Source organism: Artemia sp. Qi Xiang Cuo, chromosome 1 (assembly GCF_049724085.1).
Source record: "Artemia sp. Qi Xiang Cuo chromosome 1, ASM4972408v1, whole genome shotgun sequence".
NCBI classification, from domain to species: domain Eukaryota; kingdom Metazoa; phylum Arthropoda; class Branchiopoda; order Anostraca; family Artemiidae; genus Artemia; species Artemia sp. Qi Xiang Cuo.
The window spans coordinates 57,931,033-57,989,870 of record NC_142794.1 but is presented as its reverse complement, the minus strand read 5'-3'; the positions used below and the strand labels follow the sequence as shown (position 1 = coordinate 57,989,870).

The window sequence follows — 58,838 nt, the reverse complement described above, 5'->3', positions numbered from 1 at the left end:
GTTTTTAAAATCCCCCTTCCCCCAAATCTCAAAATTTTCCAAAATTCTACTTTAGGAGCTTTTTAAATATTTCTAAAGCACTAAGACATTGAGTGCTAAAAACATCAGAATCGACTTCAGAGGACACGTTATATCACGGGAAGAGGTTTTTAAAATCCCCCTTCCCCCCAAACACAAAATTTTACAAAATTTTACTTTAGAAGCTTTTTTAAATATTTCTAAAGCGCTAAGACATAGAGTGCTAAAAACATCAGAATCAACTTCAGAGGACACGTTATATCACGGGAAGAGGTTTTTGAAATCACCCGTCCCCCAAACTAAAATTTTTCAAAAATTCTACTTTAGAAGCATTTTAAATATTTCTGAAGTTCTAACACATACAGTTCTAAAAGCATCAGAATCGACTTCAGAGCACACATTCTCTCACGAGAAGAGGGCTTTGAACTCTCCCCTAACTCAAAATTTTTCAAAATTCTACTTTAGAAGCTTTTAAAATATTTTAAATATTTCTAAAGCGCTACGAAATAGAGCGCTACAGACATCAGAATCAACTTTAGAAGACAATTTATGTCATGGGAAGAGGTTTTTAAAATCTTCCTTCCCCCCAATCTCAAAATTTTCTAAAATTCTGCTTTAGGAGCTTTTTAAATATTTACAAAGCACTAATAGATAGAGCGCTACAAATATCGAAATCGACTTCAGAGGAAAAATTATTTTATGGGAAGATGTTTTTGAAACCCCCCTTCCCCCAAAATCAAAATTTTCCAAAATTCTACTTTCGAAGCTTTTTTAAATATTTCTAAAGCACTAAGACATAGAGCGCTAAAACATCAGAATCAACTTTAGAGGATAAATTATGTTATGGGAAGATGTTTTTGAAATCCCCCTTCCCCCAAAAACTCAAAAATTTCCAAAATTCTACTTTAGAAGCTTTTTTAAATATTTCTAAAGCGCTAATAGATACAGTGCTAAAAACATCAGAATTGACTTCAGAGGACATGCTATATCACGGGAAGAGGTTTTGAAAATCCCCCGTCCCCCCAAACTAAAATTTTTCTAAAATTCTACTTTAGAATTTTTTTTAAATATTTATAAAGCACTAAGAAATAGAGCGCTACAAACCTCAGAATCAACTCCAGAGGACAATTTATTTTATGGGAAGAATTTTTTTAAATCCCCTTCCCCCCAAACTCAAAATTTCTGCCAAAGTTAAATTTATGCAACCTGTGACTAAACAAGCGGAATTGTTGGGTCAACCATGTAGGCTCAACACTAGGATATTTGCATGAAGGGTAAATGGGTATTTGGTGGAATAAAGCGAGAAACTGGTAATTCATTCATGGTTTCTGTGCCGGATAGAAGTAGTGCCACGTTGTTGGGAATTATCCAAAACCGAATCCTGCCAGGGACAACAATTATCAGCAACTGTTGGAGGGCCTATGATTGCCTGGCTAGCCAGGGCTATCAGCATTTATGTGTAAACCACAGTATAAATTTTGTTCAGCCTACAACAGGTGCTCACACACAAAACATCAAAAGACGCTGGCGTGACCTTCGAGACACTATACCCAGATATGGCAGAAAAGAGGAACATATGGAAGGAAATCTGGCAGAGCACTATTTCAAAAAAAAATATTCAATCTCCTCGAGAATGCACCATTTCATGAAATATATATTGGAGCTTTATAACCCCAACTAATTTGTTTTTATGGGTATTATTTACTAATTAATGTTTAAAACGTTGTAACAGAAAATTTGGCAATTTACGGTATCTAACCCCATTTGTTCTTAAAGCAATTCAAATGTTTTTGTCCAAATAGTTTAGTGTAGCAACCTACATTCTTGAAGCTACGATACGTTATTAAAGTGTAAATAGGGCGGGCGAGAGAGGGCTCAGAATTGCATACTTGACTATGGATTAGCTGGTACTTGTTCATTATAAACAACAAACCAATATGCACGATATAATTTATTTTTTTTTACTTATAATGAAATAAAATAGTATTCAAATATGACATTTTATTAAAAAAGTTGGGCTATATATTTTACCCTTAGGGGGTGGGGGGTAAATCAAAGCATATATTAAATAAGTAACATAACCCAGGTACCTTTTTCCCTCCCTAAACCCAAAAAAACAACAGTTTAAATATTGTAAATGCAATAAGAAATCACGTCTGGTTTCCTTGTACAGTCTATAGCGGTGGGTCATTTATAATGCAAAAGTACCGAATAATCTATATTCGTTTTGATTATTTTTTTTGGAAACCCCTTAACATTTTGAGTTGGGTAACCACGCTACAAACATCAGAATCAACTTTAGAGGATAAATTATGTTATGGGAAGATATTTTTGAAATCCCCCGTCCCCCCAAACTCAAAATTTCTGCCGAAGTTAAATTTATGCAACCTGTGACTAAACAGGCGGAATCGTTGGATCAACCATGTAGGCTCAACACTAGGATATTTGCATCAAGGGTAAATGGGTATTTGGTGGAATAGAGCGAGGAACTGGTTATTCATTCATGGTTTCTGTGCCGGATAGAAGTAGTGCCACGTTGTTGGGAATTATCCAAAACCGAATCCTGCCAGGGACAACAATTATCAGCAACTGTTGGAGGGCCTACGATTGCCTGGCTAGCCAGGACTATCAGCATTTACGCGTCAACCACAGTATAAATTTTATTGAGCCTACAACAGGTGCTCACACACAAAACATCGAAAGACACTGGCGTGACGTTTGAGACAATATACCCAGATATGGCAGAAGAGAAAAACATATGGAACGATATCTGGCAAAGTACTATTTAAAAAAAAAAAATTCAATCTCCTTAAGAATGCACCATTTCATGAAACATATATTGGAGCTTTATAACCCCAGCTAATTTGTTTTTTATGTGTATAATTTACTAATTAATGTTTAAAACGTTGCAACAGAAAATTTGTCAATTTACGGTATCTAACCCCATTTGTTCTTAAAGCCTTAACATTTTGAGTTGGGTAACCACATAAAACATATTTAAATAGCTTAATTCTATAATGTTGAAAAATTTTGCTTTTCTTTTTTACATCCGCGATTTAAAATGTGTAAAAAATGTTGGAACTTATATAGAAATTTTCTTTTGAGGGAGCAAAGGTTAGCTGAAAGGAGATTTGATAGCGGGTGGTGGGGGCGGGGGGGGGCAGTGGTCAACAACCTGCTCACGGTGCCCCTGCTTCTACTAATCTAAACTGGCCATTTCGTTGCAACGGGGTGCACCAGAATAATACTCTTAAATCTGGTTGATAAATTGCCTGTCTAACAAATTTGTCTGAGTTTCGTAAAAGGGGGACGCAACCCCTAAAAGTAAAAGATTTTAATAAAACTCATACCATCAAATTTGTGGTACTTGGCGAATACCCGCCGGAAAATCCCCCTCGAAAAATACCTCCCCGCGGAAAATGCCCCCCACGGGAAATACCCTCACGGAAAATCCCCCCACCCCCCCAAAAAATACCCCCATGGAAAATAATGCTTTTCAAAATATAAACCAGATTTTAGAGTATGAAGGGGGAATGGGATGAATGGTAAGGGGGATTTCTAAAACTTTGAATAACCTTTAAAAATTTGTGAGTTATAGCAACGGGAAACAAATTTGGGCTATATATTTGCACATTCGGGGGTGGGGGGTAAATCATAGCATACATTAAATACGTAACCTAACTCAGACAAATTTGTTAGACAGTAAATTTATCAACCAAATTTAAAGTATTATTCTGGTGCAACACGTTGCAACAAAATGTTCAGCTTAGATTATTATACGCAACGGCACCGCCACCAGGTTGCTGACCCCCCCCCCCGCCCCTCTCCCTCCTCCCGCGATAAAAAAACTTTTCAGCGAACCATTTTATCCTTGCAAGAAATTTGTTATAATTTTTACTCTGAAGTTAATTCTACGTTTTGTATTATTCTATGTCTTAGTACTTTAGAAATATTTAAAAAAGCTTCTAAAGTAGAATTTTGGAAAATTTTGAGTTTGGGGCAAAGGAGGATTTAAAACACATCTTCCCATGACATAACTTGTCCTCTTAAGTCGATTCTGATATTTGTAGCGCTCTATCTATTAGTGCTTTAGAAACCTTTTAAAAGCTTCTAAAGTAGAATTTTGGAAAATTTTGAGTTTGGGGGGAAGGGGGATTTCAAAACCTCTTCCCGTGATATAACGTGTCCTCTGAAGTCGATTCTGATGTTTTAGCACTCTATATATTAGTGCTTTAGAAATGTTTTAAAAGCTTCTAAAGTAGAATTTTGGAAAATTTTGAGTTTGGGGGGACGGGGGATTTCAAAAATATCTTCCCATAACATAATTTATCCTCTAAAGTTGATTCTGATGTTTGTAGTGCTCTATGTTTTAGCGCTTTATAAATATTTAAAAAATTTTCTAATTTAGAATTTTGGAAAATTTTTGAGTTTGGGGGGAAGGGGGATTTTCAAAAATATCTTCCCATAGCATAATTTATCCTCTGAAGTTGATTCTGATGTTTGTAGCGCTCTATGTCTTAGCGCCTTATAAATATTTAAAAAAGATTCTAAAGTAAAATTTTGGAAAATTTTGAGTTAGGGGGGAAGGGGGATTTTAAAACCCTCTTCCCATGGTATAACGTGTCCTCTGAAGTAGATTCGGATGTTTTTAGCTCTCTATGTATTAGTACTTTATAAATATTTTAAAAGCTTCTAAAGTATAATTTTGGAAAATTTTGAGTTTGGGGGGAAGGGGGATTTAAAAATCATCTTCCCATAACATAATGTTTCCTCTGAATTCGATTTAGATATTTGTAGTGAACTATGTCTTAGCTCATTAGATATATTCAAAAAACCTTCTAAAGCAGAATTTTGAAAAATTTTTAGATTGGGATGAGGGGGGATTTTAAAAGCCTCTTCCCGTGATATAACTTGTCCTCCAAAGTTGATTCTGATGTTTTTAGCACTCTATGTCTTAGTGCTTTAGAAATATTTAAAAATCTCCTAAAGCAGAATTTGAGAAAAGGGGGATTTTAAAAACCTCTTCCCGTGATATAACGTGTCCTCTGAAGTCAATTCTGCTGTTTTTAGCACTCTATTTCTTAGCGCTTTAGAAATATTTAAAAAACCTTCTAAAGTAGAATTTTAGAAAATTTTGAGTTTGGGGAGAAGGGGAATTTTAAAAGCCTCTTCCCGTGATATAACGTGTCCTCTGAAGTCGATTCTGATGTTTTTAGCACTATATCTCTTAGTTCTTTAGAAATATTTAAAAAGCTACTAAAGGAGAACTTTTGAAAATTTTAAGTTTGGGGGGGAAGGGGGATTTAAAAAACCTCGTCCCATGATATAAAGTATCCTTTGTAGTCGATTCTGATATTTTTAGCACTCTATGTCTTAGCACTTTAGAAATATTTAAAAAAGCTTCTAAAGTAGAATTTTGGAAAATTTTGGGTTTGGGGGAAGGGAGATTTCAATAACATCTTCCCATGACATAAATTGTCCTCTAACGTTTATTCTGCTCTCGCGCGCGCTCAATGGCGTACTTCATTATACATAGAAAAAAAAAATAACCCGCTACTCCCCCACACTTGTCACCAAATTTGCCTTTTGGAGGCGCCGGGAGGTTACACAAATCGTCCCAGAAGATAACGTGTTATCTGACGACGATTCTGATGTTTTTAGCACTGTATGTTTTAGTACTTTAGAAATATTTTAAGAGCTTCTAAAGTAGAATTTTAGAAAATTTTGAGTCTGGGGGGAAGGGTGATTTCAAAAACCTCTTCCCGTGATATAACGTGTCCTCTGAAGTCGATTCTGATGTTTTTAGCACTCTATGTCTTAGTGGTTTAGAAATATTTAAAAAGCTTCTAAAGTAGAATTTTGGAAAATTTTGAATTTGGGGGGAAAGGGAGATTTCAAAAACATCTTCCCATGACATAAATTTCCTCTAAAGTTGATTCTGATGTCTGTAGCGCTCTTGGGTGATTTCAAAAACCTCTTCCCGTGGTATAAGGTGTCCTCTGAAGTCGATTCTGATGTTTTTAGTACTCTATCTTTTAGTACTTTAGAAATATTTTAAAAGCTTCTAAATTAGAATTTTTGAAAATTATAAGTTCGGGTGGAAGGGGAATTTAAAAAACATCTTCCTATGACATAATTTTTCATCTAAAAAGGATTAGGTTTTTTTTTATGATCTCTCTTGTGAAATACTTTCCCTGATTAATACGGTTTAAATGTTCTTATCAACAGAGTTGTTTGGCATGTGACTGCTACCCTTAAGGGTAAGGGTGTCTGATAAGGCAAGTGTGACATCACAACAAACCTGGTTTGATATACCATAAAGAAAGTCAGCATGGGTTGAAAATTAAATGGCTTAGGATTTAAATAGGATTTTGGAATATATTTTAATGAACAAGGTTAAAAGCAGAAGTTGTGTAAGGTAAGCAGTGATTTATATTTATGATAGTAATATGGGATGAAATATGAGTTAAAAACAACTAGTAATGTGCAGTAATTTGCCACTATATAGAGGGGGGATGAGTGGAGGTGGGTACTTCAAAGTACCGTCCCGGGACAAACCTTAGCATGTACATCCATCCCTGAAAGTTTCATTTTCCTAACCCAACTCCTTTCCAAGATAGCCAAAAGTAACTAAAGTAGAATTTTACCAAAAAATTGCCTAAAATCAAAATAGCCTACCACTTGATGCTTTTTTTTATTCCCTTTCCATATATAATTTTTTTTGGTGCAAATACAATTTTAAACTAACCTAAATTTACCCAAAATAGCCTACAACCTATTTTCATATAGGCCTATTTCTAATGTGTTAATTGATTCTCAAATTTGGCATTGTCAATTCAATTTTTGAGTAAACTGGTTTTAACAAGAGTCATGCTAACAGAGGTAGATATACTGTAGGCATGGGTACCCATAAGGGGGGTGGGTGGGTGCCAGCCCCCCCCTGGCTGAATGATAGTGTCATATATTTGTATTAATGCTAAAAAACTTTCTACAGAAAGTTTTCAAAGAAAAGTAAAGAGCTCTATTAAGCCAAAAATGGGCAGAAATAAAGTCAAATAATCTTCCAAGTATAAAACTACCACAGACCACTATCAATAATTAAATGAAACTCAAAACAAACTGAAATTGGTAAATTTTTTGTTATTCACATTATTGACTTACAAATAATGTAAGCATACCACTCAATGCCTTTTTTTATGCTCTTTCCAAATATAATAATCATTTTTGTCAGAAATGAAGTTTACCTCCACCCCTAGGCTTATTCAGGGTACATATTTGCACATTAAGGGGGGGGGGGTAAATTTTATTTCTGATATAAATGAGAGGTAAGTTTAAACTTTCCCCACCCCCTAATATTCAAATATATACCCTGAATTGGTATATTTAGGGATGGGGGGTAAACTTCATTTCTGACAAAAATGATTATTATATATGGAAAGAGCATAAAAAAAGCATCAAGTGGTAGGCTATGTTTACTTTATTCATAAGTCAATAATACAAATAATGAAAAATTTACCCAGAAATTATAATAAATAGCAAAGTCAAACTCAAAATGAGCAAAAAATAACATTACTAGGGCTGACAACCCCCATGCCTTCTCAAGACCAGAACATAACTTAGGCTTTACTGAAAAAAAAAAATTACTGTAGATTGCCAGTTTAATTTATGTTCAGTTCAGTTCAATATGGGTTTTAATTCAAAAAAATATATATAAAAATACACTTAACTTAGTTCCTTGTGCATTGATGCACGTTTGGGCCTGTAATAATTGCACACTCTAAATACAGCGTGGCCTCCTGTCCTCTTCAATTTTCAACCCGAACCGCCATCAAATAACGATAAATTTAATACAACTTCTCATCCGCTCACACCCCTTGAATTATCAAACTAAAATATGATAATTATTAATAATATTGAAAAATTCTAAACATAATAATAATAAAATAAATCTAGTAAATAAATATTTAATCTTTTAGATATTTTTTCACATTCTTTTTAAAGGAGCCGAGAGACCTATATGACCTCAGCTCTTGCGGAAGTGCATTACATTCTCTAACATACGCAATTCTAGGAGAAAATTCCGACCTAGCTGTCGGTGTCGGGGTATGTAAATGTCTGATGAAGATCATGTATTTAAACTATGGATTTGTGATGCTAGTTTGAATAAGCCTCTAAATGGTAATGGGAGTGTTCCTGAAAAATATTTAAAACAAAAAACGGTGCAAGATAGTCTGTAAAGTGATGCCATTGATAGTCTATTCGGTGCTGGGCCTAAAATTTGAAGTGCTTTATTGTGAACTGAGTTTAGTCTCTGTAAATGTGTTTTGAAATTGGATTGCCAAACCGTAGAACAATATTGAATGTGAGGCTTGATAACTGCATTGTAAATCAGGATCAGTATTTTTTTAGGGAAATGGTGACTGAGTTTTCTCAAGATTCCAAAGTTCCTTGAAAGCTTCATCTCGACACTTGCTATGTGGTGTCTGAACGAGAGGTTTTTGTTGATTAAAACCCCTAGGTAACGAACGTGTCCTTTTTCTGGTCTCTTGATAAGTCCACAAGAGGTTTCAATACCAATCACATCAGGAGCCAGCAAATCTATACGTGAAAAAAATAAAACACTCGATTTGTCAATGTTGATGACTAGATGATTTGCGTCCATCCAGAGGTACGTTTCTTCAAGAATGTCTTGTAGCTTCGTTTTGAGAGACTTGATGTTCCATTCTGAGCTTGCCATAAGTGAATCATCCGCTATTGCCGTTAGTTCGTCCTCGGCTTCTACTATAGACCCCGGCTTCGTTTGTGGGTGACATAGTTTGCAGCAATAAGGGCTACAACTTGCAGGAGCCAGTACTTGCTGAAGATCATTTACGTGAACAAGAAACAATACCGGTCCTAATTTAGAGCCCTGTGGCACCCCGCAATTAACTACGACATCATTTGTATGGTCATTTCCTGTGTAAATTCGACGATTTTCCAGGTAAGACTTAAACCAATCTAGGACTTGGCCACAGACTCCAATATGATCCAGCTTTCCTAGTAATATTTCGTGGTGCATGCTATCAAACGTTTTCTTAATATCTAGAAGCACTGCTGCAGGTAAAGCACCCGAATCTAGGATTCTGTTTACGAATAAACTTAGTGAAGTAAGGGCGTCTTCGGTTGAATGGCCAGCCCTAATGTATACTGATATTTATTCCTTAAAATAAAAAAATGGGTAAAAAAAGTTTTTTACTTATTTAACTAAAAAAAAGTGAAAACATTTAAACATATTTGGTTTTCAGTAAAGTGAAAATTATGTTCTGGTCTTGAGAAGCCATGGGGGTTATCAGCCCTACTAATGTTAATTTTGCTTGTTTCAAGTTTGGCTTGGCTATTTATTCTAATTTCTGTTCATTTTGAATTTCATTTATTTATTGATAGTGATTTGTAGTAGTTTTATGCTTGGATGATTACTTGACTTGATTTCTGTTCATTTTTGGCTTAATGGAGCTCTTTACTTTTCTTTGAAAAGCTTGTTTTGTGGAAAAAGTTTTTTTTAGATGAATTTCAATTCATTTTTTATTGACAAAGTAATTTTCATGGAAATTTTTTTTTTATTTCTTTTTTTTTTCTATAAGAATCCATAGTTTGGCATAGTTTTGGAGGTTTGACATGCCCAATCCATAAAGACATAGTTGCTGGACCATTCTACTATGCTGAACAAAATAGTTGTCTCTTAATTTTGACTACATATGTTTGGGAAATAAATTGGCTTGAGAGATGGGCTGCTTGCCCTCTAATCTCTTTTTAGTCTTAGAAAGGACCCTAAAACTTCTAATTTTGAATTGAATTAGCTGCTTTAAATGTTTTAATGATATTTCTAGCTATTATAGAGTGGTGCTGCCTACGATATTGCTTATATGCCATTTTGAAAACCTGCATGTATACAGTTTTTTTGTTTAATTGGAACACCTTAATACTCTAAGCATCATTAGTTACAGTAACTGTAGTTGTAGCACTAAAATTATACACATAGTGCCTTCTGGCTAGTTCAAAATCTCCCACAACTTACTCTTAAAGATCTACCTTAATAATATAAATTGTTCTTGAGATATTGCTTTGTCACCTTTTTGAAAGTTCACATACTTATAGTCTGTTTTGATTTAGTTTAATGTCTGCCTAAATATTTCTTAAATTTGATTACTGAAGACATTGTTATATTCTCTTTGGACTATTGGCTACAAAATGGCTGTCTCACAATTTTGATTGATTGTGCTTGGGGAAAAGAGGATATCAGGGAGGGGTGGGCTATTTTCTCTCCATCATGCTTGACTCTTAAAATGGAGCTAGAAGTATGCATTTCCAATCAAATGAGCCTCCTCTAAAGCTCACAAGACCACCTCTTCATAAAAACCTTACATCCTCCCAGGGCATAGCTTGAAACCCTTATCCCCATACTTTGGGGGGGTTGTATCAACTGCATTGGCCATGCTATGAGAGCTTTGGACTATTTTTGAACAAATGGCTATCTCAGAATTTCTATTGGCTGCATTGGGAGAAAATATGATGTGGGGGGGGGGGGTATAGTGGCCCCCCAATAAATTTGACTATTAAAAATGGCTCTTCAACTTCCAATTTCCAATCCATTGAGCCCCCTTCTAAGTTTATTTGACCACTGTTTCCATAAAAACCTTAAATGCCCTCAGGGCACACCTTACAACCCTTGCCCTGAGGACTGTGAGGGGGTTCTCATCCTCAAAGACATAATTTCTGGACTTTTAAACTACATCAAACAAAATAACTATCTCAAAATTTTGACTGGAAGTGTTTGGGGCAATGATGGGCATGGGGGGTAGTTGCCCTCCAATCACTTTTGACTAATAAAGAAGGCACTAGCCCTTTCAATTACCAACCAACTGAGCCCTTTTCAAAGTTTCTACGCCAACAAATGGCCATCTTAAAATTTCTATCAGATGTGTTTCTGGAAAATAAGACGTGTGTGTGCAGGGGCTGGGGGGGGGGCTATTTGCCTTCTGATCACCTGGAATCTTAAAAAGAGCACCATTACTTCTGATTACCACTCCAATGAGCCCTCTTTGAAGTTTATATGACCACCATTTCTATAAAAACCTTATATGCCCCCAGGATGTAACTTACAACCCTTGACCTGAGGGCTATGTGAGGGGGGAGTTATCCCCAAAGACATAATTTCTGAACCTTTCAAGTACACTGAACAAAATGGCTATCTCAAAAATTATGATTGAACGTGTTTGGGGAAATGATTGGTGTATGGGGGGATGACCCCCAATCACTTTAGACTGTTAAAAAGGGCAGTAGAACTTCTGTTTACCAATCAAATGAGCCCCCCTCTGAGGTTTATACAACCACTGTTTCTATAAAAAATCTTATATCCCCACAGGGCATAACTTACAACCCTTGCTCTGAGGGTTGGGGGGGGGGGTTGTCATTCACAAAATCATAATTTCTGGACCTTAAAACTACACTGAACAAAATGGGAATCTCAAAAATTTAATTAGATTTTTTTGGAGGAAGTAATTGACATGGGGAGAGGGAGCTGGTTGCCCTCTATGAGGTCTTTTGAAATTCCTATGACATTTCTTCCTGTAAGAAGTGCCCTGGTCAATAACAATATATTGTGCCCACATTGCTCTTTACTTAGGCAGCACTATTGAGCTGCCTATGATATTTTGTCTTGAGATTTCAATTATACAACACTGGAAGTGCTGATTCCAGTGTTGTATAATTGAAATCTCAAGACAAAATATCATAGGCAGCTCAATAGTGCTGCCTAAGTAAAGAGCAATGTGGGCACAATATATTGCTTTTGACCAGGGCACTTCTTACAGGAAGAAATGTCATAGGAATTTCAAAAGACCTCATAGAGGGCAACCAGCTCCCTCTCCCCCATGTCAATCACTTCCCCCCAAAAAATCCAATTAAATTTTTGAGATTCCCATTTTGTTCAGTGTAGTTTTAAGGTCCAGAAATTATGATTTTGAGAATGACAACCCCCCCCCCCCCAACCCTCAGAGCAAGGGTTGTAAGTTGTGCCCTGTGGGGATATAAGATTTTTTTATAGAAACAGTGGTTGTATAAACCTCAGAGGGGGGTTCTGTCTATGGGCACCTATGGCTGTAGGCTATCTAAAACAAGAAAAAAAAGCATCATCTTTGAGGCTCTGTGAAAGGTTTTAAATTGGATTTGTGAGAAAAATTATTATTACATACATAAAGAGCACAAAAGAAAGCATCAAGTGATATGTTCACTTTATTTGTAAAACACTTATGTGAATTATTCAATATTTACTGAAATTTAATGTTTTAGCTCAGGCTCAACAGCCAGGGTGCATTCTCAGTTGTGCTTACCATACCCCCCTAAAAAAAAAAAAATCAAACCTTTTAAAAATTTAACCATTATCATGTTTTGCTGAGTAAGACTAACTATTTCCAGCTAGGCCTATCACTGTATGCTAACTAAAGAATTACTGCCATGTTCAAAAACTAACTAGGTAAATTTTGAGCCTTTCTTATTATGTAGTCTATTAGAAAGAGAACATAGACTACTATTAGATAGGCCTACATCTTTTTACACTCTAAATATACTAATTGGTTCCTTTCAAGGGTCCCTACAAATTTTTTTTCCAGGGGGGCCAGACATCAGACTAGCAGTGGTTTGTAAAGGTCACTAGAATATATTTTAGGATAATTTCTCTTAGGAATAGGTTTATTTTAAAACCCATTTACAAAAAATTCGGGTACTGTTTTGTTAGTTGTAAACCATGCAATATATTGTATAGTGAAGATGCTAAACAAACTATTCAAATGGGTCCTTTCAATGGAGATTGCCTATGCTGAGGATTGTAAACAGTGATTTCTCACTGCATTTACAATATTTAAACTTCAGTTTTTTGGGGTTTAGGGGGGGGGGGAGGTACCTAGAGTAGCTGATGTTATGTATTTAATATATGCTATACTTTACCCCCACCCCCCTAATGTGCCAATATATAGCCAGAATTTGTTTCTAAACTATTATATTTTCATCCTATATTGTTTATTTCATTAGCACTAACCAAACTTCACTTCTTGCAGGGCTTACAGCTAATAGAACAGTACCAAAATTCTCAAGTAAAAAGAGTAACCAACTTTCCATGCAAAATGAAACAAAACTCAGCAAACTTTAGATGGCAAGTATTCCTGGCAAAGGGATCAATGTAATTAATCTATTGTATATTAATTATTGTGCATTTAGTCTTAATCCATTATTTCCAAAACCTTGCATCAAAGAAAATCAGACTCAAACTAAAATTGTGGAAAAATTTATGGGTTCCCATGTTTAAAACAGGCATAGACTTGTCTTTATGCAATTTCTTAAGCCTTAGAATAGGCTAAAGAAGAAGTAGAGATAGGAATTAAAAAACAGCTTTCAAGGCAATATCTTAGGCTCTGAGTTCATTCCTGGAAGCTTCATTTACCTGGCCTAGATCAACAAACTTCCGAGATCTCAAAAGCCCCTAAAAGGGGTTTTGCCAAGATCTTCACATTTCTAAGGACCCATACTCAAAACTCACACTACCTGTCTAGACACCATGTTTCAATTTTATAATGGCCATGTAAAATATACCTCTTTCATAACAGTACCATTTCCCCCCTCAAACTGAAATCCATTATATCTTAAGACATTACAAAACAATTACAAAATAGTGAAAGAAAAACTAAATTTAAACTTGTAATTGTTATGTTTTGGCTGTTACATATGACATTTGGCCTAGTCTTGTCATATGTTAAGTGTGTACCAACAGTTAGCCTAATAATATAGACTATGTTTACTTTAAGTGTGGGCTGTGGCTTTAAGGTTCCATTTGACAATTGGTAGAATAAAAAATGATCCCCCCAAAAATGAAAGGCTGAATTAATTCAATACTGAATGAATCCTGTAAGTATACAATACTGAATGAGAACGCAATTATATTTTTGTTCTACTGCAAAAACATCTGACAGCTGACATAGGTAAATTCTGTTCTACTTTCTTTGGTAGAAGCATTTCTAATTTTGACAGGAAGATGCTTATAAAGTTTCTTGAAGGAATGCTTACTTGTTTTCTGTTGAAATTTCCATGATTTTAGTATTGAATTTGAGCTTGGGTCCTAATGTGAATTTTTGACCTTTGGTTTCCTCTTTTTTTTCTTTAGAAATTTATCTAATGTTACAGCACCATTGTTTATCTCATTACATATCTCCTTTTCCAAAGAACCATGATGTCTTCATCCGGTTAAAAGGATGCTATCTCAAAATTCAAGGGACAGAAATATCCTTTATCATGCCTTTCAAAATATTTGTTATAGCCCCAACACATATTTTGGTTCTATCTTCACACAATTCTATTGACTCTCACTATCTACACCCTTAATATTCTACATGTTTAATAAATGTTAACCCTATGGATACATACTACATATACCAAGTATCAATTGCTTTCACCCTTGTTTCTGTTTATTATTTGATAAGGGAGCTTGGTAGGTTTTGATTAGGTAGGATATTAATATTTAAAAAGATTGGTGAGCAATTGATTTAAGGTATAACTTGAATAGTGAAAAATGTCAAACAAATGGCGCAATAAGTATGACATTTGAAATATTTAGATCAACTAGCACACTTGAGTCATATTTTTAGCATGATTTACTTCTGTCCTCAGCTTGTTCAGTATTTCAAAACTTTCCTCACCAATGACTGTTACATGTCCTTGTATACTCACTGAAAATTCACTTAACTATAGACAAATGATTATTTGTTGGCTGCTTCTATTCTGCTCTGCTTATCATGACATTGTTTTCTTTAGTTTTTAGCTCTGCCATTTCCAGTTTGATTGGACCAAATTTTATTCAACTCACAAACTTAGATTAAAAGTTTATCATAGTTCTTAACTTACTCTTCTCACTAATCCATTCTCTTAACCTTATTTTTTTAAGTTAGTTATCCCCAATTTGATTGTATTGAAGTTTATGTACTTTACAAACTGTCATTACAGTTCTTAACTTCCTCTTTTTGCTAATTTCCATTAATGTTTGTCTTGGTCATCCCCAGTTTGAGTTGATCAAAGTTTATGCACTTACAAACTTAAATTGGTTTGTTGATAAAAGTTAGTACCATTCTTAACCTCCTTTGTTCACTTTATTTCCTTTATTGCCCATCTTACTCTTCCCAGTTTGATTGAGTTAAAATTATTTACATCATCAATTCAGACTAGTTCGTGATTGTGCTGCTTAGTCACTGCTAGTAATTAATTTAAAAAAAAAAGCTTTTTGCCTAGGAAATGCATGATATTTTCAGCTAGAGCCAGTTTGTCCATGTTATTTTTAATTATTACCATTTCTCACTAAGGCTGAGTTTGCTATTCACTAAGGCTGAGTTGAGATTCAACTCACAAACTTAGATTAAAAGTTTATCATAGTTCTTAACTTACTCTTCTCACTAATCCATTCTAATCATTCACTAAAATTTGCCTAGAAAATGCATAGTATTTTCAGCTATAGCCAGTTTGTCCTGTTATTTTTAATTATTACCATCATAGGCAGCGCCATAGCGCTGCCTAAGTAAAGAACAATGTTGGCACAATGTATTACATATTTTTTTTTTCTTGGTCTTAGACCAGGGCACTTTGTATCAAAGGAGTTGTTGTAGAAACTTCGAAAAAGGCTCATTCAATTGGAAATTGGAGTGGCTAGTGCCCTTTTTAATAGTCATAAGTGATTGGAGGGCAACTAGCCCCCCCCCCACGCCCATCATTCCCCCAAAAAATCCAATCAAAATTTTGAGATAGCCATTTTGTTCAGTGTAGTTAATTTCCAGATAGAAAATATGTTTTTGAGGAGGTTATTCCCCCACAACCCTCAGGGCAAGGGTTTTAAGATATGCCCTGGGGCATATAAGAACAATGTTGGCACAATGCATTATTTATTTTTTTTTTTCCTTTAGACCAGGGCACTTTGTATTGAAGACATTGTTGTAGAAACTTCAAAAAGGGCTCATTCAATTGGAAATTGGAGTGGCTTGTGCCCTTTTTAATAGTCGAAAGTGATTGGAAAGCAACTAAAACCCCTTCCACGCCCACCATTTCCAGAAACACATCCAACCAAAATTTTGAGATATCCATTTTGTTCAGCATAGTTGATTTCCAGAGAGAAAATATGTTTTTGAGGAGGTCACTCCCCCACAACCCTCAGGGCAAGGGTTTTAAGTTATGCCCTGGGGGTATATAAGAACAATGTTGGCACAATGTATTATTTATTATTTTTTTCCTTTAGACCAGGGCACTTTGTATCAAAGAAGTTGTCATAGAAACTTCGAAAAGGGCTCATGCAATTGGAAATTGGAGTGGCTTGTGCCCCTTTTAATAGTCAAAAGTGAATGGAATGCAACTAAGACCCGTTCCACGCCCACCATTTCCCGAAACACATCCAATCAAAATTTTGAGATAGCCATTTTGTTCAGCATAGTTTATTTCCAGATAGAAATTATGTTTTTGAGTAGGGCACTCCCCCACAGCCCTCAGGGCAATGGTTGTAAGTTATGCCCTGGGGGCATATAAGGTTCTTATAGAAGGCGTTGTCATAGAAACTTCAAAAAAGTCTCATTTGATTAGAAATTCAAAGGGCTAGTGCCCTTTTTAATAGTCGAAAGTGATAGGAGGGCAAATAACCCCCCTCTCACGCCCAACTTTTCCCCAATTTCACCCAATCAAAATTTTGAGATAGTCTTTTTGTTCCACGCAGTTTAAAGTTCAGGAAATTATACCTTTGAGCAGGACACTCCCCCCACAGTCTTCAGGGCAAGAGTTATAAGTTATACCCCGGGGGCATATAATTTTGTATTGAAATCTTTGTCCTAGAGACTTGAAAAAGGGCTCATTCAATTAGAAATTCAAAGGTCTAGTGCCCTTTTTAATAGTCGAAAGTGATTTGAGGGTAACTAACCCCCTCTCACGCCCACCTTTCCCCAAACACATTCAATCAAAACTTTTAGATAGCTATTTTGTTCAGCATAGTTGATTTCCAGATAGAAATTATGTTTTTGAGGAGGACACTCCCCCACAGTCCCCTGGGCAAGGGTTGTAAGTTATGCCCTGGAGGCATATAAGGTTTTAATAGAAAGTATTGTCTTTTGTTGCATAAAGACAGAGAACAGAACAATTAGCTACTTCAAAATTATGTCAGGAGTGCGACAGGGATGCGTTTTATCACCCTTTTTATTTGTAATTTTAATGGATTATGTTTTGAGAGAAGCGGCTGGCTTTGGAATACCAGTCGGAAATAAAATCCTCTAATCCTCTCAGACCTTGACTTTGCAGATGATGTGGCACTTCTGGAAATGACAAAGCAGTGACTCCAGAAGCTCCTTAATAAAGTGAGTGTTAAAGCAGAGAAAGTTGGCCTAAACATCAACATAGAAAAGACTAAATCAATGGCAATATCAGGCTCGCCAGTCAAGCTCCTGCACAAAAATCGTTGAGTCGAACCTATCCATGAATTCAAGTATCTTGGAAGCTGGGTCGATTATGCAGGAAAAGTGCAAAATGAAGTCAAGAGACTGGCATTGGCATGGCGAACGCTGCTTTCAACAAACTTAAGCCAGTATGGAAATCAAAGAAGTACTTGCTTGCACTAAAGCTACGACTTCTTAAAAGCAACGTTTTGTCCGTGCTATTGTATGCCAGTGAGTGCTGGAAACTAGATGTTGGGACAGAGAAAAGACTCACAGCTTTTGAAAATATGTGCTTGAGACGCGTGCTGAATATTGGTTGGCGTCAAAGAGTCAGCAACATTGAGGTCTGCAGAAGAACTGGCCAGCCGCTTATTATTGCAGTGATTAAGAAGAAGAGATGGAGCTATCTTGGCCACGTCCTTTGGATGGAGGACTCAAGAATCCTGAAGCAGGTTCAACAATGGCAGCCGCGTTGGCGTCGACAGAGGGGAAGACCGAGAAACACGCTCAGACGCACGTATGATCGTGATCTATGCAGTGCTCACACATCACTACAACCCCAGTGGGAGGATGTACTTGCCACAGTGCCAATACGTGACGTTTGCCGAGGCTTCGTCGATGCCCTATGCGCCTCAGATGGCTCAGAAGGACCTAAGTGACTAAGTAAGTGTCGTAGAAACTTCAAAAAAAGCTCTTTTGATTTGAAATTTAAAGGTCTAGAGTCCTTTTAATTGTCATAAATGATTTGACAATAGTTAGTACTCTTTTCACGCCCACCTTTACCATAAACACATACAATCGATATTTATAGATAGGCATTTCGTTAAACGGTGTTAAAAGTCCTGGATATTAGGTCTTTGAGGATGGCAACCCCCCACAGCCCTCAAAGCAAGGGTTTTCAGTTTTGCCCTTGGGGCATATAAGGTTTCTATAGAACGTGTTGTCGTAGAAACTAAAAAAAGGCTCATTCGATTGGTAATTGAAATGGCTAGTGCCCTTTTTAACTGTCTAAAGTGATTGGAAGGCAACTAACACCCCTTCCACGCCCACCATTTCCCCAAAAACATCCAATCAAAATTTTAAATAGCCATTTTTTTCCATGCAGTTTAAAGTTCAGGAAATTACACCTTTGATGAGAACACTCCCCCCACAGTCTTCAGGGCAAGGGTTATAATTTCTTATTGAAATCTTTGTTGTAGAAACTTGAAGAAGCGCTCATTTGATTGGAAATTCAAAGAGCTAGTGCCTTTCTTAATAGTCTCGAAAGTGATTTGAGGGCAACTAACCCCCCTCTCTTGCCCACCTTTTCCCCAAATACATCCAATCAAAATTTTTTGATAGCCATTTTATTCAACATAGTTGAAAGTTCCGGGAATTAGGTGTTTAAGGATGACAACGTCTCCACCTCCACAGCCCTCAAGGCAAGGGTTGTAAGTTATGCCCTGGGGGCATATAAGGCTCTTATAGAAAGCAACGTTGTAGAAACTTCAAAAAGGGCTCATTGAGCTGGAAGTTGAAAGGGCTAGTGCCCTTTTAATAGTCGAAAAATGTTGGAGGGCAACTACACCCCCTTTCGCGCCCACTATTTCCCCAGACACATCCACTCAAAATTTGTAGATATCCATTTTGTTCAACGTAGTCGAAAGTTCTGGAAACTAGGTCTTAGGATGATAACCCCATCAGAGCCCTCAGTCTGAGGGTTGTTAGTTATGCTCTGGGGGCATATAAGGTTTATATAGAAGGTTGTTGTAGAAAGTTCAAAAAGGGATCATTTGATTGGAAATTGAAATTGCCCTTTTTAATAGTTGAAAGTGAGTTTCAACTCACTTTCAATTAACCGCGCTCTCACACCCACCATTTCCCCAAACACATCCAATCAAAGTTTAGAGATAGCCATTTTGTTCAACGTAGTTGAAAGCTCTGGAAATTATGTATTTAAGCATGACAAACCCCCCAGAGCCCCCAGGGCAAAGGTTGTAAGTTATGCCCTGGGGGTATATAAGGCTGTTATAGATAGAGTTGTCTCGGAAACTGCCAAAAAGGCTCATTCAATTTGAAATTGAGAGGGCTAGTGCCCTTTTTAATAGTTGAAATTGATTGAAGGGTAACTAACCCCCCTCTCACGCCCAACTCCCCCAAACACATCCAATCAAAATTTTCAGATAGCCATTTTGTTCAACGTGGCAGAAATTTCTGGAAATTAGGTCTTTGAGGATGACACCCCCCCAGCCTTTAGGGCAAGAGTTGTAAGTTATGCCCTGGAGGCATATAAGGTTTTTATTGAAAGCGTTGCCCTAGAAACTTCAAAAGGGCTCATTTGATGGAAATTGAAAGGGATAGTGCCTTTTTTAATGGTTGAAAGTGACTGGAGAGCAACACATCCAATCAAAATTTTGAGATAGCCATTTTGTTTAACGTAGTTGAAAGTTCTGGAAGTTAGGTCTTAAAGGATGACAACCACCCTCACAACCCTTAAGGTAAGGGTTGTAATTTATGCCCTGGGGGCATATAAGGTCTTTATAGAAAGCGTTGTTGTAGAAACTCAGAAAGGGCTCATTCGATTGAAAATCGAGAGGTCTTGTGCCCTTTTTAATAGTCAACATCTACTAATAGGCTCGATATTTTTCTACCAAAGATCGATATAGTCGTAATGTATTATTTTGTTGTTGTTGTTTAGACCAGGGCACTTTGTATCGAAGGAGTTGTCGTAGGAACTTCGAAAAGGGCTCATTCGATTGAAATTAAAAAGGGCTGATGCCCTTTATAATAGTCAAAAGTGATTGGAGGGAAAATAATCCCCCTCCCACGCCTACCCTCCCATTTGCCTTTATGTTTAAAAACTAAATGTTGCCTTAAGATTAAATCAAAATGCACTGTGTTAATGCTACTTCCCAATAAAGCATCTCAGAAGTATCCCAAGAACGACTGAGGGTATTATGTTCAAACTTTCGGGGCTACTTCTGCTCTTAAAATTTAACCAAATCAAAATAGAGTAAGTGTATCCAAACTATCGAAGAAAATAAACAGATTTTTTTGTGAATGGTATCAAGTTTTCCATTTCAGATCAGCTAGAGGAGGTATAAAACTAAATTAAAGACTGCTATTTGTATCAAGATCTTTAAAAGGGTGTATGTTGTTAAAAATTGCTGAAAATTTTTTTCCAGCATACAAATAGCAGGCCAAACTATAAATTCTTGAAAAAACGAAAAGATTTAAATTATTATTTTCTTTTTCCCTGAAAAGTCTATGTCAATCAGAAATGTCGAACAGAAATTAATTAAAATAACTTTTTCACGAAATAAGTTTTTCAAAGAAAAGTAAAGGACTCCATTAAACAAAAAATGAGTAAAAATAAAATAAAATAGTCTACCAAGCATGAAACTACCACAAATCAGCATCGATAAATAAATGAAACCCAAAACGAACAGAAATTACAGTAAATAACAGAGTCAAACTCAAAATGAGTAGAAATTAACATAAGTTGGGCTCAAAACCCTTATGCCTTCTTAAGGCCAGAACATAATTTGCACTTTACTGAAAAAAAATACAAATGAATGTGCATTGTCAGTTTAATATACATATACTGATATTTAGTAATCAAAATGCTAATATTATTTGATTTATTAAAGTTATAAAAGTAAAAATATTTATATTGTTTTTCAAAACAGACACTCAAGTGTCTGTTTGGATATTGTGCAGTAAATTCTAAAAGGTTAGATTCTTGTTTTTTTTTCTTTTTTTTCTTTTTTGTTTAGCACTGAGGACGACTTGGCGGAGGTCCTTGTCGAAATATTTGCTTGTTTTTCGCTTTCATATTTTACCACTGGCTGACAAAATCCTCGTTTCTCATCCTTTTTTGGTTTTATTTTTCATTTATTATTTTCTTTCCTCTCTTAGCTTCATATGTCATGTTTCTTGTTTTTATATATTTAAACAAATTAGTGTTGTAAGTTTATTAAAGGGATATATAAATGAGGGTTTTATTCTGTTTATCTGTTGATAATTGTCACTTGATTAGTAACTTGCCAAAGTTACCGGTAATTTCTTTGGCAAGTGTAAGCTTCAAAGTTTACTGGCAGTTTGTGTAATCTCGTCATATAGTTTCTTTCAGTAGAATGTTGGATCAAGGAAAAGAAAATATTCGTTATATATCTTTTGCTAGTGAAGAGTGTCCCTTTGTTTATCTGTTGTCTTATTCTGTGTATAATTTCAGGTCCAGGTCACCCTATGAAGCCCCACAGACTATCAGTGACACAAAGTCTAGTCTTAAATTATGGACTTTACAAGAAAATGCAAGTCTATAGGCCATACAAAGCATCTGCCCATGATATGTGTCGATTTCATTCTGATGACTATATTGAATTTCTTCAACGAGTTTCACCTCAAAATATTCAAACATTCACAAAGTGTCTTAGTCAGTTTAATGTTGGGGATGATTGGTAATTTCATTCTTTTTTCTAATTACTATCAAAATAACCTTAGTATATGCTATCATGCCTCCAAAAAGGAAGAGAAAGGGGCTCCCTAATCATACTTGCCCAAAGGATCCTGTTCTAGTAAGAACAGAAAATCATAACATAAAATTACAATCTGTGCATCCCCCCACCCCATGGAAAAACCCTCTGATCCCTTTTTCCTTTGAGCTGGACCCTGACATACCTGTACCTGCTAATAGGATTAGTAAAATTACAGCTTGTTTTAAGTATTTACTGCATTGTTGTTTACCCTGCTATTGAATTTTGTGTGAGGAAAAAAGGTTTCAAGAAAAGTCACTGAATATGCTAGTTGATTTAACAAAATTGATAAGTTATCCCATCTTTCTTTCTGTCTTTTTTATTAAAAAAGGTTCCAGAGGAAGGAGGAGGGTTTTTGGGTGACTTGTGAGGAAAGTTCCCTTATTCCTTTCCTCTGTGCTGATTTAATTCTATCCCTTTTAAAAGGTAAAGAATATAAATAGTAATTAAAAATTTTAAATATTATTATGTTTGTATTTTCATTACATATAAAAACTGGAACAAGAGCTTTCTTCCTGGGATTGAAGTTCTATTGATGAAAGACAATAAAATGACAATTTTGTGCAAACTTTCTTTTTATAGATGTTTGCTATACTCAGCAAGGAGTTCAGCTAGGGGATGTTTTTAGGAATACTTTGTGTGGCCCAGTGTACATCTTCAGAAATTCAAATGGTTATGCCTAGCTGTTGTAAAGCTATTGACTCAACAATGAAAATAAAATATGTTTTGTCCGAAAACCTTTTCGTAATAGGTAGCAATGACCAGTAGTCAGTCAGCTACTGAAAGACACTTTGTCCAGGCTTGCTTCATCAGCTAGCCTTTCCTAAACTTATTGTCTTTGTCCATGTCTGTTGGTACTTTTGTACTGGTTCATAGTTTATAGTCATGACTCAGTACAAAGCCATATGAAACACCTGAGAAAAATCAGTTTCTTTGCCGCATGGATTGTTTGAACCCCCTGTAACCCTTGCTCTTTGTCATACCTTGTCACTTAGAGAAAGAACGCTTTTTTAATCTAACCATGATGTTCATAAATTTCACTAAAGAAAAAACAAGTACTTCTTTGTGGCTGAGCCATAGAAACTTACTGAGTGTGCTCCCTGGGCAAATGAGACCTAATAAAGCATTTTCTTTTGCGAAAATAAAAAAAATGGATAAATTCTGTTTACCCCCTTTGATCTAAGGCTTATCTTAGCTGTGTGACTTGGCCCAAGCAGTATCTTGACTTGAAGGCAATAGGTCTATGAAAGAATAGTTTGACTTGTTATGGCATGTTCCCTGGACAGCAGGGATTGTAATCTATTGAATACCAATTCATTTTAAATATTAAACGAATTTTAATATACATGGGGAACCAGAGTCAGTCGGTTCATTGCCCTTCCAGCATCCCGAACCTGACCAACTTTAATTGGAAAAATTGGTATATATCACCTTTCTTAAAGATTATTAAAAAAAAAAAATACTTTCTGAAATGAAGTTTTTCAAAGAAAACTAAAGTTCCTCAAGTGTTCTTTCGTTGCTGCATGTTAGGGTCTTATTAGAAGTATTATGTTTTCTGCTTTCCTTGTTATTAGAATATACTTCTTTTTGAAGGGTTCCCATTAAGTATTCTGAATATTCATTGCTAGATTTTTTCAAGCTTCAAGTTGTTTCAGATTTCTTTATTAACCAGGTAGATCTTCTGGACCTTGAATTGAAATTGGTGTACTATGAGCTCTACAAGCTCAAAAGGGTAGCCTCATTTGATCATATATTAGCTTTTTCATTTGTGTCTATTTCTCAATGACTCGTAACCATTACATTCCTTCTTTTTTTCTTGACACCCTTCTAAATCCTCAGAAATAGCTGGTTTATGAGTATTTACTTTTGTTGGAACGATTGCCGACCTACAATCAATAAGAACTACCGCTTTACTGTTTTGTGGACATTTCCTTTTGATTAGGTATAATGCTTTTTCTTTCTGTATCATAGATAGACACTCCTTCTTCATGCCTTCCTGTAATCATCATGCCTGTTTTCTTTGATAGTACTTACTCTCTTAATTTGGATTCGCCTGTAAATTGTTGTTGGAAAGATTTAATATTTTCACTTAAATTGTTCAATAAGCAGTACCTTTAACCTGTGTTGGGTCTTTTCTTTTTACAGACGGGGTAGGTTTCCATGTTAATAGCAATGTCTTTTAGCAATGGTATTCCGGCTTCCATCCTTAAATCTGGTATTAGTGGCGCTTTTATTCTGCCTGTAATTATTATTAAGGCTCGGTTTTATAGTTTCTCTATCAGATAGTAATTGTTTTCCTAGATCTCTGCCATCAATGGAGCCGCATATTTGCCACACTTCAAACTGGAAGATCATTCCAGTTTGAAGTGCAACGTCGAATGAAGCTGTTCTTCAAATGCTCTGTTCCCGGCTCGTCAGCCTTAAAATAATTGGACCGAGTTGTGTGCCTTCGTGTCTGTCTTTTTGGTTGGACAATTGGGGGCAAAGTACGCGAAAGCCCTAGAGAAAGAGGTGAATTTCTGTACTTGTAAAAAACAGCCATCAATGCTACATCAAACTTCTCACTTACAGATTTGAGAGTCATGGGGAACGACTGGACCGACTCTGTTAGTCCTATTTTAGATCCTTTTGAGTGGTGCCAACAACGTTATTTGAGCACCAGGAAATAGCGGGCCTCCATACTTAGCAATGGGTCTGATGTAAGACTTGTAAAGTGGGATGATCAAGCTGAGTGGTGGAATGTTCCTGGAGCGATGGGTCATTCTCAGCTTTCTTGTACAGAAGGCTCTCATCTGATTGAAATGGCTCTCGCCAGAGACTAAGCTCATCAACTCCTATCATAGCTTCGTTAATGAAGATGAAGTTGGGGTGGATGCGTGGCATTTTTGATCGGGAGATTATCAGCTCTTTTGTTTTCGATGCATTGAAACTGGCCATCCAGGCATCAGACCACTTTTCAATTTCCAAAAGATCTTTCTGTAGGGACAGGGAGGCTTAGATTGGGTCTTCAGGTTTTAGGATGACTATATATGTGGTGGTGACATCGATAACATGACTATTATTTCATTTTCCAATTTTGCTACTGCATCAATTATGCTGCGTTTTCCTCAAAAACCAACCCTTAGTCTGCTAAGGATTTTAACTATTTTTGTTCAATCCTGTGTCTGATTAAATTCACCAAAATTTTATAAAAAGCACTGGTTAAAACGATTGACCAGTAGTTGTCGGGGATTAGTGAGTTTTTAACTTGTTTTGATGCGGGAATGATTTCATCCGAATGTTTCATATATTTCTTTTATTCTGTGTGAGTTTTGAGCATACTGCGTGAACCATATATGGCTTAGTATATGGGACAAACTAATAATTTTTTTTCTAAAGTACGCTAATAAAAAGTTACAGGCTTGGCGATTTACAAGAACGTTTGACGTATCTAAAACCGCTAAAAAGATGGAATTTTACTGGCACTTGTATCCATACAATTTTTTATTGAGAGGAGTTCCTGTTCCCCTCAGATGCATGCTGTTGAAAAGTACTTGCACATTGATTATAAGTAAGTGTTAAAGTACGGTACTTATAAAATAATACTGTTTTTAATATGTGACGGGTATAGTATCAGTGTAAACCGTGTCCAGTTTTGGAATTTACAACGTTTTGGTGCCCCAGCAAAGTCTAATTAAATTTATCCTGCTAAATATACTAACTGGATTCTAAGTTGTGCGTTTGCCAAGATATTCAATAGCCTTCTTACTGAAGTTTCTTTGAAAGTTATGTAATTTTGTCTCATAGCACTAGTGCTAAATTCATTTGCTTATATTTCAGTTCATTACCTTCTTTTTTTACGGGAGAGTTTTTCATGTTTCTTTCATTGCAGATTGGTCAAGTTTTAAGTTTAATTATAAAGTAATCTTTCACAGTTGTAACCAAAAATAGGTCTGTGTCTTCAAAACTGCCTGTTTCTGTTCTTCATTTAATTTAAGGATTCGACTTTGCATTCTCAGAAATCTTTCTTCACTGACTGAGAATAAATTTTGATGAGTAGTCTAATTACAAAATAGACAATTTATCATTAATTTGTTTTTTAATGTATTTTCTAGTCCGGTTTTCGATGGACTTTTCGATTTTTGCTCAATGTACACAGGAGCCAGTCTAGAAGGAGCAATTAAATTGAATCATAATGCATGTGATATTGCCATTAACTGGTCTGGTGGTTTACATCATGCCAAAAAATTTGAGGCTTCTGGATTCTGTTATGTCAACGATATTGTAATCGCTATTCTAGAACTTTTGAAGTAAGTCAAATCTTTAGCCATGTATTAAATTGAGAAAGTTCAGTATAATGAGCAATAATTGTATATTTGTAAATTTTTCTCGAACATGGTTCCATATTTCTTTTGGAAAATTGATGTCCTCAGATTTTCTGTCATGAAAAAATGATCTAGATAGGTCATGAGTGTGGGAAAATTCGTTAAGAGCCTTAAATTTAGGGTAGAAATTTACGTGGGGGATGTCATATTTATGAGCACATTTCATGAGCATAAATACGTCATTTTTGCCTCAGGAGTAGTTATATCGTATTGAGTGTCTATGACACACGCAAATTACACAAGAAACATAGCTAAGTATAAAATACCAAGTGTAATAAGTCTACTTGCAAAAGGCGTTTTTAGAAATTTCTTAATACTTAGAGGACAAAAACATAAATTAACAATTGCTTAAAATTAACAAACCAGACCATCAAATGAGATAAGATCAAGAGGACGACCTGAGAAATGTAAATTAAGAATGGCTGAAAAAGAACAACCTAGACCGTCAAATAAAACAAAGCCAATCCAAGCAGCTAAGACAAAGGGCATTGAAAAAATATTTGAAGTAATGATAAACAAAATTGAAGAACAAAGAAATATGTGGTTAAAAGATAAACAGCAGCGAAAATTACAACGAGTCAAAAACTAAAGTGAAGAACTAAGAAACGTGCGGTTACAAGATATGTGACAACAAGGATAAAAACTAATCAAAAATGAAATTAAAGAACAAAGAAGGCGTTTTGAGCAGTTTCATATTACCTAGAGGACAGAAACGGATATTAACAACTGCACAAAATGAACCAACAGGATCATCAAATTAGACTAGACGACCACCTGAGAAATGTAAATTCAATTATGAAAATTAAAAACCTAGACCATCAAATGTGACAAGACTAATCCTAGCAACTAAGGCAAAGGACACTGAAAAGATCAAAATTACTGTCTGTTTTTTTTAAACACAGACAAAGAACAGAATAGTGTTTTTATTCCCATTCACTGCCCATATCAAGGCACTTGCTGAATCTTGACACTCTTGCCGAGTCAACCTAAGCCACCCACCCATAAAATAGGTAGTAATGATAAATGTAGTAATGTAATGTAAAAAGTAATGACAAATGAAAATGAAGAACAAGAAAATATGGAGTTAGAATACTTGTGAAAACAGCAATTACAACGAGTCAAAACTATTATTGCAAATAGTGATAATATTGCTATTGTTACAAACGAGTCAATGAGTCAATTACAAAGAACAAAGCAATATGTAGTTAGAAAATATGCGACAGCTAGGAAAAAGAAAAATGCAGCTAGAAGATAAGCAGCAGCGAGAATTAGGACAGTGAGAATCAGAACGTGTAAAAATGGAAGTGAAGTACAAAGAATTTTGCGGTATGCAGACAAGCAAGTGCGAGAATTAGAATTAAAAATGAAAGTCAAGTAAGAAGAAATATTACATTAGAAGAACAACGCCATCGCAATCTTTGACTCCAACAAATTGTGGTAAAACACCCTATACGAACCCATAAAGATGCAGTAAACTATGCAGTTGTTAATTAAAAGTCATTGGGACCCTTCAGGGTTGTATGTATTCACCTTGGAGTCCTCCATTTTCCCAACGAACAAGTAACTAACAAAGATGATTCATTTGCTTTAGCTTCATTCAACAAAAAACATAAGCGATTATCGAACCATCAATAGTCGTAATGTTTTCAGTATCAAAGTAGCAAAGTTGGAAAATTTATTGCAAAATTAATTTAGTGGCACATCCATCACAAACTCCTAAAGGTTATTTTGAACCACCTTTATATAGCCAAATGTACTTTTTAAACCCGATAAAGCGGTTGAAGAACGCCTTGCACATCCTTTAAATAATGGGATCTCTCATAACCTAAGGGACCTCTTGTAAGAAATATTGCGAGAAACGAACAACTGTACCAAAGGTTGCATGAAAATGCGGGAACTGCGGAATGATGTAAATCAATCTGCTGACTCACTGGGAAAACAGCCTTGGTTAGAAGACAATGAGAATCAATATACATTTTTAGGTGTGATGCACTATGGATCTGAGGTTTGGGGGTATGCGGAGGGAGATAGGCTAGAAACAGTGCAATTAGCATATTATAAAAGGTGGATAGGGATAAGTAAGCATACAAAGTTTAGTAGTTAGAGGTGATTTAGGTTTGTTTTCTTTAAGATGTCGTAGGTTAATTAACATGGTTAGGCTTTGGGAAAACTTTTAGTGATGCCTAGGGTGTGGATGATGAAGGCGGCTTATTTAGAAATATTGAAGGGCAGCTCAGGTAGGGGGTGGCCGTACCAAATTAGGAGTTTATTAGATCAGTGTGGACTGAGCCATATGTGGGTAGGGCCCGAGGATATGGGGGACCAGGTAAGTAGATTGGTTGAAAGGATTTTACAGGACCAAGAAATACAGGCATGGCAGGCCCAGCATTTGCTTTCGAATTCACTGGGTCTTTATTGTCGGTAGAAGGAGATTTGTGGTGAAGTTTTATTTTTTTAAGGTGAGTTTGAATAAAAATGAAATAAAGTTATTAATTGAAATGAGGGCTGACAGTTTGCCACTGGACCAAAGAAGAAAGTTTATCGGAAGGGAAAGGTCAAAGGCTGGTTCTTATTTTTGTCCTATGTGTGGAGGTTTGAATGAAAGTGTATATCACTTGATGTGTGAACGCGAGGAGCTCAGTTATTGGAGACTTGAAGTGTTTGGTAGGGGGGGGGGGGTTAGGATTTTGAGTGTTTGGTGAGAGTGTGTGCGGAAGTGTTTTATGGGTATCAAAAGCTTGGCACGATTCCTTCGTCTCGCGATGAATCATAGAAGTAGATTTCTGTAGGAATATATTAGGATTTGTGCAATGTCTATGTAATTGTTCATTCTTTGTATTTTTTGCCATGGCCTATGGGTTTTTATCGCAAATAAATTCTATTTTATTTATAAGCCTGCCATGTAGCCGTGCCGGGGTTCGGCGGCAAAGCCGCTGGGATCTCGGTATTCTATATATTATATGCATATATAAGTTATGATCCTTCGTCCACAAGTCCTTGTACTTACAGAATCAGCTTTTCGCAATGCTGCGACTTTCAAAATAGTTCCCTTCTGTATTCTTGCCCTTCCTAATACGTAGCTGCCATTGCTGGTAACATTTGTGGAGCTGAGTTTTTGGAAATCTTCCTAACTATCGCAGTACTTATTTTCTTTATCAGAAATTTTATTAGGAACTACAGAAACTGATAGAGGCTTATGAGCCGATACTTTGTCTTGATACACCAACCTTCCCACATTTCACAACCATGTTTTTTTCTGTCTAATTTTTTCCTGAAGTTTGTTCAGTGCCTCAATATAGCACTTTTGATTAACAGCTTGGCTGTTGGGAATTTAGTCAGTCACTAGGTTAAAATAATATCAACGAAGACAATTAGTATTCACTTAAAAATTAACTTTGACAAGTGTTCGATTCTTGATCTTGGGGATCCTGGAGAATTTTTATTGAAGCTTTCTAATTTCATTTTCTGATTAAGCAAACAAAAGAGGAATAGTTAGGTAGCCTACCGTAAGCACTGTTGTACTCATAGGGTGACGAATTAGCAAATGAGATGTTTGTCTTGAATCTTGTGCTGAAGTTTATTTTGAAAGGAGGAAAAATGGGATCTGCAAAAGTTTTTATTACCCATATTACTAAAAGGTGGAAGAAATTGTCGAGGCTTAAAAAGAGCTTTGGGCTCTCGTAACGTCAATGCAACCGACTCATCGACAGTTACAACATCCAATATATTGCGCTTATATTTGATTTTTGAGATGAGAAAAAGGTGACAGCCTCAATGTACCACATTTAAACCTGATCAAGTGTTTGTGGTACTGAAGGAGACTACCGTAAGACCTACAGCTCTCGATACCTATGATAGTGCCTAAAAAGCCAACCTATGCTGTCGTTGTTAAAAGTTTTCAGGTTGCCTTATGTAACGTGATGGCCGAAATAAATTTTTTTGGTGTTTTTGTATTATCAAACAGAAGGAGAAAGCCCTTTGCTGTTATTGGTCTGCTTGTTCGCGCTGAACTTACCCCAAAACCAATCTTGTCATCTGATTCAATTTTGTCAGCTCAGTTGTCGGATGTCGCTGTTATTTCTACATACATGCCAATCTATTACTCTGACTTAAAACTCAGGATGAAGTTTTAGAATAACATGCAGTTACCTTGCAAATGCTGCTGCTGAAGCGCAGAGATTTGACCTTAGAGTCATCATTGTAGGAGATATGAAATGTTAGTATTTATAGTATCATGACAAAGAACCTTCATGGTTCTTGTATTCAGCTTAATGTCACGTATAACATGGCATGTCATTTAAATATACACATAGGTTTACATCCAACTTTGACTTTTTCCCTTATACGAAGTCGATTACAAACTACGATAAGCTTTACGGGGATAAAGTGAAAGAAATCCGATTGTACACGAAACGCAGATTTACTTAATCATTTGCTCAGCACTGTGCTCGTTTTGTAATCTACCCCTCCTTAGCTCGGAAATTTTTCCGAAAATGACAAGATTAAGGACCCTCCACGCGTAAGTTCTTCAGAGGAAAAGTGGATCGACTACTTCACTTCAGAGTTCAGCGTGCTCATTCGTCTGCTGGATCAGATGTTTGAAACCTAACTAAAAAAAGTGCTTTCTGAGACTGCCAAGTGTCTAGGTTTTGTAGTGTCTGTCTCCAGTGTCTGTGATTCCATTAACAAAGTTAAAAAGAAGTGCTCCTAGGGAGATGGTATAATTAGTATAAATACTAGTTTACATTTAGTGAATGGCAGTCTAATCCTGTTTGAGCAACTGGTATGAAAGCTTTCAGCGTTGGTATCACAATTCCAGTTACAAAAAGTGGCTAAAGTTCATCCCCTTGTAGTTCGCAAGAACCGATTGCTGTTGTACTTGTTATATGTAAAATTTTAGGAATTTAGTTGTTGAATGGGCAATTCGAGTGTGTTTATATCCAGTAATCAGAAAGGGTTAAAAAAGGGCGAAAGCAGATGCTATGTGCATAATCTCATTTCTAACATCCTCATGGAGTGCGATCGAACCAGGTAATTTTTGAAGTAGCGAGTTTGCATATATGTTGGGCGTTTGATGCTGGTCTTTATAGCCAGTTTTTATATAATAGCGGTCTTGATAAGTTGGCAGTCCTTACTTTTCATAGCTTGTAATGAAAACTTCAAAATTAAGATGCAGATGACTGCATATAGGGGGGGGGTGAGACATTGTCCTCTACCATTATCTCAGTCTTGAAAGGGATCTGCCCAAGAGCCATTTATTCACCGCCTTTTTGCAATAACAGTGTAGTTGAAGCTGAGTTCGTCCTTCTATATCTTTTTTTTATGTTTGTCTAACTTTGTCAGTGCTCATAAATGGTAAAGGCAAAAGGTAAAGGATACGACACTAGGCCCGTAAGGTCCAAACTGGCGGTGCTGATCTCCGTTTTAGGGCTCTTCAGCCAGGAAGTGCAATGGGGGATTGGGGGCGATGTATTCATAGAAGTCATCTATATTCAGTCAACCAGACGAGGCCTTGATTTAACATGGGAAGTTTGAAGCCATGTAGTCAACATTAGTTTAGAAAATATACCTCAATGATTTCCATCAAAATCTAAAAGTATATTTTCCTTACGATTATATTTGTTTCCAACTATCATGTCAGGATTCTTAATAGGAGTATTCAAGCGTAATAGGGTATTTATTCTGATAAGTAAGAAATATCTTGAATCAATATCTTAAAATTGTCATTGCCATCATATTGAAAAATAATCAAGAAATAAAGAAGAGAGAGAGAGAGAGAGAGAGAGAGAGAGAGAGAGAGAGAGAGAGAGAGAGAGAGAGAGAGAGAGAGAGAGAGAGAAGAAAAATGTAGCAATAAAGGGAACATGCTAACCAGAAAAATGGGAAGTTAGAAAAAGACGAAAAAAGCTGTATTTTATTTGCAATTTTGATTTAGAGGTATCTCAAATTATAAGGTGTCTAAACAATGTGTTTTTGTGTCTGTTTGAATATATTTCTCTTATTCTAGATTTCATCCGAGAGTTTTGTATATTGATATTGACATACACCATGGAGATGGTGTCCAAGAAGCCTTTTATCTAACTGACAGGGTGATGACTGTCTCTTTTCATAAATACGGGAATTATTTTTTTCCTGGAACAGGTATTGTAGTATTTCAAAATTATTTTTGTACAAAAAATATGTATATAAAAGCCACAGTTTTAACAGATATTGCTCCCATTTAATGCCAATTTATGTAAATCACGTACATAAATCTTAGTTTATTAGCTGCAATTGTAATTTGAGAAAAAAAATTCGAAAGTGGTTCAAATCTTCGTTTGTGCACTTGTCTGTGCTGGGGGGGGGGGGGCTAACTTGTGTCTAAAATCGCACGAAAATCAGGTGAAATCCGTAAAAAATGTGGTTAAAAATAATAATATAATGCATTCTCTTGTAGGTTATTTGAGTGAACTCCTTCAGAATTTTCTTGAGAAAAAAAAAATCCAAGAAGTAGCGTGTAATGTTTTATAAAATTGGCCTAAAAGTAAATGAAATCAGAAAACGTAATGGTTTACGTTGATTAGTCAACGTATCAAACCAAATTCCAAAAGCAAGGACAATCGAATGTAATACGCTCTGGCTCTTTCTAATGATCATGAATTTAAGCAGCCTGTGTCGATTAGGGATTTTATGATGTGTTTCCTCTTTTTCTCCAACTTTCACTTCATTGTCTAACTCTGGGACTGCTTATATAAAATGAAGTTCATCCAGGACTCGCTTGATATTGTACGTAGGCTGAAAAAAAAAATTTTGTCCCCAGAATGTTAAGGATTTTAACCCAAGAAATATTAAGGGCTGGGTTTGGAATCTGTATGAAAAGTCCCTATTGTGCTTAGGTGGGCGATTTGGTAGGGTTATATTTCAGGGGGAGGGGGGAATAGTTGAATTCCACGGGAAATGTGATACAGTTATAGCTCAAATCTTGTGAGTCAGGGGAAGCGGGAGGGAGGCTGAAGATTGTTTTTATTTTGACCACAAGATAGATCCCGAAGGCACTTTGGAGAAATTCCACTTTAAGTCGGCTGAAAACCATTTTAATAAGCCTGTTGATTGCAAATGAGTAAATAGTCAATTTTCTAAGACAGTTACAAAAAGTAGCATTTTGTATCATGAACTACGATATGAAATCTAAATAAAAGGAAAACAAAATTTTTGACTCAATAGTCTTAAGCCCAAGCATCTTCAAATAATTGATGGCAATGTGGCTATAAAAACTTTCCCAAATCCGTGGCTAAATAAGAAATATTAACTAATTGAAAACTCTGAAATACTAATGAAATGAGATGCGACGGGAAGTTTCTACTTTGTTCTAAGAATAAGAAAAATAAAAATTAGTTCACTTTGTTCTAAGAATATTAAATAATAAAAATTGTTTGTTGTATTATTTTATGACGCAAAATAGATTTTACCAATGAATATTAATGATCATCGAGACTTCAATTTATCCTATTTACTTCCTTATATTTTCCTATCCCCTCTAATTGAATCTTGAAACTAAATTCACTGCAAATAAGAAAACAATTGTTGAAAAAAGTCTATGGTGTGTATTGTGAAAAAGATACTCTGAAACAGCAATTAGGAAATTCATGACTCCATCACGATTTCATCTTTTTTGAGCGGCTGTACAACCCTTATAATGTTTTCTCTTGGGGGGGGGGGGCTTTGGCCTCCTGATACCCTGGAATTAGCAGTTTTCTGAATATACAATAATATATAATCAAGAGCTGAGAAGATAACATCTATTATATATTAATATACATTCTCTTTGACTAAGATATATAGGTTTTAGTTTTTCCCTCTCACTCAGTGAAAACTATTTTGTAATAGCGTTTCTCATGAATTTGAGTGATTTAATGACCAAATTAAAACGTGTCTTCAACCAAATTTCCGAAGTCGATTCTCATTTTGAAATATTTAGACATAAAATTGTCTTGGATATGGTATTTCCTAATGTGCATACTAGCCCTACTCTTGGACTGGAATATACAAATCTTCCGCCCTAGAGTACCTAAAGCGAGAGGGCGTATTACATGTTCTCTCTATCATACAAAAAAAACTTTTGTAGTAGCACAAAACTCCCAGAGGGCAACGTAGAAGCGCAATGTTGTATCAGGGCTTTCTTATTTTTACCTTGGTGCTCGCCAGAGGTGCCAACTAAAAACAAATTTTGTTTGTTTTTGGTGCCAAAACAAAATTGGTACCAAATTTTGAAAAATGCTTTTGCTTTGGTATTTTTGTTAATATAAAAAAACCAAAAGGATGCCCCATAAAAGTTTTTTTTTGTATCTTCATGGAATTTTTTTGTTCCCCCCCCCCTGCTCTCCTCCTGCATTTTCGTGAACCCTTTGAAGGCTCACTATTATAAAGGAGGGTATAAACGGTTATAAGTGTTTTAGGGGAAAACTATTAAGTTCAAAGACTTAGAATAGACAAAGGTGCAAAATAAAAGTATGTAACTGAACAATATGCCTTTATTTTGTATAGAGTAAATTCAACCTTGTGTGAAGTAGCAAGAGGTGCTGATACATTATTGGTCGTCCTAGTAGCGGTTACTGGCCTCTCCTCATTGCTGTAATGTAAATATACCCTTTTGTTTTGAACAGGAGGATTTATTGCTTGAACTGGGAATAAAAGTGATGTTAAATTTTAAGGTGACATGTATGAAATTGGATCAGATAGTGGTCGCTATTATTCGGTGAATATTCCACTACGAGAAGGAATTGATGATACAAATTATTTGCTTGTGTTCAAACCTGTGATACAATATGTGATGGATTACTACAGGCCCACAGCCATTGTTCTCCAGTGTGGTGCTGATTCACTTGGAAATGATCGACTCGGCTGTTTTAATTTGACAACACGTGGCCACGGGTATGATTTTTGTTCTATGACTTGCATTCATGATTCTGTACAACTACGTCGTGTTAAACACAATTGAACTAAATTAATTCGAATATAGATTTTAGTTTGAAAATTGGAGCAGGAAGAAAGAGCTATTTCTTCGATTTGAGCTTTCATTAAAAGCTCAAGTTCATTAGGATATATTCATTATTGAAATAATCCACCAAATTTACGCTTAATAACTTTAATTAAAGCGTCTATAAATGGAAAAAAAAAATGTTATCACTTACGAAAGTTTACCAAACAGTGAAGAAAAGATTATTGGACTTCACAATTGTCATTAGGTCTGATACTAGGTGATTAAGCTATTGCTCAAGCTTTGAGTTTAGAATTTCATAATATCTTTGCTCAGTACTTTTTCTTCTTTTTTTTCATAATATTAAAGGCTAATGTCAATATTAGTAAATTAATTGAAACTGGTTTACACGGAATTTGGCGTTAAGTTCATGAATTAGTCTTTATTACGAAAAAAACATCATAGTCACGATCAAGGCCAAATTCAATGGCATTGTTTTTACAGATGAGGAAATAATACTAGAAGGAATAAATTATGAAATAAAACTGCAATTTACTCAATTTGAACAGTTTATACGAAATTGCGATAAAAAAAAAGTTCATAGTCACGACCTTAGAAAATAGCCGAATTAGACGTGAAAACTCATTATTTGAATTGAAAATAGTATTCTGAAACCGATTTGGCTATTCAATAAATATTTGACCGACAAAGACTACATTGAAGCTGTCTTAGGCCAACCCAGCTGTGCCTACTCCTCCAACCCAGTCATTACTTGATCCAGCAATTCCTACTCATTAAATTTTTTAATTGCGATACGACAGGGAATGCTCGCGTTTGGTTTGATCACAATTTGTCTTGAAAGGCTATTTCTGTGGATTTTCTTTTCCACTCACCGTCTAATGTTGAGTTTGGAGTCCCACAAGTTTGAGTTCTAGGTTCAGTTCTGTTCTTAATTTATGTTAACGATCTTTTTTACGGTTAGGAACAAAACGAACAGTTTGGTGTCGTCATGCCACCGAATTTTTCCATACCCACATATATAGACCTCCATCAACTGTTGGCGACACTCGGCTTGCCTTTGCTGACGAGAGTAAACTGGGCACTGCTTTCAGAACTGAGATTGAGATCCGTTTCAAATAGAATTTTCTGTCTGAGAGAGTAAATCTGTGGTTCGCAATCAAGCGCAGTACCTGGTCCTAAATCTTGCTATGTCAAGCTTCCTCATTTTCTCGCTAATTTCTCAGTCTTGCCCCAAACGAAAATTCAGCTTTCAATGGGTTCTCTCAGTAGACCCAGTGATCGTTATATTTAGTCCCTATGTATTCTTTTTGGTGAGAATTTCTCCTTCTGGTATCATATTACTCAAATTAAAACGAAGATATCGAGAAATGTCAGAACTCTTATAAAACTCAAACACATTTATCTTGGCTCGATTCTAAAAACTTCGTTTCATTGTTTAATTCAGTCTTATGACCCTACTATATGGTAAACAATTTTTTCTTCGCTTCTGGTACCTCTCTCTAAGGTATCGTAAAAGAATCGTAAAAACATTTTTGATATTTGGATAATTTCTATCTTTATTTTTTTCAAAATCTTGCCTTCGTTTATTCATTTTTAGTGCCCTCGTTTGGTTGATGTTTCTGGACCAAGTCGAAATTGTGTGTTGTACTGTTTATTGCGCAAGGCACTTTACTATGGCTTGGTTGTTGGCGGGTAGTCAGCGGTGTTCCTGAAATGGGTGGGAGGATGTCGTAAGGAAAGATTTAAGAGAAATGGGAACTTCCAGGGAAGGTGTAAAGAGGGTGGCTTTGAATAGATTGCAATGGAGCAGGAGTGTGCGTAGCTGTGTCGGCCTCAGGCGGCTTGGTGCTGCAGTGAGTTGTTAGTAGTAGTAGTCGGTGATGAGCGGCTGATTGTCATTTTCCTTTTTAGTGTGTGTTTGTGTTTTTTGTTTGTTGATTTTATGTTTGTTTGCGTTTTCTTTCTTTTTCATTTTCCTCTCCCTGTTACTCCTTTCTCCCTATTTGTTCTTTCTTGCTGCATTCTTGACCATTGAACCTTGCAGGGGGCATATGATGTCGAATTTGCTGTAAATGTTTACAATTATTGTTGACTCTGTATTCAATTCAAACTTTTTATTTCCTCCGAATACGAAGAGTAAAAAAAAAATAAATAAAAATAATAACCGCTAATCAACAGGCCATAAAATTATTTTAAACTATATAACAACAAATACGCAAGGCCTTTAATCAAAATTACCACACAAATTAACACTTCATTCAATAGATAATAAATTAACACTTCACAAATTAACACTTCATTCGAAAATTAAATAAAATAAAATAAATTAAGCTTCGTGCGCAGCTCTATATAAATTATGAGAAAAAACATTTAATTTGGATAAAAAATTCTTTTGCTTTTTCTCCAAAACATCAACAGGGTTTTTTATTTTATATGCATTCATTAATAAGTATTTGATTCAGATTTAGAAAAGCGGCAAAGGAGCTTAGCAAAATTAAAAAATGTGGTTTTTACATGCGCAATATTACTAATTCTAAAAAACGGGAGAAGCGATGAAAAAACTAAAATGTGAGGCAAAGCGACTGTATTATATACCTGAGCCAGGGATTTCCGAGAAAGAAGATCGCGAAGACAAATTACTGCCCCGAAACTAGACGCTATTCTACTTTTGACTGCTTTAGAAATAGAAGCACGGCATAGAGCTAAAGTTGGTCCATAAGGCACACCAAGATATAAAAAAGATTCCAAAGGTTTTAAAATACTATCATAAATACGGACAGAAATTTCTTAATTAACGAGATTATTAGTCTTAGGACCAAGAATTAAAAACTGACACTTTTCACGGCGAAAACGAAGTCCATGCTCACTAAAAACCTTTGCTAAAAAATCTACATTTTGTTGAAGTGACTGAAGCGATCGACTCAAAAGGAGTAAATCATCTGCGTAAGCAATCCACGACAGACCTAACCTTTACCATAAATAAAAGTCAACTGAATTTGATCAAATAGCCCCGAAACAGTAATATTGAAAATCAAAGGAGAAATAATGCTTCCTTGTCTCAGCCCCCTACATAACTTAACATTATAATCACTAAACTGATTCTTCCACTTAATACGAATATGAGAGGAGCCATACCACTTTTTTAAAACCAAAACTACTGGTAGTGAGACATTATTCTTCAGAAGCGCAGTCATAGCCCAAGAATGGATAATTGAATCATACGCCGCCGCAAAATCTAACGCAAGTGTATAAACTCTATCCCATTGCTTACAAAACGATATTATTCTTGAAAGGAGGGTATGAGCAACATCCATGTTTAGATCCTTACGGAACCCAATTTGATTCAGGCCTTGGTTACAAGACTCCAAATACTTTAATAAAACTAACTCAAAACTTTGCTAATCTGGCACGAGACAGCAATCGGCCTGTAATCAGAACATCGATTCGTATTCCCTCCTTTTTTTGAAAGGGGTGAAGTGGTAGCACGAGAACAGCTAGTTGAACGAACTCCAGAAGAAAGAATAGTAGTAAAAAGAGTAGCGAGGAGAAGGATTGCTTTGGGGGATGCACATTTTATATGGTTTGAATGTATACCATCATGATCAAAAGAATGCTTACTTTTTAGAGCTTTAATTGCTACCGTTACATCTTCAACAGAAACAGATATTTTACTATTTGGGCGGGGCTTTGAAATTTCTTCCGATAATAAAGAGTCAAGCCGTGATTCAACTGCCGCATCACCGGATGAAAAAACTTGAATATAATGAGTTATCCAATCATCTAGTTTCAGAGAACTATTAAAATCTGGTGAATAATTATTATTACGACGTCTAGAATTAAACAAACTCCAAAGCTCATTCTTATCACTAGTAATCCTTGAACCAATTTCATCTTTTATAATTTCATTATGCAACTCACCCCGAAAAACGCGTTTAGTTAATTTCCTACCATCATAAAATGGTCCAGATCGCGGTTTCCCCGCGCAATTCCAAAGGTAACAAGCTTGAGATGCATTCTTTTGGCTTTGCTTTAAAATCGGGTTAAGGTTCCAACCTAAAACACGAGATCCACGACGGAAAGAATCAGTCCTAAATTTTTTATTAGCCCCGACTTTTAAATTATGAACAATTTCAAGGTAAAATAGATCAGTATCAATTTGATCAACATCCTTAGAATAATTTACAATTATTTTAGCTAAAAGTGCATCTGATTCTTCATGATATTTGCACTTTCCGATCCCAGATCATTTTATTTACAATTTGACTAGAACGATGGATAATTTTAAAAGATGAAATTTGAATATTTAAATGAAAAGAAAGGTAAAAATGGTCACTAATAGGCATATCCAACCCAACATGAACAGGCTGTGGTAAAAACGCTGCATTTGAAACCAGCACATGGTCTAGATTAGAGCAACAACCAGAATTATGGACATACGTAAAATCCGCATCTTTTGAAACTATAGTAAAAACCGAAAACAAAGATAAAAGAGCGGAGGAGTGGACCCCCGCAAATAAGCCACTGGAAATCTGATGGAACTTTCGCCACAAATCGAGATAAGTCTAAACATGCAAAATTGAAATCAAAATCCGAATCAATAGTATTATAATTTGTTGGTAAATAGCCCGAAAAAACAATAATCCCGGGGATTCGAAGAGCAAAAAAATAATGATTAACGGCAAACACTGAAACTGTAATATTCTCTCGAACAAAGATGCACACGCCTCCTGATGGGCGCCCACCTGTAGGTGTAGCTGGATATATAAAACACTTAAACTGCTGCGACAAGCTCGAAAGAAGACTAGTAGAGTGGTCCAGAAGATGATGTGATGCTCTTGCAGACACAAAATATCGAGATCGCGCAGCATAGACTGCAATACATGTTGTTTATCACCAAAACCATTCACATTCAGAGATATAATCTTTGTACTAATAATTTTTTATTCTTTGAAACTTTTTCGATTTACTGTTTGCTGCGAAAGCTAAATCCAGTATGCTCATGAGATCCACAATGGAAGCAACAAGGTTCATTCTGGCAAGGGTTGTTCCTAGAATGAGAGTGTCCACTACCAAGGCACTTGAGACAACGTTCCACGCTAGAGCAGCCTGACGATATATGCTGTAGCGACCCGCATTTGTAGCACATTCGCGGTAAAAACTTATAATCAGTAAGCCGGAAATGTTCGTAGCCAATGTGAATCCCATGACGCAAATAATGAGACTTGGCCGTCACCGAACGGAAGTATACACGATATGATTTCGAAACACCGATGCGCTGTATCTCTTCGATACCTTGGTTAGAAGCACACACACTCGCTGGATCTATCGGAAAGTCCACTCGTGATAATATACTGACAATTCTCGATTTACGAAGCTCAGTTTTACCGACCTTTTAATTCACACAGTCTTTCAAGTTTTCGGTGTTTTGTCTTTTCGTATGAATGACCCATTTCTGTTGCTGGAATCCTGATTCCTTAGAAAGTGAAATCCGCACTATACCATCAGCTCCATCCAACGATTTCAGAAAAGCTTCACGCTTTAAGGGATCATCACAATCTTGTGGTGGTGAATCTACTACAAGACCCACTGCTCCTGACTCGTTATTCAGTTGTGGCCAGGATTTATCATTGAGTTTTTCTTTATTTATACAGCTCAGAACCTCGCTCTATACTCCGTCACAACACTCTTTCACCAAAGCAGGAGTCTCTGCTACCTTACTTGTGACGTAATCAAGTTTATCAATTATGCTAAAAAGATGCCGGTCCCAGGTTTGAATGGCACGGCTAAAGTGAGCATTTTGATCCGTATCTATCGCAGGTATCCCATCACTTGCAGTCATAACGAATTTCAGATTTGGCAAGCGAGGGGTTACATCCTCAGAAATAAGGATGTCTAAAATATCCTGTGACAGGCTTTGCTTAGCAGAGGGGCCGCGACGTGCAAGGAGTTTATGCGTGGGGTTCACTAGAGATGTTAGGAGGCTTCTAGCTTGATCAAGATGATCATTAGAATAGAAGTTTGTACACGAAGATATACAGGAGGCGGACGAAATTCCTGACTGTAGACAATGCTGGAAAAAACTTAAAACTGGTGAACAAACAACAGTCTCTGAAGGAGGCGGGATCTGCGGGGAAGTAGGTTTATCAGTAAATTTCTCGCAGCAGTCAGAGCACTGATATATTATAATACTGTCTTTCTCAATACTCTGAAGAATTTCACAGCGGTTATGACAGAGGCGACCACAACCCCCAGCAGATGTGTTGGAAATAACTGTTCCTCTGGTTGCGAGGCTGAGGCTCTCTTTGCAAACCTTGCACCCTGTCTTGTACAACTTTTCAGAAGTCACGGCAGCCATTTATCAATTAATAATAATAACATATAAATATTAACTTGGTACTATGCGCTAAGGAAATGCAAGGGGGCTACCCCAAGCCACTACCCCACCTTCGCTTGAGTAAAATTATTACCAGATAAAATCTCTGTTTACGGAAGGTGTTCTCCTTGGTGATCTTATATCCAAAAATAACAGTTCATAAACGCTCACAATCTATCACCGCGGATGGCACCAAAATTCATTTCATTTCACATAGCATCCTCCTTCACGCAATTTAATTTACTGTAATTTATTTCAAACTTAATTATTATTCTGATTCTGAATGTATACGATTCATTAAGCTTAGTGTTAACAATAATAGGCTACGAGCCTGAGAAAATTTTCCGGATTTTAAGTGACCAAAAAGATTAAAGGGCAACTAGCCCCCCTCTCATGCCTCCATTTCCCCCAAAATCATCCAATCAAAATTTTGAGTTAGCCATTTTGTTTAGTGTAGATGAAAAGTCCCAAAAAGATGCCTTTGGAGATAACATGACCCCCCTCGCTCCTCGGGGATAGGCCTTTAAATTATAAAATTAAAGTTTCCATGGGGGTAATTTTCCGCTTGAAGGGAAATTTTTGGGGTGAACTTTCCAGGGGAAATTTTACACTGGGGGTTTGACAGAATTCCTATACGAACTTATTTTTATTGGTCTTGCCTTCTCTTTGCCTACTGAATTTTGCACGTGGAGATGTTTCAGGGGAGTGATACGGGGAGATTTTCAGCGTTTTTGGATTTTCTGAAAATAATCCCCTTAAAAAATCCCCTTAAAATCCCCTTAAAATCTAAGAATCTTAATGAAAATCAAACCATCATATTCAACGTATCAGAGAATCCTACTGTAGAGCTTTCAAGCTCCTATCTGCAAAAATGTGGAATTTTCTATTTTTTGCCAGAAGAAGATAACGGATGCATGTTAATTTGTTTTTTTTTCAGGGTTTTTTGTATGGTACCAATGGTCCTAAAATTTCAGTGTAGGGGTCATTTGAACGTAAATTAAAAGTTCTAGTGCCGTTTTTAAGTGACCAAAAAGATTAAAGGGCAACTAGCCCCCCTCTCATGCCTCCATTTCCCCCAAAATCATCCAATCAAAATTTTGAGTTAGCCATTTTGTTTAGTGTAGATGAAAAGTCCCAAAAAGATGCCTTTGGAGATAACATGACCCCCCTCGCTCCTCGGGGATAGGCCTTTAAATTATAAAATTAAAGTTTCCATGGGGGTAATTTTCCGCTTGAAGGGAAATTTTTGGGGTGAACTTTCCAGGAAATTTTACACTGGGGGTATTTGACAGAATTCCTAGACGAACTTATTTTTATTGGTCTTGCCTTCTCTTTGCCTACTGAATTTTGCACGTGGAGATGTTTCAGGGGAGTGATACGGGGAGATTTTCAGCGTTTTTGGATTTTCTGAAAATAATTTCCTCGGAAGGGGTATTTCCGGGGTGATCGAAAAAACGATTAGAACTGAAAGTTTTTTTTTAAATGAAAGTATGCTAAGGAGAATTTTTTCAGGCTGAATCTTCTGCAAGAAATTTTACGGAGGGGGTGGATTTTCAATGAGAATGGAAGTGTCTGGAAGGATTTTAGGGGGTGGGGGTGTATTTTATGTGGGAAGAACTTTCCATGGAGGAGTTTCCTGTGAGAGGAGGGAGTTTTTCATGGAAAGAGAGGCAGATTTACCGGCATTATTTGAAAAACGAACCTATAATTGGAATGGGAAGCTTTTTAAAAAGTGCCAAAGCTAATAATCTATAGATAAATCTATCGATAGATTTAATTTGTTTAGATTCTGCTTATGTGGTACACTTGCGTCATTCTCTTTAACTTTAATCTTTTTTCTTAATTATCAGTGCTTTTCCTTTTGAACCTTATGAGGGCTAAGATATAATAACAAGTTCATAGTCCACCTATTACGTATTTCGTTGGATTTGAAGCACAGTTGTGTAGAAGGTTTACATTGGGATAAAAAACATTGCGATAAGAGGATTTTTCTGATTGATTAATTTTTATTATGATAAATTATGACAAATTAAGTGGAATATTAAGTAATCAATAGGTGAACTTTGAAACCTGTCATTTTTAAAATGCTAGAAATTGGTCGATTGCCCGATTAGTTAAATTTACTTATAATTTCAGGCTTTTCGGAGTTTTTGGGAAAATTCGTCGATGTGTTCTAAGTTGTCTTAAACTAACATCTGACATCTATTCTTAAACCATAAATTTGTTTGAGGTTTCAGAAACAAACGTGTACTTCCAAACATTTTGAAAGTTTTGAAATACTTTCTTTTTGAGTCCTAATGCAAAACAAGTAGGAAAGATTATATATGTATATATATATATATATATATATATATATATATATATATATATATATATATATATATATATATATATATATATATATATGTATATATATATATATATATATATATATATATATATATATATATATATATATATATATATATATATATATATATATATATATATATATATATATATATATATATATATATATATATATATATATATATATATATATATATATATATATATATATATATATATATATATATATATATATATATATATATATATATATATATATATATATATATATATATATATATATATATATATATATATATATATATATATATATATGTGTGTGTGTGTGTGTGTGTGTGTGTGTGTGTGTGTGTGTATATATATTGGGCTGTTCTCTCGGTCCTATCGTGTTTGATAATTCAAGTGGTTGCAAAGAAGCATTATTTGTAATAATTGCAAATTTTCGGTTTTGGGGCCTTCCTACTGACATTGTACAACTGGCTGTGTTCACTGGTTGCGTTCCACGTAGTGAGTTGATTTTAGCTAACGAAACAACGAAATAATTAAAAAGTTTTTAGGTATTTTTCATGTTTGAATTAAAACATTAAAACTATTGCTCGGGCATCATAAATGTTTTTGCAGTTTACATAATAACTTTAGCGGTTCTGAACTGAACTTGAAATTTTTCAACTTTTTTTTCATGCCTTAAAAAGACATTGTGTATGCGTATATGTCCAAGTTTTAACAACGATTTCTAATAAATTTCAAACTTTTGGGTTTCTTTTTTGAGCTTTGTGAATTGTTGGAATCCCTTTTCAACATATATTCAAATATTTTTGCAATTACCATTTTTTTGCTTTTTTAAGCAATTTTGCTTTTGCTTTTTTGCTTTTTTAAGCAATTTAATGTAAACTTTTCCATGCATGAAAATTTTAAATTTTTCCACATAAGTGTGACAATTGTGATAAGAACATTGTGATAACAATACAAAAATTTTATCTAACAAAAAAAAACAAACTAATTTTAAAAATTTGAGGTATTTTTCATGTTTGGATTAAAACATTAAAACTGTTGCTCAGGCACCATAAATATTGTTTGCTGTTTACATAATAACTTTAGCGATTCTGAACTGAACTTAAAAAAATTTTCAACTTTTTTTCATGTCTTAAAAGACATTATTGAATAAAGTCCTATTTCTTACAACGATTTCTACTAAGCTTCAAACTTTTGGTTTTCGCTTTTACGGTTTTTGAATTGCTGTAATCCCTTGTCAAAGTATATAAAAGTATTTTGGCAATTTCCAGTTTTTGCACAATTTAATGTAAGCTTCTACGTGCATTAACATATTCAATTTTTCCACGTAAGTGTGTCAAGTGTGACAACGTCGTTGAAATACTGATGTATATAAAAATGACGTCACTAACATAAACATGTTTTTTTTTCAAAAATTAAGGCTCTTAACGAATTTCATATATATATATATATATATATATATATATATATATATATATATATATATATATATATATATATATATATATATATATATATATATATATATATATATATATATATATACTAACAACTCTACTAACAACTCATCGCAGCACCAAGCCGCCTGAGGCCAACACAGCTACGCACGCTCCTCCTCCACCCCAATCTATTCAAAGCCTCCCTTTTTACACCCGCCCACGAAGTTCCCATTTCCTTTAAATCTTTCTTTATGACGTCCTCCCAACCCAGACGGGGACGACCTGCTTTCCGTTTAGCCCTAGATGGTTGGCCGAAAAGAACAATCTTTGGCAATCTGTCATCCTTCATCCGAACAACATGCCCTAACCACCTCAACCTTTCTTTCATTATAGACCTAGAAAGCGGTATTGAACCACATTTTTCGTATAGCCTATTGTTTGAAATACGGTCAGTCAGCCGGGTACCCAGAACAATCCTTAAGCAATTTCTCTGGAAAACATCTAGCAAATCTTCATCCGCTTTTCGGAGCGTCCATGCTTCAGAGCCATATTTGACCACTGTCATCACTGTAGCTTCTAAGATTCTAATCTTGGTTTGCAGACCTATCTTCCTATTCTTCCAGACTTTTTTTAACTGTGAAAAAACACCCTGAGCCTTGGCTATTCTATTTTTAACATCTTCACTGCTCCCACCATCTTTACTAATAATACTACCAAGGTAAGTGAAACTGCCCACCTGATCAATCTTTTCATTACCCAACGTCACCTTTTCATCTTCACTTATTCCTAGCCTTAGTGACTTGGTCTTCCTAACATTAATTTTCAAACCAATACTAGCACCCTGAACTCGCAAAGCCTCTAAAACTTCATTTATTTTGCTCAAACTTTCATCTAGGATGCTTAAATCATCAGCATAATCCAAGTCCAGGAGACTTTTTCCTCCCCATTTTATTCCATGGTCTCCCATTGCCTTTCCTTTGCTCCTTAAAACAAAGTCCATCAAAACAATCCATATAAAGGGGGATAGAACACAACCCTGCTTAACTCCTGATTTAATACAAAACCAGCTGCTAACCTCATTTCCTACCTTAACCGCAGCAGTGTTATTCTCGTACATAGCACTAATCACTTTAATGTATTTGTCTGGTATACCATACAAGGATAAAACCTTTACTAAAGCTCCTCTATCAACAGAATCGAACGCTTGCTCATAATCTCTAAAACTGAGGACCAAAGGTGTTTGAAAACTTAGGCACTTCTCAATTATTAACCTAAGAGTGAAAATTTGGTCAACACATCCTCTACCTTTTCTAAAACCGCACTGCTCTTCTCTTAAAACTTTGTCTACGGCATCTCTCAGTCTAAAAAGTATCATATTACTAAGCAATTTGCTACCTATAGAGACCAGACTAATGCCATGCCTCGATAATTGCCACACTCACTTTTATCACCTTTCTTATAAAGTGGCTTAATTAAGGTTTTCCTAAAATCGTTAGGTACTTACCCTTTTTCAAAAATGATGTTCATAATCTTCAATAACTTATTTCTAATCTCTGAGTCACCATATTTAATAAACTCATTTACCACCTTATCACCACCTGGAGCCTTATTAGTCTTTAATCCTTTTAGTATTGTTTCTAATTCCTCCTCACAAAACAAATCCTCCCTCACATCCCAGGTATCGCAAACTTTTTCATTTTCCTCTATATTTTTTCCAGCAACTCTATCTTGGTTAAGCAAATTCTCAAAATGTTCGGCCCATCTCGCTTTAGCTTTTGTCTTATCGCTAATTGAAACCCCATTCCTATCTTTAATTGGGACAAGTCCGGATTGACTACTACCTCTCAATTTGTTAACGTGCCAGTACAATATTTTACTATTATGCCGTCTAGCTGCATCTTCTAAATCCTCAGCAATTTTATCCAAGGCCTCCACTTCACACCTCCTTAGTTCATATTTCATTGCTTTCTCCACTTTCTTTACATTTCTTTTGTTTTCATGAGATATATTACTCAGATAATTCTTGTACAAGTCCTTTCTCATTTCTATTAAACTTAATGCTTTTTCACTAATAATCTTCGATGCAGATCTCGCTTTCTTACCTAATACACCTTCAGCAACTTCACAAATTATTTTTCTAAAATTATTCCAACCATCTTCCACATTATCAAATTTTAAACTCTCAAGTTTAGTATTCAACCGCTTCCTAGCCAATTTATCTATTACGGGGTGCCTCCCCGTAGTAGCATAATATTTGTAGGCATGAATATATAATGAGTCGGAGGAAATAGGCTTGAGATTGTCTGTGCAGGATTTCGACTCTTGTTGATAGAAGAGCATCGCCAAGCGCTGAAAACCATGTTGTGACCAAGATGGGCCCAGGATTGCACAAAGCCTCCATTCATGGAGGTCCCAGGGACTTCTTGCTGTCCGGTTCTAAGCCGGCTTAAGCACTTCGGTGTAGACTTGAGAAGATATGTGATCCCCGTCCTGCACTGGCATCCGGGATCATTGCTTTTCTTAGGCGAAAAAAATTTCAATGATTTAAAGAACATGAAAATTGGAACTTGGAATGTTACGACATTTAAAAAATGACTATCGTATCGACATTTTGACTGACGAATTCAGACGATTCGAACTGGATCTATTAGGAGTTTCAGAAACTCATATCCCAGGGGTAGGAAGCATGAAATTAGGTGATATAGAATTTGTTTACTCAGGCAGGAAGGATGGGTTACATAGACAGGGAGTAGGGCTCATGATGAATAAGGAAGCTGCTAAGTCTTGTTTGAGGCTGGGAAGGTATTAATAATAGAATACTAATTGCTCATTTTATGACTAAAGCTCATTTTATATATATATATATATATATATATATATATATATATATATATATATACATATATATAGCTGCTTTAAAGCTGAAAACATTCGCTATTGAGGGATCGATCATTGCTGACGTTGAATGAAGCTAAAGCAAAACATGAGTTCATGTTTTGGATTCGTTTGTGGGACTGTTTAGAGAGCTATTGACGTCCAAAAAAAAAGGAAAACCAATTCATTTGGAAATTGTGGAGCTGGCAATGCAATTCGACCAAGCAAGCAGCAAACTCCAAGTGAATCACCTTGGTTTGCTACTCTTTCCTCGGGAAAATGGAGGGCTCCATAGTGAATACATACAACGTTGAAGAGTCCGAATGACATTTAGTTAAAACATGCGTAGTTTACGGCATTTTCATAGGTTTGTACTAGGTTTTGTGCCACAGTTTGTTGGCGTCAAAGATTTCGACGATGTTGTTCTTCTAACCTAATATTTCTTTCTTCTTCACTTTCATTTTTTACTCGTTCTGATTCTTGCTTTAGCTTGTCTTCTAACCGCAAATTTTTTTGTTCTTCACTTTCATTTATGACACGCTCTGATACTTACTTTCGCATACATTCTAACCGCACAATTCTTCTTTCACTTTCGTTTTTGACGCGTTCTGATCTAACCGCATATTTCATTATTCTTTCAATTGTGTTTTAATTCATTCTGATTGTCGTTGTTGTATGTCTTGTAACCCCATATTTCTTGGAGGCTTGTATAGTTGTATATATTTGGCTTTCTAATTACGCATTATCATAGCCATCACGTTATTCATTATTTTTAAGTCATGAAGTGTCGCTTGCGTTTTTTATTCGTGGTGATTGTCGTTTTCGTATATATTCTTGCTGCATGTTTCTTTGTTCTTCACTTTTGCTTTTGAGTCTTTCTGATCCTCGTTGTAACATTTTTTGTAACCGCATATTTTTTTGGTTGTTTACTTTCGTTTCGACTCATTGTAATTCTCGCTTCTAACCGCGTATTTCTTTGTTGTTCCGTTTTTTAGAGTTTCGGTGACTATTGAGCCGAGTTGCTTCTTACTTATAGTTCGTTACCACGAACTGTTTGATAAATCCTGAAATTAACCTTGATGGCGATACAGTTGGATAGGAATGAGAATTGCAAGCTTGTTGCAATTTTTATCTTAAAAGCTTTTTATTAAGCGCCTTTCGGTCGCGTAGCTAATTGGCTCCTAGCGGTTTAATTTTTGTTCTGGTAAAAAATTCGTATGCTGTCATTTGGGAATGTATCTTCAGTTGTCTACAAAAGAAAGCATTGTTAGTGCTGATTCGTTTTTATGCCAATTGTTCTTCCTACGCAAATAGCTCGAGCTATGATGATATATTTGCTGACGTTCAAAGATTGACTGAAGGTTAAACGATTCAGAGTTTAAATTTAGCTTGTACATATGATGGAACAGTCTTGGAAGCCATTTAAACGTCAAAGGAGTTCTTTTATTCATTTTTGACAGGTTTTGCCGCACCTTGACATTCAATTTTTAAATCCTTCATAGATAGTTTGGTGTGCTTTAGCAAAGGTTCATAATAAAGAACTATCCTGTTTTTTTTTAATATGCGGCAAATACAAATCCTTTTATGCGGCACCTGGACATCATATGCGGCAAATACGAATACTTGCAAATACTTTTGTAAGTCATTTTCAAAACTCCGGTAAAGTCAGATAATTAAGAATCTAAAGAATAATCCTTATTAAATGAAGTGATGCTCGCATAAAATGTGCTCTACATTTTCCTCACAAAAAGAGAGCAGTGCATTTTAATTTTTGTCCTATTTTTTGATTTACCGGTCTTGAAAACTAAAAAAAGGGACAGAAGTACTCGTTCATACTTCCAGTTTTCTGTCCCGTTTTCTAAGAAAATGGGTAGTCACGACACGCTCCAAAAGATGAAAATCCAAATTCAAAAACTGTTGCCGCCTCAGCAAATATGCAAAATGACATTCCTCAATGCTGTTTTTTTTTTTTTTTTTTTTTTTTTTTACTTTAGACCCTTCGGGCCTCAGTAGTAGTTTTTCACAACTTGCTTTTCTAAAATAGGCTGTAAAGAGGTAAATGTAAAGAATATTGTAATTTTTGGAGATAAGCACGGTTAAATAGCATTTGTTTTCGTGGGAGTATTCCATTTGCTTGCTAAAAAAGATCGTTTGCCTGGCTGGTATTTTGGATTTGTCACAAATTCCCACCCTCTCCCCTCCCCAAAGGAAAAGAGTTAGTAACGCCCTTGTCTACAATTACAGGTACCAAAGACGGAAGTTTAATTTTGTTTCTTCATGGATTCTCCCTTCCTATTTACCAAAGAGAAAGGAGCAAATAAGTTAGATCACAGATTCTGTAAAAATTGTTAACACTACCGGGTTTCGGTTGATTAGGCCAAAAGAAATATTTGGGCAGTACGGTCTATCAAATGGGGCATTTTTTTTGTATATTTGAAGACTAGGAGCTCAGCAAAAATGCTAAAATTAAAGTTGCTGGTATTTAGTAAGACAGCTTGTTTGACGGATTTAGGTATGCTACTCCCTAGAAGCAACGTGCTCCTTACTGATTTGAGTCCCCACTATTATTGTCTTAAAAAGGAAGAACACAAAAAATGTATATTGTTGTTCGTCAAGCAAAACGTTTTGGCACCTGTTGCTTCCAAAACGGTTGTGTTCCAGAAATATTTCGAATTATAGTAGTACTAGTACGCAGCCCTCCTTTATACCTCTTTAATCCAACTAGCTTACATGGTTTATATAAGCCATAGGAAAACCAGAAAGTTGACTCTCGAAAGATTGATGGTCAGTACAGCTCATGTGCAAGCCTTTATTGAAGTTTAGACACAACATAAATCTATTTTTAGTTTCGTTTGCAGCAAGAGCCATTTTCTAATTTAGAGACAAAATATGAGAGCAAGGGAGAATGTGAAGTTAATATGGTAGTAGAAGTATAATATGGGAAATGCCTAGCAGACATTTCGGTGCTAAAGTTTCCGTGTTCAAATAAGTTTAAAAGGAAAAGAATCTGTCGAAAACCCAACAGAAAATTTAATTATTTGATAGTCTAGTTAGAATCTAATATCAAAAGAAAACCATATAGAAGTCAGTGATGGTAGACGTCTTCTGGCTGTATGTCAGTGGACTAAGACCGCAAAAAGGTCAGGGCTGTTACTCGCACGACTTTAAGAATTTAATTAACGTAATAGTATTAAAGATGCACTAATCTCCTTTTTTCTATTTTTTTTTACTGTAGTGACTGTGTGAAGTTCGTCAAGGAGTTCAATGTTCCCCTTCTTGTTCTCGGAGGGGGAGGATACACAGTCCGAAACGTTGCTCGCTGTTGGGCTTACGAAACTGCACAGCTGCTCGACGAACAAATCAGTAATGAACTACCGTATAATGAATATTTTGAGTTTTTTGCTCCTGATTTCAGTCTTCATCCGGAAGTTCAAACCCGAACAGAAAATGCTAACAGTCGAACTTATCTGGAAGCGATTGTTCGACATGCCTACGAAAATTTAAGAATGATTCAACATGCACCAAGCGTCCAAATGCAAGATGTACCCTCGGATGCTTTCTCGCTGGAATCGTTAGAAGAGTTAGATCCTGATATAAGGCTTCACGATTCAGAAGAAGATAAAAGGTAAAAATACATTCAGAGCCAGGTTACCCTCTATGTTAGCATGTTCTGTACCCTACTGCCTACTGCAAATTTATTGTGTGGTCTTGGATAAGTATCGAAAAAGCTTTTATTCTCTTATTACGACTAAACAAAGTGAACATACATATTTAATTGACAGTTAATTTGATTTCCATTGATATCCTCACAATAAGTATTAAAGTTAAAAAAAAAAAAAACTGGGGACTAGCCCTGCTTTCGTACAATAAAAAGGGATAGAAGAGAAACTTGATGAGGTGCAAAAGCATTTCAGGCTCGACGAGATACCTTTCTTCGGGAAAAATCTTCCGTTACTTCTTTGGACTTGTGGTTATGTATACACTGTCGTCCCAAGACTTTCGAATTTTTTTTTCAATTTAAATCTTTCATTAATGGGCCTAAAAGTGCCTATTTCTAAGAGTTTGGACCCTATCCTCTGGAAGAATATTCTAAAACCTCAAAATGTTTAACGGCTTGCACTTGTGATTCTCTATTTACACTGTTAGCTTTTAAAATAGTAATGTTATATTTTTATTTCGTAGGAATGAGCCCTCTTCCAATGTTTTAGGATCATTGCCTCGATTAAATTACCTCTGAAAAAATAACAACATGAAAACACGCATAAATTTTATATGTTTGGAATCAGCATAAAAGGCTTCCATTCAAAAGCCCTTAATTTTTCGTTTTAGGAGTCATTTTTTTGTGGCCTGTATTTTGAGCCAGGAATTTTTTTCACGACTAAACAAGGTTAAATAGGTTTCTGATATTTTCCCCAGAATTTAAACGTGTGCTAAACTCAATAGCATCTGAGACCATTAAGTTAATCCCCAGGCTTGGATGTATACGGAACCTACCACACAGGAGAACATGAAACAATCGTGTAAATACGGTTAATCCGGTCTAATTATTTGTGTTGCTTATCATCTTTGAACTATTAATTTTCTTATTTTCAGGATTGAAGCCAATAATGAGTTCTACGATGATGAAAAGGACCAAGATCATGACGGCGAGCCTCTTCCTTTAAAAATCGAATGTTGAATTTTACCTTTTTTCTTTTGTAACTCTTTTATAAATTATTTTTTTCTAGAAAACTTGTTTATCTCTAATGAGCACTGAAAGGAGGGGATTCACTCAATTCATCCCAAGTGAGTCCTTCTTCTTTTAAATATTATCGTGTGACCACTTCGCATCCGATTCGAGGACAGTCTGTTTTACGTTTGTCATCAGCTGGGTTGCCGAAAAACGCGATTTTTGTCAACTCATCACTTTAAATCTGGAAGACGTGACCTAGGAACCTGAGACTTATTTTCGGCATAAACACGGATAGTGGAATCGAACCATTTTCATGTAATAACTTGTTTTTTTATATACAGTCAATAAAATGATAACTCAAAACTATCCTTACACGACTCCTCTGGAAAATGTTTAGCACATCTTACTCAACGTTTGACAGCCCCAATGTTTCATAACTGTATTTAGCAACTATCGTTACAGTGAATTTCAATATCTTAGTTCTAAGACGCATCTTTTTATTCTTTCTGCTTCTTTCAGTTATGAGAAGAAAAAGAACAAAAATCGCCCGTTAGCTACCCTACAGTTAAAATTTTCACTGCACCCACCTACCACATTCATAATTGTAACTACATAGGTGAACATATCCTCTCAATTTACCCTATATCAAATGAACATATCCTCTCAATTTACCCTGTATACAAATGTCGAATCTTCAACCTCAGTATTTTCTAACGAAGCTAACTTGTTCTTCTTAATATGAACTTTTAGATTTGTTTTTATACCCCGAAATCACCAACAATTAAATCATTTTGCTAGGATACTCACATCATCGGCAAGAACTAAGTTATGACGGACTTTGGTTTGTGATTTGCTGTCACGTTCTGTCTTAGCCTTTGCTGTGGTCCATAGAACAAAATATATCGACATAGCACACATATAAATAGGGAAGGAACACAATCATACTTAACTCCTGGTTCTTGGCCGAACCAACTACGAGTTTTGCTTCCCACCTTAACCGTTGTTAACCACTTTCTATGCCTATAATGATAGAAAGGTGTAGATGGCTAGGGCACATTCTGCGGATGAAGGATGATAAATTTGCAAAGATTGTCCTTTTGGACCAAACGAAAGGCAGGTCGTCCTCGGTTAGGGGGGGGGGTAGCATGCCATAAGGAAAAATTTAAGGGAAATGGGAACTTCCTGGGAGGGTGTAAAGAGAGAGACTTTGAATAGATTGGGATGGAGGAGGAGCGTACGTAGGCGTGTTGGCCTCAGGCGGCTTGGTGCTGCAGTGAGTTGTTACCAGTAGTAGTTGTTAAATCATAGCAAAAATCGCTGTAACATACATATATGAAACCCGCTATAAGGATAGTATCTACATTCGGGCCTTCCCATCTGCCAAGTCAATCGCCTTTCCATAATCTAGAAAACTGAGGAAGTAAGGAAAAACTTGAGAGCCACGGCTAATTAGAGTAAAGCCAAGACAGATAGTCCCAGTGTTAGGCATTTTGAATTAAAACCAACTTGGTGGAAGGGATGAAAAACTTGAGAGCCATGGCTAATTGGAGTACAGCCAAGACAGATAGTCTCAGTGAGAGGTAAAGTCGTATTAATATGATTTACTTCGTACCAAAATCAAGCTGTTTCTCAAAATTTGCCTTATTCACTCTTTCCCTACAAACAGTGGTACTTTCTTTCTTCGGAAATCCTATTCAAAAGATTGTTACCACGATATTTTAAAAACTCATCTACCATTCCATCAGGATCTACACTCTCATTATTTTTGAGCTAGCAGCAAACACCGTCAGACAACAGCCAAAAAGGTAAAACAAATGCTGTTGCGCATATCCCTTTTCAAAGTTCGCATAAGTTTTTTGTTGACCCCCTCCCTCTTTAAATAAAACTCCCTGAAAGTTTCAACTCAATCCTTCAACTGGGATAACTCTTCAAACCTATTTACTTCGGAAATACTCTTATGATGAGACACGGCACCCCCCCCCCCTCCGTTTTAATTGAATTATTCATCTGCACACGTAAAATACTGTCGGTTTTTACAGCACAAATCGAACTTTTATTTAAAAAGGAACCCGTTCTGAATATTTTATTTTTACCGGCGCAAACAAAAGACATAAACCAAGCATGAACCCATGAGGCTGAGATTGGGAGGTTAATGCTCTACCTACTAAGCTAGCGGGTTATTTGTTAGTTGGTTTTACACCGTTTTGTGTGTATATATAAAAATAAAGGATTTCCTATAAAGAGGTTTTCTCTAGGGTTACAGACAGTTACTAATTATATAGATAGATTCTTTATGTAGCACTTCAATAAATCTTTTTCCACCTTTAAATTATCTGAATCTTTGTCACTATTTGGTATATTCCTATGGCCATTTCGCCGTTTTACTGACAATTTACAGTTGTCTTTTCTATTAACAAAAACCCTTAAATGTATCTTGCAATTCAGTTTCATATATTAGGCGGAACCAAATAAGTTAACAAAAATTCAAACAAACACTATATTAATTTGGAGGCTCATATTTATTAATGTGGAGACCAGTATTATTTCAGCATTCATTCCGCTAACATCTAAATACAAAGGCAGTGAAATAACTTGAAAAACCAGTCCCTATTGACAAAAATTGTCATGTTATGTGGAAATTTTGTGAGAATAATTATAGTCACTAGAATAGTCACTCGGATGCATTTGTAAGGCTCGGCCCTCACAGAAAGATAAGTAATCTTTCTAATTATTCTAGCCATATTTCTGGATTAATTATGACTCCTGTTAATTTATCTGAAACTCTACAAGAAATTAATCGAAAATTGAACGGAATAGAAATAGTTTCGTCGCAGGTTCAAGAAATTAGAAACGACCTATCTGCTATTTCGTTGCGAATTGATTCGACAGTAGAGAAGTTCTCGGAAGATGCGTCACAATTGAAGAAAGATTACCTAAGTTTGCAAGCTGAAATGTCGGCTATTAACGTAAAATTGCAAAGGCTAGAAAATGAGTCTAAAAAGTGTAATTTGGTCCTATATAATTTCGATCCTGCAAACAAAGGTTCTTCGTTACGAGAAGATGTAACGAAAGCACTGAACTTACATGTGCCAAATTTAGGGCTGAAATGATGGACATCAGAGACATTTTTTTGGCTAAACCCTAAACAAGGCACGCGGCCGGTGTTGGTTAAGTTCACAAGTGGTTACATCCGTGATATTATATTGCGGTCAAGTGCTCACCTGAAAAGGGCGGGTCTTGGTGTTAGTCCCGATTATACAGAGCGTGAACTGTCTATCCGTAACTGCCGAAAGCCTAACGTGCTAGAGGAGAAAATAGAGAAGCAAGACTAAGAGGGACAAAGTTATATATTGGTCAACAGTGTTTTACGTATAGCTTTGATAAGCAATATGTAGTTGAGGTTACAAATGCCCCTAATATAGAGTCATCAGCGAGTACCATGACCCATTTTAAGGAAAATGTTGGACAAAAGTTTCACCGTGAACCTGGGTCTATATTATTGCCGCAAAAAAGGTTAGTAACGAGTTTGGTTTCTGAAAATAATCGGTTTAACTTGGAAGAACCTTGCAATTCAAGATCGCGTTCAGGATCTTCACACTCAATTCAATCTTTCTTTAGTGTAGTGGAGGAGCTTAGTAGTGATAACGAAATAAATGGGGTGAACAGTGAAACTCCGGTTATTAAAAGACTCCATATCAACTTTTGTCGGGCCTGTGGGGGCTCCCAAACGTAACAGCCAACAAATTATTAGCCCAGATGGACCACCTAAGACAGAAGAGCAAGTCGGTTAGAGCTGACGACCCTAAAAACATGGAGCCTAGGCGGCTATTTAACCCATCACAACCCATTGGCTCAGATAGTGGATAGGATAAGCAGGGCCATGGCGCAAATTACGAGTGTCATTTAGCACATTGAAATGTTCAGGGTTTTCGTATCTTAAAGTAGAGTGTCTTCTTAAATGTCGTGATTTTTCAGTTGTATCATTAGTAGAAACGTGGCTGGAAAAAGAGGAGAGAATAGAAGGTTTTTCTTAATTTGGATCAAAAAGAAAGCGATCGCAGAATGGTAAAACTTATGGAGGAGTTGCATTATTGATAACGAAAAGATGGCGAAGTGCATCTCGGTTGAAAAGTGTTTCATGTAATCTAGTATGGGTGCGAGTATCTTTAGTGATTAACTCGTTTATCTTTTGTTCAGTGTATTTACCGCCGGAAACTAGCACTTTTAGTGATGAAGATACCTGTGAGATAATAGAAAATGATATGGATCGTTTTTCAGAACAGATTCCAACCGATTATTTTATTTTTCTAGGGGATTTTAACGGATGTACAGGGGAGGACGAAGGAGGCCGTGAGGAGGAGGTGGATCTCGAACTAGAAAAAATGAATGGATTTTATATGATTGAGCCGTCGGTTGAGGAGGACGAGTAAGGATGGTCATCAGAGAAAGAACAATTGGGGTAAAGAATTGTTGGATTTTTGTGGTAAGCAGAATTTGGTTATTTTGAATGGGAGGACAGGGAAGGATAAAGGAGTGGGGGATTTTACATGTTTTTCCGGTAAATATCCAAGTGTTAAGAGATTATGGGGTTGTTAGCCTGGGGCTTCTTTCTTGTTGTGTGGATTTTGAGGTGATGGCACTGGCTGAGTCGGATCACATGCCTATTATGGTTGAATTAGGAGGGGGAGGATGGGCTGAGAGCCGGAAAAAAAATTGGGGTTAAGGGAAAGATGGATAATGAGCTTGAATGGAGGGAAGGTTTGATAATGATAGTGAGGAGAAGTTGAAAAAGGTACTAGTTGAAGATACGAGGGCTGGATTCAATTATTCAGAAGAGTGAGGATATGGCAAGGGAAGGGGATACAGCAGGTTCTGTTGATTTTTTGTCGGCGGTTTTGAATAAAATAGGAACTAAGGTGGCACATAGGAGAAAAAATGATTGGAGTACTGGTTTGATGAGTTTTTTTTTATAAGGAATGAGAGGAAAAGAAGGAGGTTTTAGAAGCTTAGATTGCTTAAGACTAGTAGTACAGTTGATCTGGAAAAAAATTTGCTGGTTTTTAGGGACAAGCGAAGGAGATATAAAAGGCTACTTAAGTTGAAGAAGAGACGTTTTGAAGAGGAAGAGAGCCAAAAAATACGGGAGAAATTTAGCGTGAATGATACAACGGAGTTCTGGGAGTTAACTTGGATATCAACAGAAAATAGAAGGTTGACTGATTCAGTCCCTCACGCCGATACCTGGCCCGAATACTTAGAACAAAATACAAAGAGATATACACCGAAGAGGACGAAGAAAGATCTGATGAGGAGATGGATAGTTTAGAAGAGACAGCCGATATTGAGTTGGATTCACAGGACGTTATACTAGTGAAGCCGATTGGATAGGAGGAAATATGGCACGCCTTGAACAGCACGATAGGGAACTTAGAACCGGGCATCGGCGGAGTACCAACTAAGCTGTTGAAATGGTCAACGGCATGGATACTGCCAGTGCTTGCATTGATATTCTCGGCAACTCTATGGCCACAAAATTGGAAGATATCGATTATGATCCCATTATTTAAGAAAGGAGAAAGAAACCTGCACAAGAAGTACAGGGGGATAAGTCTAGGAAGTTCTATCAGTAAGTTATTTTGTAGAGTGCTGTCTAATAGGATGGATAAATGGTTGCAAAATAAAGGTAGATTAATTGAATGTCAGGCAGGGTTTAGGGAAAACTATAGTACAATTGATCAAATATTTTGTTTACAGGTTTTAGTTAGT

General features: G+C 36.0%; 1 protein-coding gene across 2 annotated transcripts; it reads left to right on the top strand.

The window, feature by feature from the left end:
* The first annotated feature begins 21,691 nt into the window (after nucleotides 1-21,691).
* Nucleotides 21,692-53,198, top strand: HDAC3 (histone deacetylase 3). 2 transcript variants are annotated; one of them, XM_089108466.1, is made up of 6 exons: nucleotides 21,692-21,937; nucleotides 26,107-26,301; nucleotides 32,384-32,517; nucleotides 35,067-35,286; nucleotides 51,816-52,025; nucleotides 52,994-53,198. In XM_089108466.1, the coding sequence occupies exons 1-6, from the start codon at nucleotides 21,726-21,728 to the stop codon at nucleotides 53,076-53,078; spliced, it is 1,056 nt and encodes a 351-aa protein (XP_088964592.1). In that variant the 5' UTR covers nucleotides 21,692-21,725; the 3' UTR covers nucleotides 53,079-53,198. The 2 variants fall into 2 exon arrangements, with proteins under 2 accessions (XP_088964592.1, XP_088964598.1); XM_089108472.1 differs by having other exon boundaries at nucleotides 21,693-21,937; nucleotides 51,636-52,025; nucleotides 52,994-53,185.
* Nucleotides 53,199-58,838: the final 5,640 nt, after the last annotated feature.

Bases quoted from the DNA above. Each gene is read 5' to 3' on its own strand.
- HDAC3 (XM_089108472.1), top strand. From the start codon at position 21,726: ATGAAGCCCCACAGACTATCAGTGACACAAAGTCTAGTCTTAAATTAT. The intron at 21,938-26,106 runs GTAATTTCATTC...TGTATTTTCTAG, and splicing joins TTTAATGTTGGGGATGATTG to TCCGGTTTTCGATGGACTTT. The intron at 52,026-52,993 runs GTAAAAATACAT...TCTTATTTTCAG, and splicing joins GATTCAGAAGAAGATAAAAG to GATTGAAGCCAATAATGAGT.